The following is a 72,089-nucleotide window of genomic DNA, read 5'->3' on the forward strand; positions in this document are numbered from 1 at the left end:
ACTGTAACTGATCCCGAACCAAATGAGGTCTGAGGCGGGCATTCCTTTGAATTTCATTTCGATATCGCTAGACGTGCCCACCTAATGAAGGTAGCAGAAAGCGTGCAACAATTCTAACGCGGAACTTTACGAGCTGTCCATTTTGTTGATAATAATCGATCTTGCACCTTGTCGTTGAACTGAGACGCAGTGGCATTACGGGTTTGCTGGTACCTGATCTATATTCCTGTAATCGCAGAGTGTGAAACGCTGAGTGACTGAATGAGTAGGTTTTACACCGCTCTCAGCTTTTTCCTGCATTATCACGGCGTGGACAACAGAAATGGGTGTTAAACACTTTACCCATGTAGGGATCGAACCCGATATATCGGCGTGGCAAGAAAACGCTCTAACCTCGGGGCTACCCAATCGACCCTGACCCGTTCGGATTCCGGTTAAAAACATATTGGGGCGTTGGGTAGCCTTGTGGTTAATGCGTTCGCTCGTCCTGCTGAAGGCCCGGGTTCGATTCCCCACATGGGTACAATGTGTGAAACCCATTTCTGATGACCCGACGCGATATGACTGTAATATTCATAAAGGCGGCCTAAAACTTAACTTACTCACACACCAAAAACATATTGGCCACAGCACGCAGATGCCACCCCACTTCTTGCACACGCCCATAGAAAGATAAAAACGGTGAATGAAAACAAGCAAATCACAACTGTATGGTAAGCAAAATCCATTGATTGATTGGCAGAAATTTTGGTACACAGATATTAATCGCAGTTCTTTGAAAGCTATACACTCAGGAATAACGTAATACGGACATGTGTGACGTTAATTTGTATGGCATGTGCGAACGAGTTAGGTTTTGAACTTAGCTTGACAGTTCTTTGAATTCAGAAAATGACCCTCACGACCTGCTTTTATACATGCTTGCTTTAGCAAAATCATGCATGGCGGTGTAGACATACTGCATGACTAAGTCTTTGCTTTTTACAAACAAAACACTGCCCTGCCATTTCAGGAATCTATTCAGTTCAGAAACACCAACTGTGGTCAGTGAATAATAACACTCAGTTATACTCACAGGAGCTTGTGTACGTCCGTTCTCATTTGAAATGTTCCTGATATTGATGTCATAAAGCTTTCCAACTTGTCCAAAGCAAAACAACTTAAAAGGTGATTTATTGAAGAGGAGCGCACAGACTGCTGAAACCTCTCTGAAAAATACTATCAATTTCCAAAGCTCAAAATGTGAGCTTAAAATATTGATACACATTCAGTGATAAACAACAAGAAAAACCGTCAGCACAGTGTAACCAGGTGATAGTGACCAGGTGACAGTGACCAGGTGACAGTGACCAGGTGACAGTGGCCAGGTGACAGTGACCAGGTGACAGTGGCCAGGTGACAGTGACCAGGTGACAGTGACCAGGTGACAGTGGCCAGGTGACAGTGACCAGGTGACAGTGGCCAGGTGACAGTGACCAGGTGACAGTGGCCAGGTGACAGTGACCAGGTGACCAGGTGACCAGGCTATAGATAGCATAGCGACTGGCATTGCTCACACGCAACCTGCAACATGTCACGTGAGTATGTTCTGGTGTATAGAAGGGTAATTAAATTTTGGTTACAATTATTGTCTATGCCTAGATATCGCAATCTAAAAATATGTTACAATATGTTGGTACAAGCTTCTAATGCCGGAAAGGCTAACTGGGCTACTAACTGTAAACATTTGTTATTCAGTTTAGGTTTTGGGTATATCTGGGAACAACAAGTCGTCATTAATCCAGTTTCTTTGTTGTCTGATAAATTTCCAGCTTGAAATTTATAAATGAGCAAGATTGGCGAGGTTCACTTCAAACAGGTAATAAAACTTTCATTTATTCTTGTTCTAAAACTTCCCTTTCAAAGGAGTTATATACATGTACTGGGTTTGTCAGTTTTAGAAAGTTTAGATATGCATTAGCTCAGGTCAGATGTTCTTCTCACCAGCTCCATATTGAAACTGGCCGGTATTTCAATACCAATGTAACATGTGTAAAATTTCTTCTTTGAGTGGCATTTTAGAAGTTGGGAAGTACAATATAGAACAAACACCCGAGTGAAAGAACATCAGACCTCTGTTACCAATTCCGACAGCAAATCAGCCACTTCCGACCACATCAAAGCAAGCCCCAATCATCAAATAGAGTGGTCTGACATCACCGTTTTCTCTAACAAACAAACAGACTTCACTAAACGCAAGCTCACCGAAGCCATCCACATCAAACGCCAAAAGCCCATCATCAACCGAGACCAAGGATACTTCATTCCATCCGCTTATGATGCACTCATCCACCAAGCCCAGTCTACTGTATAAACTCTGTTGTATAAACATCTCATTATTATTTGTACATCATTGGCTTCCACGCCTGTCCTTTGTCTACTCATCAGCTTTCTGCCTAGCCAGTTATGTTAATTATGTTTTTTTTGTGTTACATTGTTACATCCAGTATATATATACTTCCCCCTTCTTCATGTTCCATTATGCTTGACAACGGTACAAGAATCTGTATCGAAATGTCGCATTCACGAATAAACAGAAGTTGTTATCCATAAAGTTTATTCTGTAATGTGTGTAAGATTGGCTACGTGGAGGACGAGTTTCATTTTCTTCTGGTCTGTCAATCATATAGAAATCTAAGACACAAACATATACATTGTAAATATTATATACTAGTATTTCCAACCAGGTCTAAGTTCAATATCTTAATGTTAACTTCTAATTGTGAATTATTAGGAAACTTATCTCTGCACACCTATAAAGCTATGCTGCTAAGAAAGGTATCGCTACTAATTATTGACAGTTAAAACAACTTATACATAGATATATCAAATCATCTTTATATATGTATTGTTAGCACGTCTAGACAATTGTTTACTGTATTGTAGTCATGACCCGATGGCCTACACTATTGCCGTATATCTGTGACACCGCGTCCTATCCCATACAGCGAGTATAAACCTGTCATGAGGTAGGAAAAGTACTGCAAGTCTCCTTGGTCTCGGGTACGGTGATCACCCTTCATGTACACAAATAACTTAAAAAAAGAACCCTCGTACTTTTGCAATGATAAGTTTTCAAAACGTACATAAAACTTCTCGTGGTGACCACGATGGAAAAACATGAATTTGTTTGACCCGCATGATCCTTTGACACATAAAAAAATGAAAAAATGATTGGAATTCATGTTGATTTTATGATGATAATTGCTCATTTAGAAAAAAAAGTACTGCTTTTCATACAAAACCATGTCTGTACAAGTATGGCCCTGGACTGCTTAATGTTGAATTTATTGCTGAATGTGAACATTCAAAATGTCATTGTGCGTGTCTTACACGATTCAAGGTCAATACCGAGTGTAACCTCCATGTGACTGCATGACAGCCGGCACTCTCCTCCTCATACCCCCTCTCAACCTCCTGATCCTCTAAAGGGGCAGTCAACACCATCCCTCGTGTAAAGCAAGTTCCAATTGGACCAGGTTCTGTACAGGAGGATCCCTTTGTTGCACACGACGACCAGTCATGTCCCAGATATGCTCCAAAGGGCTCAGATCGGGGTCATGCAATCGTGAGATAAGTCATGGCCCAGATAGCATTCCGACGTTGGCCCAACGTTGGCAATGGTTGGCAACGTCGGGGTCGGATTTCATACGTTGGCCCGACGTTGGCCCAACATCGGGGAAGCATCGCGGATATTTTATTCAAGGGACGCTACTCCAAACTGTTAGCTTTTCCCAGAGGGCGCTCAGATTCTTCGAGCAGACGATGCGACATGATCACAAGCTTGGCCATTGAAGTACAGGTTTCCTCGAATATATAGCGGTTAGTGTTTCATTTTGTGTTTTTATTATGTTCAACTCTATTTCAGAACTGTGCCCAGCGAAAGAAAGTCATGGTTCATTCAGAAGTCGGCGAGTAACCCTCGCCTGCTCGCTGTATCGCGCGTAAATATGCTGTAGTGTGGATCTAACGTTTAAATACAGTCCGGAGACCACGAGCCGTCCATCCACCTACATGACCACCGAATGATCCCGAATGTGGCATTTGTTATACGATGGTTGATTGTGGCAACAGTAAAAAAATATTACAGTTACAGTAGCAGTCATCCATGTAATCGACGTGCGGAGCTTCACTGGTGTAAGCCAATCGCGAGTTCAGTTTTCGATCACTGTCTGGGCATGTACAGACTCGTGCCGGTTATATTCGGACACTTCACGTAATTTCCATAGGCTAACATGTTATTTCAGTGCAGCATAAATAATTTTCATGAAGTGAGTTTAGGATGAATCTTTGTAAAATTTGACACTCAGACAGGCAAATGTGAAATCAGCTTGGCTCTGCGCACATAATTTCATTTCAATTTTCCGTCCACTATTTAAATAATTGTTGCGTTTCGATAAATGAGCAGCAGAAAATTAAACAGAAATTATGTGATCGTAGGTAAGATTATTCCTCACGAATGTGCAAAATTTGACTTGCATCTTACACAAATTAAATCAGTGAAAACTCGTTTATGCTAAACTGAATTAACACGTATGTCTATGGAAACAAAGTCGCTTCAGTATGCAAACATATATATTTCATACGACTGCATCGTTTTTTCGACATTTTCTGTTATCATCTAAGCTATGCTATTTTACAAATTTCCCCAACATCTGAATACTTACAAAACATTTTTTATTTTGCATTTATTCTATATTTGAATTACCAGTTTTAATAGAATGTAAGATACAATAGAAAGGTAAATTTACTGCTTTACAGTAATCACCATATCTACTGACACCAGTTACATCATTCTTTTAAGAAATGGGGTTAATCTACATTGGTTAAAGTAAGAAAGTGATAGCTTGTGGTTTCTCTGCAGGTGATGTTTACAGTTTGTGGCAGCATTTTCACGTGAAGTACAGAAAATGAAGGAGTGGTGATTCCAACTGCTGTACCCATACAAAAGGTATGTACAATAGTCGCTTAAATAAGTTCGTTGTGTATATAGTTACTTGCAAGTTTTAAATCTAAAGCTGCGATTTTCGGGTTGTATTCCTGTCCGTTGATTGTTTTTGTTAATGTGTAGGTTTCATATGGCTGAATTACTGCCGATGTGGATTTTAAGTTTAACTCACTCACACTCTGATATTCAACTACTTGAGAGTGACTGGCCAACATCATATGTTGTCATATGTTGCGTTTTTAAAAAACGCTTGTTTTCTTTTTAAATTTGATTTTGCAAATTGTATTTAATATTGATATAATGAAATGTTCATATCAAGAAATTCTTTGTATTTAACTGTGTATGTGTAGATTTGTTTCATCCTTATATGAGTGAAATAATGCCGATTCGACGTAAAATATTACTCACTCACACTTGCAATACATGTAGTTGGTTAATAAACGGGATAGGGTGGTCATGCTCGCTGATGTATTTGACACATGTCATCGTATCCAAATTACATAGGTCGATGCTCATGCTGTTGGCCACTGGATTGTCTGGTCCAGACTAGATTATTTTCAGACCGCCGTCATGAAGCTGGAACATTGCTGAGTGCGGCGTTAAAGGACAACCAACCAAACAACCAAACATACTTTATACACTATTTTCTTTTTCTGGCTTGATTTTTTCCGGGCATAACGCGTCTGAACTACAAAAACACAAACTGAAACAATTTTCATTTATATTTATTGACAATTTTTCCAAACTCACTGAAGCACGTAATTAGCAATACGTTTGTTGCTGCTATTACAGATGCGTATGCAGCCCAAAACGGTAAACTAGAAGCTCATCATTTCACTGGTGTTATATTGAAGAGTGCGACGTAACACGTCTGGGATGGCCGGTAAGCAGTGGAGGTTACAGTTCGGACGCAATGGCATGCAATGACACCCAGAGATCCTCGCCCGTCGGGATGATCTCACTTTCCGGGAGCTGGAACCCGGCGTTGTCATTGGAGTCGGGTCTCATCTCGTAGGTCATGGCGTACGGGATGTTGGCATTTAGGCGGGCCCAATCTGAGGACGTTCCGGAGGCCACGTCTGAAAACACATTAGGCAAGAATATTGATAATAATTATATTAACACAGTCGTTCTGATGAGAACCTCTGGGTAATGCAGATGAATTCAGTGTTTAGCCCTTCTGATGAGAACCTCTTTTTAATGCAGATGAATTCATTGTTTAGCCCTTCTGATGGGAACCTCTGGGTAATGCAGAAGGTTTCAGTGTTTAGCCCTTCTGATGAGAACCTCTGGGTAATGCAGAAGGTTTCAGTGTTTAGCCTTCTGATGAGAACTCTAGGTAATGCAGAAGGTTTCAGAACCTCTAGGTAATGCAGAAGGTTTCAGTGTTTAGCCCTTCTGATGAGAACCTCTGGGTAATGCAGTGAGAATTCATTGTTTAGCCCTTTGATGGGAACCTCTGGGTAATGCAGAAGGTTTCAGTGTTTAGCCCTTCTGATGAGAACCTCTAGGTAATGCAGAAGGTTTCAGTGTTTAGCCCTTCTGATGAGAACCTCTGGGTAATGCAGATGAATTCATTGTTTAGCCCTTCTGATGGGAACCTCTGGGTAATGCAGAAGGTTTCAGTGTTAAGCCCTTCTGATGAGAACCTCTAGGTAATGCAGAAGGTTTCAGTTTTAGCCCTTGTGATGAGAACCTCTAGGTAATGCAGAAGGTTTCAGTGTTTAGCCCTTCTGATGAGAACCTCTGGGTAATGCAGAAGGTTTCAGTGTTTAGCCCTTCTGGTGGGAACCTCTGGGTAATGCAGAAGGCTTCAGTGTTTAGCCCTCCTGATGGGAACCTTTTTTTAATGCAGAAGGTTTCAGTGTTTACATTGACGTAATGTCAAGCTTTTTACAAAGGTACAAGAATCTGCATCAAAACGTCATAGTCACTAAATATAAAGAATTTGGTACCCATTGTTTGCCAATATTGTACTTCCCAAATTCTGAAATGCCATTCAAAGAAGTTACTTCTGCGTCATGCAGAAGGTTTCAGTGTTTGGGAGTCTTCACATTCTTCGAAAAGTTCTTGTCGGGTTCAACTGGACAGCACTCAGCAAGGTCCCAGCTATATGACAGAGGTTTGTCATAACTCCTATCTGGAGGAGAGAATCTAGTAATTGAACTCATGAGCATCGATTTACGGACTTGAGAAACGATGGCATTTCTCAACTAAGTCTCACAACCCGATCCCGTTAGCCGCCCATTACGACAAGCATCGGTTGCTGAATGCGAATTCTAATCACAACAGGCTCGGTTATCAGTTCTAACCCTTGTGTTCACCGATGGAGGATTAATGGATTGATGGTGTTGTTATTGCTGCTGTCGTTGTTGTTGATGATGATGATGATGATGATGATGACGACGACGACAACGATGATGATGGTGGTGGTGGTGGTGGTGGTGGAGGTGTTAATATAATATAATGGTCATAGGATGTCGATCAGAAATGAAAAGCATCACTTTACAGAGGATATCTGGCGCTGTTCCCACGATGTAATCCTTTACTGTAAGGAAAGCTCTTTGATTGCGTCCTTGGCCAAGTTCGTGATCCGCCTCTGTGGAGATATCATGAGTGGTTGAGTGGTTCTGTCAGTTAATGAGTGAGTGAGTGAGTGAGTGAGTGTTTCCTTTCGATTGTTGTTAAGCGCAGATCTCAGCAATATTCCAGATATATGGCGGCGGTCTGTAAATAGTCCAATCTGGACCAGACAATCCAGTGACCAACAGTAGAACCATCGACTACTCAACTGGGATACGATAAGATGTGTCAACCAAGTCAGCGAGCCTGACCAACTGATCCCGTTAGTCGCCTCTTATGACAAGCATGGGTTACTGAAGACAGTTCCGTTCGTTACTGGGTGAGAGGGTGTGTAAGTGAGTATGTAGGTCGCTCTGTGAGTGAGTGAGGGATTTAAAGGTTGTCAATTAAGGAGCGCATCTGAGGTGAAGAGAGGTGAGGTGAAATGGGGTTTAACGTTGCACTTAAGAATATTTCGCTCATATGACGACGTGCATGCGAGTGTATATGTGGCAGCTTGTACTAGCCCAAATATAACATATGTTACATTTGACAACTTTCTAAATCATAGCTTTCGAGAGCCGTGACAATTTACATTTATCAGAGGAGTACACAAAGTCCGCAGTCTAGACTACCAGTTGTCCGACTTCCATTTTTGTGGAAGTCACGATGTTTGAGCGGGTTAGGGGGCTGACTTAGTGTGCTAGCAATTAGGTGCCTGACTCTGAGGGTGTGGGTTCGAATCCCAGATGGGACTCAACCCAACAAAAGTTCAAGAACCTGTACTTTACTAAGAACTGTAATCACAAATATAACATAAGTTACATTTGACCACTTTCTAAATGACATTGTGTAAAATACTCACAGCTTTTTACCATTTCTGGTGCCCCCGCCTCGACATTGATGGAATATTGCTAAAAGCGGCGTAAACATTAACTCACTCACTCATAGCATTTAAATAAACGATACGTGGTACCAGGAACATCTGTAAAACTTCACATTTAAACGGTTCCCTATGTACAGAAGCGGTATGACGCGGACGAAAGTCGAACCCGACCTGCCGCTCTAAACGCGCTGTCAACCAGATACGTACTATCTCAGCCGTATTAGCCGGCTCGGTGTTCTCGGCATACCCGTATGGTACCAGGAGATATTGGGAGTAAGAGTGGACCGATAGGTAGGCGGAGATTGGGCCTTCGTTGCTCTGGATACTGGCCACCCAGTCTCGGATGTTCCTCGTCTCCGCCTCGGAGAAGACGCTGCTGCCGTGGTAGGTGTCGGAGAAACAGCTGGAGGAAGATCCGCTACCTGGGGAGGAAGACAGATTTCATTAACGCAACTTTTGATCGTATCTAGTGAAGAGATTGAGCCAGTGATAGTTGTTTTTACAAAAACATCGTTTCCATATGAGTTTGTTTTCGGGTTTTTTTATGATTAAGTTAAAAGGATCATCGACTATCTGTTTCGTCACCCAGTACGATGTCAATGCCCAATGTTCATTGTGATGTTGCAAACGTAGCTATTGACAGGAAACATTTACCTCAAAATTTGCGTCCCAGTTTCTGTTGAGGTCGACACCGCGGCCGAAGATGGAACTGCAGGTGTTCCTGTTCTTCCTCCACAGCCGATCCTGGAGAACACAACCATGTATTCTGACACACGACAGCTCACCATTTCAACATCAGCGTATAACCCGTTTGTGTGAGTGTTTGCGTCCGGGTTCGTGTATCGTGTCTGTCTGTGTGTGTGTCTGTGTGTATCTCTCTCTCTCTTCTGTCTCGTGCATTTGTTTCTGTTCGGGTTTGTGTCTCGTTTATTTGTTTGTATTCGGGGTTGTGTCTAGTGTGTGTGGGGGGGGCATTTTGTGTTCGGGTTTGGGTCCGTGTGTGTGCGTATCGTATGTGTGAGTGCTTGTGTTCGTGTATGTGTCTCGTGTATTTGTTTCTGTTCGGGTTTGTGTCTCGTTTTGTGTTTGTGTTCGGGTTTGTGTCTCGTGCATTGTATAGGTATATCCCTTTACACATGGTTGATGTAACTTATGTGTGTGTGTGTGTGTGGGCTACGCGCGCACAGATGTAGCCATCAAGGCTTGGTGAGTGGGACTTACACGCGGCTGTGTGTAGGCTTAGCCACCAGAGTTGGGGTCAGTGACGATGTAAATACACTGGCGTGTATGTAGGCATAGCCATCAGGGTTTGTGACAGTGACGATGTACTTACATTGGTGTGTGTAGGCATAGCCATCCGAGTTGGTGACAGTGACGATGTAAAATACATGTGTGTGTGTAGGCATAGCCATCAGGGTTTGTGACAGTGACGATGTACTTACATTGGTGTAGGCATAGCCATCAGGGTAGGTGACAGAGACTATGTACTTTCACTGGTGTGTGTAGGCATAGCCATCAGGGTTGGTGACAGTGACGATGTACTTACACTGGTACGTGTAGGCATAGCCATCAGGGTTGGTGACAGTGACGATGTACTTACACTGGTGCGTGTAGGCATAGCAATCAGGGTAGATGACAGGGACGATGTACTTACACTGGTGTGTGTAGGCATAGCCATCCGAGTTGGTGACAGTGACGATGTAAATACATGGTGTGTGTGTAGGCATAGCCATCAGGGTAGGTGACGGGGACGATGTACTTACACTGGTGGGTGTGTAGGCATAGCCATCTGGGATGGTGACAGGGACGATGTACTTACACTGGTGTGTGTGTAGGCAAAGCCATCAGGGTTGGTGACAGGGACGATGTACTTACACTGGTGTGTGTGTAGGCATAACCATCAGGGTTGGTGACAGGGACGATGTACCACTCAAAGTTGTTGTACAAATACTGAGCCTGGCTGCCGGCGATGGATCGTTCGTGAAGCATCTGCAGAGAAACGGGAGTAGTCTTAAGCCTCAACACAATGTTGGACGGGCGCTGTCTACAAAGTACAAGGACCTTGTCTAATAACGTAGACGGAACCTGTCTTCAAAGATAGACGGACGTTGTTTACAAAGATAGACGGACCCAGTCAACAAAGGTAGACGCACATTGTCTACAAAGGTAGATGGACCCTTTCAATAAGGTTGGGCGGACCCTGTCTACTCACCTTGTCCACAAAATACATCGTTGATGCTGGGGTCACCCACTCTCTGGCGTGAATCCCGGCCTCGATGAAGATTCGTTTCTTGCCAGAAACACTGGGGTTGTTTATCTGGAGTCAAGAAAATAGTTAATCCAGTCACATGTATTCTGTATCGTTCTACCATTTTGTCTGTTTGTTTTTTCCGCGTTAAAATTTAACCACCACCCCAACTCAATTGCAACTTGGAATGCATATGTCTGTTGTCATGTTCTTTGACGCGTCTTTAGTACTATTCCAGTTACAGCTGGTTATTAAGATTGAGAAAATGCTCTTGAAAAGAATTAACGATTATCAATATGGAAATTATGTCATTGATAATATGTAACATACACTAATCAGAACAAATGTTGATTCAAACAGATAACGATTACAAGTCGACTTATGCCGAAGACGGAATGATATCTGCCCGTCACGTTTTAAAGACAGAATACACTTTTAATTATGAGTTATTTGATGGGCATTTAGAAGAGATGAACTTGAGTCGAATATATTGTGTTTGTCATGTTGATTCTGGCCATGATTTTCTGGTATTGTTGTTTCTGGTGTTTACATTCCGGTGTTGTTGATTCTGGTCTGGACATGTTGGCTTTGGCCTTTACATTCTGGTCTTCTTGTGTCTGGTCTGGACATTCTGGTCTTGATGTTTCTGGTCTGGACATTTTGGTCTTTATGTTTCTGGTCTGGACATTCTGGTCTTGTTGTTTCTGGTTTGGACATTCTGGCCTTGATGTTTCTGGTCTGGACATTCTGGTCGTTGTGTTTCTGGTCTGGTCATTCCGGTCTTGTAGTTTCTGGTCTGGACATTCTGGTCTAGACATTCTGGTCTTGATGTTTCTGGTCTGGACATTCTGGTCTTGATGTTTCTGGTTTGGACATTCTGCTTTTGATGATTCTGGTCTGGACATTCTGGTCTTGATGTTTCTGGTCTGGACATTCTGGTTTTGATGATTCTGGTCTGGACATTCTGGTCTTGATGTTTCTACTCTGGACATTCTGGTCTTGATGTTTCTGGTCTGGACATTCTGGCCTTGCTGTTTCTGGTCTGGACATTCCAGACTTGTTGTTCCTGGTCTGGGCATTCTGATCTTGTTGTTTCTAGTCTGGACACTCTGGTCTTGTTGTTTCTCGTTTGGACATTCTGGTCGTTATGGTTCTGGTCTGGACATTCTGGCCTTGATGTTTCTGGTCTGGACATTCTGGTCTTGTTGTTTCTAGTCTGGACATTCGTGTCTTGTTGTTTCTGGTTTGGACATTCTGGTCTTGATGTTTCTGGTCTGGACATTCTGGTCTGGACATTCTGGTATTGACGTTTCTTGTTTGGACATTCTGGTCTTTTTGTTTCTAGTCTGGACATTCGTGTCTTGTTGTTTCTGGTTTGGACATTCTTGCTTTCATGTTTCTGGTCTGGACATTCTGGTCTTGCTGTTTCTGGTCTGGACATTCGTGTCTTGTTGTTTCTGGTCTGGACATTCTGACCTTGATGTTCCTAGTCTGGACATTCTGGTCTTGTTGTTTCGGGTCTGGACATTCTGGTCGTTATGTTTCTGGTCTGGACATTCTGGTCTTGTTGTTTCTCGTTTGGACATTCTAACCTTGATGTTCCTAGTCTGGACATTCCGGTCTTGTTGTTTCGGGTCTGGACATTCTGGTCGTTATGTTTCTGGTCTGGACATTCTGCTCGTTGTATTTCTGGTCTGACATTTTGTTGTTGTTGTTTAAGGTCTGGGCATCCTGGTCTTGTTGTTTCTGGTCTGGACATTCTGGTCTTGATGTTTCTTGTCTGGACATTCTGGTCTTGTTGATTCTGGTCTGGACATTCTAGTCTTGTTGTTTCTGGTTTGGAAACTCTGGTCTTGTTTCTTGTCTGGACATTCTGGTCTTGTTCTTTCTCATTTGGACATTCTGGTCTTGATGTTTCTGGTCTGGACATTCTGGTCTTGATGTTTCTGGTCTGGACATTCGTGTCTTGTTGTTTCTGGTTTGGACATTCTGGTCTTGATGTTTCTGGTCTGGACATTCTGGTCTGGACATTCTGGTATTGACGTTTCTTGTTTGGACATTCTGGTCTTTTTGTTTCTAGTCTGGACATTCGTGTCTTGTTGTTTCTGGTTTGGACATTCTTGCTTCCACATGTTCTGGTCTCGGGACATTCTGGTCTTGCTGTTTCTGGTCTGGACATTCGTGTCTTGTTGTTTCTGGTCTGGACATTCTGACCCTTGATGTTCCTAGTCTGGACATTCTGGTCTTGTTGTTTCGGGTCTGGACATTCTGGTCGTTATGTTCTGGTCTGGACATTCTGGTCTTGTTGTTCTCGTTTGGGACATTCTAACCCTTGGATGTTCCTAGTCCGGACATTCCGGTCTTGTTGTTTCGGGTCTGGACATTCTGGTCGTTATGTTTCTGGTCGGGACATTTCTGCTCGTTGTATTTCTCTGGTCTTGACATTTTGTTGTTGCTGTTTAAGGTCTGGGCATCCTGGTCTTGTTGTTTCTGGTCTGGACATTCTGGTCTTGATGTTTCTTGTCTGGACATTCTGGTCTTGTTGATTCTGGTCTGGACATTCCTAGTCTTGTTGTTTCTGGCTTGGAAACTCTGGTCTTGTTTCTTGTCTGGACATTCTGGTCTTGTTCTTTCTCATTTGGACATTCTGGTCTTGATGTTTCTGGTCTGGACATTCTGGTCTTGATGTTTCTGGTCTGGACATTCTGGTCTTGATGTTTCTGGTCTGGAACATTCTGGTCTTGATGTTTCTGGTCCGGGACACTCTGGTCTTGTTGTTTCTCGTTTGGACATTCTGGTCGTTATGGTTCTGGTCTGGACATTCTGGCCTTGATGTTTCTGGTCTGGACATTCTGGTCTTGATGCTTCTCGTCTGTACATTCTGGTCTGGACATTCTGGTCTTGTTGTTTCTTGATTGGACATTCTGGTCTTGTTGTTTCTGGTCTGGACATTCTGGTCTTGTTGCTCTCGTTTGGACATTCTAGTCGTTGTGTTTCTGGTCTGGACATTCTAGTCGTAATGTATCTGGTCTGGACATTCTGGTCTTGATGTTTCTGGTCTGGACATTCTGGTCTTGTTCTTTCTCGTTTGGACATTCCTGGTCTGGACATCCTGGTCTTGATGTTTCTGGTCTAGACATTCTGGTCTTGATGTTTCTGGTCTGTACATTCTGGTCTTGTTTTTCTGGATTGGAGATTCTGGTCTTGTTTCTGGCTTTGGCCATTCTGGTCGCTTTATTTCTGGTCTGGACATTCTGGTCGTTATGTTTTCATCTAGACATTCTGGCCCTTGATGTTTCTGCTCTAGATATTCTGTTCTTGTAGTTTTGGTCTTGACATTCTGGTGTTGTTGTTTCTGGTCTAGACATTCTGATCCTTGATGTTTCTGGTCTGCACATTCTGGTTTTTTTTTTCTCTGGTCTGGACATTCTGGTCTCTGTAGCTCTGGCTCTGGATATTCCTGGTCTTGTTGTTTCTGGTCTAGACATTCTGGTTGTTTCTGGTCTGAACATTCTGGTCGTTATGTTTCATCTGGACATTCTGGCCTTGATGTTTCTGCCCAGACATTCTGTTCCTGTAGTTTCTTTGGTCTGGACATTCTGGTGTTGTTGTTTCTCGGGTCTGGACATTCTGGTCTTGTTGTTTCTGGTCTGGACATCCTGGTCTTGTTGTTTCCTGGTCTAGACATTCTGATCTTGATGTTTCTGGTCTGGACATTCTGGTTTTGATGATTCTGGTCTGGACATTCTGGTCTTGATGTTTCTACCTGGACATTCTGGTCTTGATGTTTCTGGTCTGGACATTCTGGCCTTGCTGTTTCTGGTCTGGACATTCCAGACTTGTTGTTCCTGGTCTGGGCATTCTGATCTTGTTGTTTCTAGTCCTGGACACTCTGGTCTCTGTTGTTTCTCGTTTGGGACATTCTGGTCGTTATGGTTCTTGGTCTGGACATTCTGGCCCTGATGTTTCTGGTCTCGGGACATTCTGGTCTTGTTGTTTCTAGTCTGGACATCTCGTGTCTTGTTGTTTCTGGGTTTGGACATTCCTGGTCTTGATGTTTCTGGTCTGGACATTCTGGTCTGGACATTCTGGTATTGACGTTTCTTGTTTGGACACTCTGGTCTTTTGTTTCTAGTCTCGGGACATTTGTGTCTTGTTGTTTCTGGTTTGGACATTCTTGCTTTCATGTTTCTGGTCTGGACATTCTGGTCTTGCTGTTTCTGGTCTGGACATTCGTGTCTTGTTGTTTCTGGTCTGGACATTCTGACCTTGATGTTCCTAGTCTGGACATTCTGGTCTTGTTGTTTCGGGTCTGGACATTCTGGTCGTTATGTTTCTGGTCTGGACATTCTGGTCTTGTTGTTTCTCGTTTGGACATTCTAAACCTTGATGTTCCTAGTCTGGACATTCTGGTCTTGTTGTTTCGGGTCTGGACATTCTGGTCGTTATGTTTCTGGTCTGGACATTCTGGTCTTGTTGTTTCTAGTCCTGGACATTCGTGTCTTGTTGTTTCTGGTTTGGACATTCTGGTCTTGATGTTTCTGGTCTGGACATTCTGGTCTGGACATTCTGGTATTGACGTTTCTTGTTTGGACATTCTGGTCTTTTGTTTCTAGTCTGGACATTCGTGTCTTGTTGTTTCTGGTTTGGACATTCTTGCTTTCATGTTTCTGGTCTGGACATTCTGGTCTTGCTGTTTCTGGTCTGGACATTCGTGTCTTGTTGTTTCTGGTCTGGACATTCTGACCTTGATGTTCCTAGTCTGGACATTCTGGTCTTGTTGTTTCGGGTCTGGACATTCTGGTCGTTATGTTTCTGGTCTGGACATTCTGGTCTTGTTGTTTCTCGTTTGGACATTCTAACCTTGATGTTCCTAGTCTGGACATTCCGGTCTTGTTGTTTCGGGTCTGGACATTCTGGTCGTTATGTTTCTGGTCTGGACATTCTGCTCGTTGTATTTCTGGTCTTGACATTTTGTTGTTGTTGTTTAAGGTCTGGGCATCCTGGTCTTGTTGTTTCTGGTCTGGACATTCTGGTCTTGATGTTTCTTGTCTGGACATTCTGGTCTTGTTGATTCTGGTCTGGACATTCTAGTCTTGTTGTTTCTGGTTTGGAAACTCTGGTCTTGTTTCTTGTCTGGACATTCTGGTCTTGTTCTTTCTCATTTGGACATTCTGGTCTTGATGTTTCTGGTCTGGACATTCTGGTCTTGATGTTTCTGGTCTGGACATTCTGGTCTTGATGTTTCTGGTCTGAACATTCTGGTCTTGATGTTTCTGGTCTGGACACTCTGGTCTTGTTGTTTCTCGTTTGGACATTCTGGTCGTTATGGTTCTGGTCTGGACATTCTGGCCTTGATGTTTCTGGTCTGGACATTCTGGTCTTGATGCTTCTCGTCTGTACATTCTGGTCTGGACATTCTGGTCTTGTTGTTTCTTGATTGGACATTCTGGTCTTGTTGTTTCTGGTCTGGACATTCTGGTCTTGTTGTTTCTCGTTTGGACATTCTAGTCGTTGTGTTTCTGGTCTGGACATTCTAGTCGTAATGTATCTGGTCTGGACATTCTGGTCTTGATGTTTCTGGTCTGGACATTCTGGTCTTGTTCTTTCTCGTTTGGACATTCTGGTCTGGACATCCTGGTCTTGATGTTTCTGGTCTAGACATTCTGGTCTTGATGTTTCTGGTCTGTACATTCTGGTCTTGTTTTTCTGGATTGGGAGATTCTGGTCTTGTTTCTGGTTTGGCCATTCTGGTCGTTTTATTTCTGGTCTGGACATTCTGGTCGTTATGTTTCTCATCTAGACATTCTGGCCTTGATGTTTCTGCTCTAGATATTCTGTTCTTGTAGTTTTTGGTCTTGACATTCTGGTGTTGTTGTTTCTGGTCTAGACATTCTGATCTTGATGTTTCTGGTCTGCACATTCTGGTTTTGTTTTTTTCTGGTCTGGACATTCTGGTCTTGTAGTTTCTGGTTTGGATATTCTGGTCTTGTTGTTTCTGGTCTAGACATTCTGGTTGTTTCTGGTCTGAACATTCTGGTCGTTATGTTTCTCATCTGGACATTCTGGCCTTGATGTTTCTGCTCCAGACATTCTGTTCCTGTAGTTTTTGGTCTGGACATTCTGGTGTTGTTGTTTCGGGTCTGGACATTCTGGTCTTGTTGTTTCTGGTCTGGACATCCTGGTCTTGTTGTTTCCTGGTCTAGACATTCTGATCTTGATGTTTCTGGTCTGGACATTCTGGTTTTGATGATTCTGGTCTGGACATTCTGGTCTTGATGTTTCTACTCTGGACATTCTGGTCTTGATGTTTCTGGTCTGGACATTCTGGCCTTGCTGTTTCTGGTCTGGACATTCCAGACTTGTTGTTCCTGGTCTGGGCATTCTGATCTTGTTGTTTCTAGTCTGGACACTCTGGTCTTGTTGTTTCTCGTTTGGACATTCTGGTCGTTATGGTTCTGGTCTGGACATTCTGGCCTTGATGTTTCTGGTCTGGACATTCTGGTCTTGTTGTTTCTAGTCTGGACATTCGTGTCTTGTTGTTTCTGGTTTGGACATTCTGGTCTTGATGTTTCTGGTCTGGACATTCTGGTCTGGACATTCTGGTATTGACGTTTCTTGTTTGGACACTCTGGTCTTTTTGTTTCTAGTCTGGACATTTGTGTCTTGTTGTTTCTGGTTTGGACATTCTTGCTTTCATGTTTCTGGTCTGGACATTCTGGTCTTGCTGTTTCTGGTCTGGACATTCGTGTCTTGTTGTTTCTGGTCTGGACATTCTGACCTTGATGTTCCTAGTCTGGACATTCTGGTCTTGTTGTTTCGGGTCTGGACATTCTGGTCGTTATGTTTCTGGTCTGGACATTCTGGTCTTGTTGTTTCTCGTTTGGACATTCTAACCTTGATGTTCCTAGTCTGGACATTCTGGTCTTGTTGTTTCGGGTCTGGACATTCTGGTCGTTATGTTTCTGGTCTGGACATTCTGGTCTTGTTGTTTCTAGTCTGGACATTCGTGTCTTGTTGTTTCTGGTTTGGACATTCTGGTCTTGATGTTTCTGGTCTGGACATTCTGGTCTGGACATTCTGGTATTGACGTTTCTTGTTTGGACATTCTGGTCTTTTTGTTTCTAGTCTGGACATTCGTGTCTTGTTGTTTCTGGTTTGGACATTCTTGCTTTCATGTTTCTGGTCTGGACATTCTGGTCTTGCTGTTTCTGGTCTGGACATTCGTGTCTTGTTGTTTCTGGTCTGGACATTCTGACCTTGATGTTCCTAGTCTGGACATTCTGGTCTTGTTGTTTCGGGTCTGGACATTCTGGTCGTTATGTTTCTGGTCTGGACATTCTGGTCTTGTTGTTTCTCGTTTGGACATTCTAACCTTGATGTTCCTAGTCTGGACATTCTGGTCTTGTTGTTTCGGGTCTGGACATTCTGGTCGTTATGTTTCTGGTCTGGACATTCTGCTCGTTGTATTTCTGGTCTTGACATTTTGTTGTTGTTGTTTAAGGTCTGGGCATCCTGGTCTTGTTGTTTCTGGTCTGGACATTCTGGTCTTGATGTTTCTTGTCTGGACATTCTGGTCTTGTTGATTCTGGTCTGGACATTCTAGTCTTGTTGTTTCTGGTTTGGAAACTCTGGTCTTGTTGTTTCTTGTCTGGACATTCTGGTCTTGTTCCTTCTCATTTGGACATTCTGGTCTTGATGTTTCTGGTCTGGACATTCTGGTCTTGATGTTTCTGGTCTGGACATTCTGGTCTTGATGTTTCTGGTCTGAACATTCTGGTCTTGATGTTTCTGGTCTGGACACTCTGGTCTTGTTGTTTCTCGTTTGGACATTCTGGTCGTTATGGTTCTGGTCTGGACATTCTGGCCTTGATGTTTCTGGTCTGGACATTCTGGTCTTGATGCTTCTCGTCTGTACATTCTGGTCTGGACATTCTTGTCTTGTTGTTTCTTGATTGGACATTCTGGTCTTGTTGTTTCTGGTCTGGACATTCTGGTCTTGTTGTTTCTCGTTTGGACATTCTAGTCGTTGTGTTTCTGGTCTGGACATTCTAGTCGTTATGTTTCTGGTCTGGACATTCTGGTCTTGATGTTTCTGGTCTGGACATTCTGGTCTTGTTCTTTCTCGTTTGGACATTCTGGTCTGGACATCCTGGTCTTGATGTTTCTGGTCTAGACATTCTGGTCTTGATGTTTCTGGTCTGTACATTCTGGTCTCGTTTTTTCTGGATTGGAGATTCTGGTCTTGTTTCTGGTTTGGCCATTCTGGTCGTTTTATTTCTGGTCTGGACATTCTGGTCGTTATGTTTCTCATCTAGACATTCTGGCCTTGATGTTTCTGCTCTAGATATTCTGTTCTTGTAGTTTTTGGTCTTGACATTCTGGTGTTGTTGTTTCTGGTCTAGACATTCTGATCTTGATGTTTCTGGTCTGCACATTCTGGTTTTGTTTTTTTCTGGTCTGGACATTCTGGTCTTGTAGTTTCTGGTTTGGATATTCTGGTCTTGTTGTTTCTGGTCTAGACATTCTGGTTGTTTCTGGTCTGAACATTCTGGTCGTTATGTTTCTCATCTGGACATTCTGGCCTTGATGTTTCTGCTCCAGACATTCTGTTCTTGTAGGTTTTGGTCTGGACATTCTGGTGTTGTTGTTTCGGGTCTGGACATTCTGGTTTTGTTGTTTCTGGTCTGGACATCCTGGTCTTGTTGTTTCCTGGTCTAGACATTCTGATCTTGATGTTTCTGGTCTGCACATTCTGGTTTTGGTTTTTTCTGGTCTGGACATTCTGGTCTTGTAGTTTCTGGTTTGGATATTCTGGTCTAGTTGTTTCTGGTCTAGACATTCTGGTTGTTTCTGGTCTGAACATTCTGGTCTTTATGTTTGTGGTCTGGACATTCTGGTCTTGATGTTTCTGGTCTAGACATTCTGATCCTATTGTTTCTTCTCTGGACAAGGACCGCCTCCGTGGTGTAGTGGTTAGAGCGTCCACCCGGAGAGCGGAAGGTCGCGGGTTCGATCCCCGACCGCGTCATACCAAAAGACGTTAAAATATGGTACTTCTTGGTCTCTGCCTGGCGCTCGGCATTAATGGGTACAACAAGGACTGGTCGGCTCGGAGTCAGTATAATGTGTCTGAGTGGGGTATTCATACTTTAACTGCGGCATGGTATCTCAGTGGTCTAGCACTATAAAACCAGCTTAAGTCTAGGCTAGTACAAGCAGCCGCACATACACACGCATGCACGTCGTCATATGAGCGAAATATTCTCAAGCACGACGTAAAAACCCAATTTCACCTCACCTCTTCTCTGGACATTCTGGGGCATTGTGGCCTTGTTGTTTTTGGGCTGAGACATTTCTGTCAGGTTGGGATATTGTATTTGCTGAGATATGACAACGTGAAAAGTTACCATGGATATATATTGACGCCAGGAAACATTATACATACGTGGATGTAGTAAGTCAACCTTCCCTCATACGTCTGGTGGGCTAATGTCCCCGTCGACACTCCAGTGAAGCTGGATGCGAAACCGCTGATGTAGTTAGCTAATCTAAAATAGGCGGGTTAATATCTTGAATGTTTTATCTGTAAAATGACGACATGGTTAATGTAGATGTGTTTTCCTTAACGGTCAAAGCATACCTAATGCCACCACCATGTTCAGTGAGTGAGTGTGGGGGTTGTACGTCCTGTTGAACAATATCCCAGCAAAAATGGGCCTCACACTTTGTAGCCGTTTGGGGAATCAAACCCAGCGACACAAGCACACGCTTTAAGTGATGGACTACTCCGCCGCCTTTTTCGTGGTATAGATGTCAATTTATCCTCTCAGAGAGATGTGATATCGTTATATAACACGAATGTTTTAACGGAACTTATCCTCTCAGAGAGATGTGATATAGTGAATATAACACGGATGTTTTAACGGAACTTATCCTCTCAGAGGGTTGTGATATAGAGAATATAACACGGGTGTTTTAACGGAACTTATCCTCTCAGAGGGTTGTGATATAGTGAATATAACACGGGTGTTTTAACGGAATGTATCCTCTCAGAGGGTTGTGATATAGTGAATATAACACGGGTGTTTTAACGGAACTTATCCTCTCAGAGAGATGTGATATAGTGAATAAAACACGGATGTTTTAACGGAACTTATCCTCTCAGAGAGGTGTGATATAGTGAATATAACACGGGTGTTTTAACGAAATGTATCCTCTCAGAGAGATGTGATATAGTGAATATAACACGGGTGTTTTAACGGAATGTATCCTCTCAGAGGGATGCGATATAGTGAATGTAACACTGATCTTTTAACGGAACTAATCCTCTCAGAGAGATGTGATATAGTAAATATAACACGGTTTTTTTAACGGAACTTATCCTCTCAGAGAGATGTGATATAGTGAATATAACACGGGTGTTTTAACGGAACTTATCCTCTCAGAGAGATGTGATATCGTGAATATAACACGATGTTTTAACGGAACTTATCATCTCAGAGGGTTGTGATATAGTGAATGTAACACTGATGTTTTAACGGAACTTATCCTCTCAGAGAGATGTGATATAGTGAATATAACACGATGTTTTAACGGAACTTATCCTCTCAGAGAGATGTGATATAGTGAATATAACACGGGTGATTTAACGGAACTTATCCTCTCAGAGAGTTGTGATATAGTGAATATAACACGGGTGTTTTAACGGAACTTATCCTCCCAGAGAGATGTGATATAGTGAATATAACACGGGTGTTTTAACGGAACTTATCCTCTCAGAGAGATGTGACATAGTGAATATAACACGGGTGTTTTAACGGAACTTATCCTCTCAGAGAGATGTGATATAGTGAATATAACACGATGTTTTAACGGAACTTATCCTCCCAGAGAGATGTGATATAGTGAATATAACACGGGTGTTTTAACGGAACTTATCCTCTCAGAGAGTTGTGATATAGTGAATATAACACTGATGTTTTAACGGAACTTATCCTCTCAGAGAGATGTGATATAGTGAATATAACACGGGTGTTTTAACGGAACTTATCCTCCCAGAGAGATGTGATATAGTGAAAATAACACGGGTGTTTTAACGGAACTTATTCTCTCAGAGAGATGTGATATAGTGAATATAACACGATGTTTTAACGGAACTTACCCTCTCAGAGAGATGTGATATAGTGAATATAAAACGATGTTTTAACGGAACTTATCATCTCAGAGGGTTGTGATATAGTGAATGTAACACTGATGTTTTAACGGAACTTATCCTCTCAGAGAGATGTGATATAGTGAATATAACACGGGTGTTTTAACGGAACTTATCCTCTCAGAGAGATGTGATATAGTGAATATAACACGAGTGTTTTAACGGAACTTATCCTCTCAGAGGGTTGTGATATAGTTTATATAACACGGGTGTTTTAACGGAACTTATCCTCTCAGATAGATGCGATATAGTGAAAATAACACGGGTGTTTTTAACGGAACTTATCCTCTCAGAGAGAGGTGATATAATGAATATAACACGGATGTTTTAACGGAACTTATCCTCTCAGAGAGGTGTGATATAGTGAATATAACACGGGTGTTTTAACGGAACTTATCCTCCCAGAGAGATGTGATATAGTGAATATAACACGGGTGTTTTAACGGAACTTATCCTCTCAGAGAGTTGTGACATAGTGAATATAACACTGATGTTTTAACGGAACTTATCCTCTCAGAGAGATGTGATATAGTGAATATAACACGATGTTTTAACGGAACTTATCCTCCCAGAGAGATGTGATATAGTGAATATAACACGGGTGTTTTAACGGAACTTATCCTCTCAGAGAGTTGTGACATAGTGAATATAACACTGATGTTTTAACGGAACTTATCCTCTCAGAGAGATGTGATATAGTGAATATAACACGGGTGTTTTAACGCAACTTATCCTCCCAGAGAGATGTGATATAGTGAATATAACACGGGTGTTTTAACGGAACTTATCCTCTCAGAGGCTTGTGACATAGTTGCTTCAACTCACCGCTGTGAGGTCGTTGTATTTTGAGTGGTCGACTATGCCATTGAAGTAGTGTTGGACTCCTCTTGCGGAACTCACTTGTGGGGGGTTGTCCAGTAGACTGTTGATATGATATATTTAAATAGGAGGTTAGCAAATTAACCTTGAGCTTCAGAATACATCTTGTTCTTGACTCATATGCTTAAGAGTAAAAGATAAATGAATGCAATCAAAATGATTAAGAATATTTGTTAAAGGCACTATATCACACCACACTTCTCTAAAAATAAATAATGCATTTCTCTCAATAATACTAACTATCAGCCCTAAGGGAAGCTACCATATAATTTATTTAAAAAAAATTAATACGTATTAAGATTACAATATAAAATTAAAAAGTGCGAATGAATAAATGCAATGTTGCATTAAATCGACTCATCATTTCAAGCGAAACCCATATAGTTATGTCCCTTTGAGCGCTCGAATATCCTACGCACAACTTGTGATTAAAACCAGTCCGACAAAAACGCGTGTGACAGTATTCGATGTATGGAGCAATTGTTTACATTTGGTATATGTCAAGAGTTCTCTGTTTGGAAGCTGTTCGCCTTATGAGTGCATATGCCCCAATATATATATACACACACACACACATCTATATCTAATGCACAATCAGTTACTGCATATCTTCATCGACCATCAATGAATACATTATTTATGACTTCCTCAACAAACGTTCGCGATAAACTGAATCCTGTAAGACTTCACAAACCAATTATAAGTATTCCTGCATCAATATTTGATGAGCTGGCTCTTGTGTAAATTGCAAACAAACGCTCCTGTGTGTACAATGTGGAAACGATACATCTTAATCAAATATTAATGTATCTATGACTACAAAGATCATCACTATACGAATCCTTTGTATCTTCCCGAGTGAACAGTAAACTGATTATTGTAAGTAAGTGAGTATGGTTTTACGCCGCCATCAGCACTATTCAAGTCCCATCACGGCAGGGTACATCAGAAATAGGCTCCAAACGTTGTACCCAAGTGGGGAATGAAACACGGGTCTTCGACAAACCATTAGGCAACTCACTCTAACCACTAGGCAGCAGGCTCTAACCACCAGGCAGCAGGCTCTAACATTTAGGCAACTCGCTCTAACCCCTATGCAGCAGGCTCAAACCACTAGGCAACCCACTCTAACCACTAGGCGACCCGCTCTGACAACTAGGCAACCCGCTCTGACAACTAGGCAACCCACTCTGACCACTAGGCAACCCGCTCTGGCTACTAGGCACCACGCTGTAACCGCTAGGCACCACGCTCTAACCACTAGGCAACCGGCTCTGACAACTAGGCACCACGCTCTTACCACTAGACAACCGGCTCTGACAACTAGGCAACCCACTCTAACCACTAGGCAACCGGCTCTGACAACTAGGCAACCCACTCTAACAACTAGGCAACCCACTCTGGCCACTAGGCAACCCACTCTGGCCACTAGGCAACCAACTCTAACAACTAGGCAACCCACTCTGACAACTAGGCAACCCACTCTAACCACTAGGCAACCGGCTCTGACAACTAGGCAACCCACTCTAACAACTAGGCAACCCACTCTGACAACTAGGCAACCCACTCGAACAACTGACAACTAGGCAACCCACTCTAACCACCTAGGCAACCCACTCTGACAACTAGGCAACCCACTCTAACAACTAGGGCAACCCCACTAGGGCAACCAACTCTAACAACTAGGCAACCCGCTCTGACAACTAGGCAACCCACTCTAACCACTAGGCAACCCACTCTAACAACTAGGCAACCCACTCTGACAACTAGGCAACCCACTCTAACCACTAGGCAACCCACTCTAACAACTAGGGAACCCACTCTGACAACTAGGCAACCCACTCTAACCACTAGGCAACCCACTCTAACCACTAGGCAACCCACTCTAACAACTAGGCACCCCCTCCGACAACTAGGCAACCAGCTCTGGCCACAAGGCAACCCACTCTAACAACTAGGCAACCCACTCTGGCCACTAGGCAACCAACTCTAACAACTAGGCAACCCACTCTGACAACTAGGCAGCCAGCTCTGGCCACTAGGCAACCCACTCTAACAACTAGGTCACCCACTCTAACCACTAGGCAACCAACTCTGACAACTAGGCAACCCGCTCTGGCCACTAGGCAACCCACTCTAACAACTAGGCAACCCACTCTGACAACTAGGCAACCCGCTTTGGCCACTAGGCAGCAGGCTCTGACCACTAGGCACCGCCCTCTAACCACTAGGCAACCCGCTCTCACCACTAGGCAACCCGCTCTAACCCCTAGGCAGCAGGCTCTGACCACTAGGCAACCCGCTCTCACCACAAGGCGACCCGCTCTGAGCACTAGGCACCATGCTCTAACCACTAGGCAGCAGGCTCTGACCACTAGGCAACCCGCTCTCACCACTAGGCACCGCGCTCTGACCACTAGGCAACCCGCTCTGACCACTAGGCACCATGCTCTAACCATGAGGCAACCCACTCTGACCACCAGGCACCTCGATCAAACCACAAGGCAACAGGCTCTAAACCACTAGGCCACTAGGCAAGCCGCTCTGACCACAAGGCAAGCAGGTCTGACAACTAGGCCCCTCGCTCTCATCACTAGGCAACCTGCTCTGACCACTAGGCACCGCGCTCTAACCACTAGGCCACTAGGCAATACCCACTCTAACCACTATGCAACTCGCTCTAAGCACTACACAACCCGCTCTAACTACAAGCCCACTCGCTCTAACGATAACGGTACTCACTCTAACCACTAGGCAACACGCTCTAACAACTAGGCAGTCCACACTATCAACACTGTGCATCCCGCTCTAATCCCTAGGCCACTCGCTCTAACCACTAGGCAAGTAGGTCTAACCACTAAGAACCTCACTCTAACCACTGGGCAAGTTGCTCTAACCACTAAGAACCTCATTCTAACCACTGGGCAAGTTGCTCTAACCTCTAAGAACCTCACTCTAACCACTGGGCAAGTTGCTCTAACCTCTAAGAACCTCACTCTAACAACTGGGCAAGTAGCTCTAACCACTAAGAACCTCACTCTAACCACTGGGCAAGCGGCTCTAAGCACTAGGCCACTAGGCAATACCCACTCTAACCACTATGCAACTCGCTCTAAGCACTACGCAACCCGCTCTAACCACTAGGCCACACGTTCTATTCCCCTAGGCAACCCGCCCTAACCACTGAGCAACCCGCTCTAAGCACTAGGCAAGTCGCTCTAACCCCGAGGCAACCTGCTCTAACCACTAGGCCGCTCCTTCTAACCGCTAGGCCACTCCCTCTAACCACTAGGCCACTCCTTCTAACCACTATGTAAATCGCTCTAACCACTAGGCCTCTCCCTCTAACCACTAGGTCACTCCCTCTAACCACTAGGCCGCTCCCTCTTACCACTAGGCCTCTCCCTCTACCCACTAGGTCACTCCCTCTAACCACTAGGCCGCTCCCTCTAACCACTAGGCCACTCCCTCTAACCACTAGGCCTCTCCATCTAACCACTAGGGCACTCCCTCTAACCACTAGGTCACTCCCTCTAATCACTAGGACGCTCCCTCTAACCACTGGGCCTCTCCCTCTAACCACTAGGTCACTCCCTCTAACCACTATGTAAATCGCTCTAACCACTAGGCCGCTCCCTCTTAGCACTATGTAAATCGCTCTAACCACTAGGCCACTCCCTCTAACCGCTAGGCCTCTCCCTCTTACCACTATGCAAATCGCTCTGTCCACTAGGCAACCTGCTCAAACCACTAAGCCGCTCCCTCTAACCACTAGGCCGCTCCCTCTAACCACTAGGACTCTCCCTGTAACCACTAGGCCGCTCCCTCTAACCACTAGGCCACTCCATCTAACCACTAGGCCGCTCCCTCTAACCACTATGAAAATCGCTCTAACCACTAGGCAACCTGCTCAAACCACTAGGCCACTCGCTCTAACCACTACGCCACTCCCTCTAACCACTAGGCCGCTCCCTCTAACCACTATGTAAATCGCTCTAACCACTACGCCACTCCCTCTAACCACTAGGCCTCTCCCTCTAACCACCATGTAAATCGCTCTAACCACTAGGCCTCTCCCTGTAACCACTAGGTCACTCCCTCTAACCACTAGGCCGCTCCCTCTAACCACTAGGCCGCTCCATCTAACCACTAGGGCACTCCCTCTAACCACTAGGCCTCTCCCTCTAACCACTAGGCCACTCCCTCTAACCACTAGCCGCTCCATCTAACCACTAGGCCACTCCCTCTAACCACTATGCAATTGCTCTAACCACTAGGCAACCTGCTCAAACTATTAGGCCACAAGGCAATACATGCAATTCATGCGTCACGATTTTAATGCGAGTGCGAGGGTCTAGTCTAGTACCCACTCTAACCACAACGCAACCCACACTACACCCACTGCATGCATCATTGAAGTATCAATGAACTGCATGTATCACTGAGCTGTCAATAAAGTGAATGCATCATTGAACTATCAAGAAACTGCATGTATCATTGAACTATCATGAAACTGCATGTATCATTGAAGTATCAATAAACTACATGTATCATTGAAGTATGAATGAAATGCATGTGTTATTGAACTATCAATAAACTGCATGTATCATTGAAGTATCAGTTAACTGCACGTATCATGGAAGTATCAGTTAACTGCATGTATCATTGAGGTATCAATAAACTGCATGTATCATTGAAGTATGAAAAGAACTGTATGTATTATTGAAGAATCAGTTAACAGAAAGTATCATTGAAGTATCAATAAACTGCATGCATCATTGAAGCATGAATGAAATGCATGTGTTATTGAACTATCAATAAACTGCATGAATCATTGAAGTATCAGTTAACTGCATGTATCATTGAACTATGCAAAAACTGTATGTATCATTGAAGTATCAGCTTACTGCAAGTATCGCTGAAGTATCAATAAACTGCATGTATCATTGAAGTATCAATAAACTGCAAGTATCATTGAAGTATCAACAAACTGCAAGTATCATTGAAGTATCAATAAACTGCATGTATCATTGAAGTATCAATAAACTGCAAGTATCATTAAAGTATCAATAAACTGCATATATCATTGTGGTATCAAGACACTGCATGTATCATTTAACTATCTATGAAATGCATGTGTTATTGAACTGTCAATAAACTGCATGTATCATTGAAGTATCAATAAACTGCAAGTATCATTGAACTCTCAACAAACTGCATTAATCACTGAAGCATCAATGTACGTGCATGTATCATTGGACTATCAATAAGCTCAACGTATCATTGAACTATCAATGAACTACATGTATCATTGATCTGTCAATAACTGAGTATCAACGAACTATTACTGAATCAGTGTGGATCAATAAACCGCATGTATCAACGAACTATTAATAAATAAGTTTCAACGAACTATTAATAAACTCACTCCTGAATGTTATCATGTTTCAGCTCATGCGGAATGCCCGCTGCGTTGATGAGATCGAGGAACCTCTGGTAGGTCTCGGGAGGAACCCTGACTTTCCCTGGTTGGTTGACCCGGGGCATGATCCAGACGTCCAGCTGGCAACACAGAAATTACACGTTGTTTTCTCGCGCTGTTCTGTTGATACGTGTGTATCAGTATACATTTCATAATAGTGAGTGAGTGAGTTAACATTTTACATCGCATCGGCAATATTACAGCAACATAGCGCTGAAAACAAGGTAATCATTTTAAAATATCTGTCGACGAAGGACAGTAAAACCAAATAGACTATCACAGATAGTTATATTTATAACTAGTAATTAAATCTAAAATACTTACACTATATATGACGATACAATATAAAACAGGTTATAGATCGCCAACAATTGAAGGTACATTCCATAATAGGGACGGTGGGGTAGCCAAGTGGTTAAAGCGTTCGCGCGTCCCGTCAAATTCCCAGATTCGATTCTCCACATGAGTGAGTGAGTCAGTGAGTGAGTTATTATTTAACTCACATTGGCAATATTTCAGCCATATCGTGACGAGAACATTTGACATTGAAATAGAACCACATGAGTACAATGTGTGAATCCCATTTCTGGTGTCCTCGACGTGATATTCCTGGATTATTAAAGCGGCAAGGTGTCTGGCCGTCTATGGAGCTGCAATTCGCTGTTCAGAACCATTAGACATGGTAACGCTTGCATGTACGCAAATAAACGCACCATTCACGTGCTCTCCCATTTATACGAAACTCGTGACCTTCTTATGGTTTCTGACCTCGCTTTCGCTAGGTAATATACCATAGGAAGGACATTCGTTTCGTATAATTCGTATGTAATGAGACCTAGTGTAGTATTCCCTATATACGTTCGTGCTCAGAGAATACCTCCGGACGAACATGCCACACGGGTACGTCAATCGTTACAAATACGCTCATTATCGTGACTTTGACCTACCCCGAGGTGCCCGCTATCTTCAAGATCGGCCAGAAACTCGACCTGCTCCTTGTTTTGAGGGGTTACTGCAAGCAGGCGGTGACTGAAAGTATAGGAACATCGTCACAATTTTAGCAATTAAATCTCCACGTAGCATCACAAAAAGGTATTGCAACGCAAATATGACCGCGTACCAGTTCGGATAATGCAGCGCGGGTCCAACTCAGTGGGTACAGCGCTTGCTTCCATGTTAAACAGACTGATAGACTTGTAATAGATATGTTATTGCAGAATGTGAGCTAAACTCTCACATCACCCTGGTAGTATTCTTACCATATGGGAACCACAACGAAATGAATACATTTCAATCTTGTATTAAAGCTATATGCAAAAACCAAAAACTAGCAACACTTATCGCGGAATTTATATATAAAATTATTAGGCCACGTAAACGATCATGTGTTTATTGAATGTAGGTGATTTCATGTCCTTTTTGCAATATAAAACACCCTTGTAACCTTGACTTGGAACTGTAATACTTGCAACAGGCATTTTTTTCTATTTCAGCTACCTGAGGCGTTATTTTCATGAATTTTCAAGGAAACGGGGGCGGTGGGGTAGCCTTGTGGTTAAAACGTTGGCTCGTCACGCCGAAGACCCGGGTTCGATTCCCCACATGGGCACAATGTGTTAAGCCCATTTCTGGTGTCCCCCGCCGTGATATTGCTGGAATATTGCTAAAAGCGGCGTAAAACTAAAACTCACTCACTCAAGGAAACGGTTTTTAAGTTCTTAGATTACAACCATGTTCAGCCTTTCTTAACATCGTAAAACACATAATCGTAATATCTACAACACGAAACGTTAAAACATTTAACAGGAACTGCCAAAATATTTAGATAATATCCCGTTATGGAACTCACTACCTAGTGTGTGAGTAAAGGGGTGGCGGGGGGAAGGGATTTGAGTGTATGGAATGTTGGTCTGGATATGTTACAAGTACCAGATATCTATACCATTATACATACCACCTTATCTAAAAGGACAATACACGTTCCAACTATTCAATTCAATTTCGTCTGTCTTCATCAGTCAGAAGAGCGCCTCTTTCCAGGTATATATTGAACAAGTTGCGTAATATCGAACAGTCGATCACCTGTGAAGATCCGGGTTAGAATTCATCTTCAGTAACCCGGCGACTAACGCGATCGGGTGGTCAGACTCGCTGCATTGGTTGACACATTTGCGGAGATCGATGTACATGCTGTTCATCACTGGATTGTCTGGTCCAGACTCGATTATTTACAGACCGCCGCAATACTGCTCATTGCTGAGAGCGGCGCAAGACTAAACCCATTCACTCAAACAGTCGATTCCTATTTTACATGTGTAATTACAACCACGATTAACATCACAAACCACATGGTTGTAATATCGCACAGCGCGAAATATTTACACAAGGCACTGAAACAAAATCTTTAAACATAACCACACACTCACTTGACGTAGGTCACCTTCTGAGGAAGTGCCTCCTCCTTGGCTAGCGTTGCCCCTAAGGTCAAGACAAGACACCCAGCGAGCATCAACACCTTCATCATCATCAGCGACTACGCAGACTACAGGATGGGGTGCCACACCTTCCCCTTTTTATAAACCTTCCTTCGGGGCAGTAAACGTGTCATGTTGGATTACGAGTCTGAAGTAGTTCCATTAATTGTTTTACTACCATTATGACCAGGTCATCTGTTTACTTCGTTTGAGGTGACAGGATCCAGGTCATTTTGGACTGTTTCGCCATGTTATTCACAATCCTGACCTAAAGGCGAGGTGCATTGTGTTTTTTTCGCCGCGTTCAAGTTCCCGAAGAAGTCACGCTGGTCGTGAGATGCGTGGTGCTCTGGTCAGCTGATGTATTTTTTGCTTGTGTAGTCCACATTCGTAGATTACCACTCAGATACGTATACATTAAGCGAATTTAGACCAGTCCTTGTTTAACACATTAATGCTGAGTAATCAATTTTCGTCCATTGATCAAACCTACGGCCAATATGCTAACGCTGTAACGTCAGGAGTGAGTGGGTGAAATAAAATTCCTTGTCACCTCGGCAATATTTCAGCCATATCGTGCCTATTTCAGCCATATCGTGTCTGAACTAAGGCAGACATTGACAATAAATAAAGTTACATAAAATTCTGTCAACTATGGGAAGTGGTTGAACTAGAATATCACAGAAATGGAATTTGAAAGTATGTAATTCTAAACGTTACATTTCTGTGCACAACAATACAATACACAAACGGTCTAGAAGATTCTCTCTCTGTACAGTTTCAGAGAAGTCCTAGGTTAGAGTGAGTGAGTAAGTTAAAAGTTTACGTGAAGTCGGTAATATTTCAGCCATATCGACAACAAGGTCATATAGTACGAATAAATATATTTATGCTTTTACAATTCTGCCATCGAAGGAGAGTAGAACAGCCTGATTATCACAGATTAAAAGGAAAACTAGTTTGAGATAATTTTGAAACGCAATATAAAATCGTGCTATAGATCGCTAGCAACGAACGCCAGGCCACCATGCTGGGGACGTGGGGACTTACAATACTTCTGCTTGGAATAACTATCTTTGAAAGCATGTTCTTAAAGTGCCCCTGGGTCAGAATTTGGACAGGAAACCATCCTCTACCGGGATCGGTTGGTCAGGTAGATGACAATGTCAATACACTTTATCGTCTCTATAGATCGATGATCTGGACGTGAATCACTGGATTATCCGGTTTCGATAACTTACAAGCTTCCGTCATAGAGCTGGAATACAATGCCGCCTGTATCGTGAAACAACAAACGTAGTAAAAGGCTCTCCAAAGGTGCTGTGACGTGAGTGAGTGAGTTAAAATATAACGTCACACCGGCAATATTTCAGCCATATAGTGACGAGAACAAAGGTAGTATATATGATAAATATTTGTTACGAAGGACAGTAAAACTTCAGCAACGTATCACAGAATGCAAGTCTAAAAACTAATCATTTTCAATTCTATAAATGCAACTCGATATGACATATATTAACATTAAAACGAGTGAGTGAGTGAGTGAGTGTTTATTTTACCCCTCTTTTGGCAATATTCCTGCAATACACCAGACACAACCCGTGAAGATCCGGGTTAGAATTGATCTTCAGTAACCCATGCTTGTATCCCAATTACGCAGATTGATGCACATGCTGTTGATCACTGGATTGTCTGATCCAGACTTGATCACTTACAGATCGCCGCCATATAGCTTCCAAATTGCCGAGACAAGCGTTAAAGAACAAACTAACAATATGTTAGTCTCCTTCATCATAACAGACGTCCCCGTTTCGGGACATAAACGACCCCGACCCCGACGTCCTTATAACGCAAAGGTCAAACTAGAGTTGAATTCAGTTATCATTATTTACACGCCAACCACCTGTACTGAAAGCATGAAGGGTTATTAACCAATAAAAGTGCCAGTGAAGAGTACGTATTATCTCAGTCAGTCTCTACCCATTCCAAAAATACGTTTTCTGACACTCCCCTGCTTCTTCTGATCACTGGTTTATAGGTCAACAGCTCTGGTGGGCTAATGGCCAAACAGTATGAGCTCGTATCTTAGGACCACTGAATCCCAATTCCAAATAAAACAGAGATTTACAGAAAACAGACACTCACGAAACCTGACCTTAATCCTCAACTATGTGCACTGGTCCTTTTTGTTTGTTGTTTTACGCCGCACTCAGGATTATTCCAACTACATGGCGGCTGTCTGTAATTAATCGAGTCTGGACCACATATTCAGTGACCAACAGCATGAGCATCGATCTACGCAATTGGGAACCGATGGTATGCGTCAACCAAGTCAGCGAGCCTGACCACCCGATCCCGTTAGTCGCCTCTTACGACAAGCATGGGTTGCTGAAGATCAATATTCTAACCCGGACCTTCACGGGTAGTGATCATTAAAGAAACTTGTAAAGTATTGCGCTGATAACTGAATAAACTATTACAGACAGTCACAGAGAAATGAAAAAGAGCATAGAGTGGAGGACGGAAATCTCTCTGCCAGGGAGGAGCAACTCTGTCATCTTTTCTTCCCTAACAGTGAGTGAGTGAGTGAGTTTAAGTTTACGCCGCACTCAGCAATATTCCAGCTATATGGCGGTGGTCTGTAAATAATCGAATCTGGACCAGACAATCCAGTGATCAACAGCATGAGCATCGATATGCGCAACTGGGAACCGATGACACGTGTCAACCAAGTAAGCGAGCCTGACCACCCGATCCTGTTAGTCGCCTCTTACGACAAGCATGGGTTGTTGAAGATCAATATTCTAACCCGGACCTTCACGAGTGAGTGAGTGAGTGAGTGAGTTAAAGTCAATAGTCACAGCGGCACTATTGCAGCCATATCGTGACTTGAAATCGTTATAAATTCAGGACAACTACACAAACTTTAAAAACCCGTCGACGGACAATAAAACCTAATAGTATATCACAGTAACAAGAATAAAAGTAGCATTATCGTACTAATGTGTAATTATAAAGGTTTTAACATATTAACTATAATTATTAACTATATAAACTCGTCAAAATAAAAAGAAACGCACAGGCATAAAATAAGTAAATGTATTAAATGAACATGTACATAGATGAAGGAAATTCGACACAAGGATGAACATATATATCGTTGTCATTGTCAGCATTTATTCAGTTCAGTAACTGCACATGTGTGGACACAAGGGGGCGTTCAGGTCAGTGCCTGGTGACTCCACCCCTTGCAGCCGTCACTGCTCGACACTGACTTGGAAGGGATTGTACAATTAGTCAGATTTTTGCTGGATAAATTCTTCGCCATTCCTCCTTCAACGCGGTGACAAGTCCTGCAGGTGTCTGAGGACGGTGTCGACGTTTACGGACGTGCTCGTCCATAGATGCTCGGTCAGGTTCAGATCAGGCGATTTGAATGGCCAGGGAAAGACATTTACGTTTGCATTGGCGATGTAGACACCTGTTACACGAGCTGTGTTGGGCATCGAGCGTTGTCGTGTTGACACAGCTCCCTCTGACGGTTAAAAAGTTGGAGAAGGTGAGGTCGCAGGATTTGGTTGAAGTAGCCATTCGCACAATTGGAGGGTTGTAGCCAAAAGGGCCGAAGGACAAAAGGGCCGAAAAATAACAAATTAATAAATTACATAGTAAAATAGTGTAAATAGTGTTTAGTTTGTTGTTGTTGTTATTGGATGTTAATGGAATTTAAATATGAGACACTAATGCTTTCATTGTGTAGTGTCTTGACTCACAGTGTCATGACTAATCCGTATCGGATGCATGTTTTTGTTGTTGTTGTAAGTTTTCAATCCAAAGAGGGACAGCTCAGCCCAACCGCGCTTCTGACAATGTGTCTAGAGTGTATGCCCAAGTGTGTTTGAATGAACTTGTGTGAATTATGAACGAATGAACAGTGTGTAAATTATGAACTTGTGTACGTTATGAACGAATAAACTAGTGTAAATTACCATTATATTATTTTTGTGAATTATGTGAACATGTGTATGGCCATTACATGAAAACTTGGCTACATGCTTGGCTATTACCATGCCATTACTATTTTCTTAATGTTATGATGATATTATGTTTCAATGCTATATGTGTCAATAAATAATGTATGACCTTTCTAAACTTTTTTTTCTGTTCGGCCCATATGACAAGGAATAAGGCCCTTTTGACTTTTTGTCACGGCCCATTAGACTTTCACCTTGGCCCTTTTGACTTTTTCCTTCGGCCCTTTTGACTTGGCACTTCTCGGCCCTTTTGTCCTTCGGCCCATTTGACTAGTTCCCCAATTGGACACGTCGTTGTCGGTGTAGTTGTGTCAAGACAGGTTCACCTTTTGGTCGATAATCTCGAATTCCTACTTCTCTCGGACGATATCTGATGGTTTGGCCGAAAATTCTTCGAAGACCAGGCACCTGTCCTGTTGCTGTATCAAATCTTTGACGTAGGTGAAACACCTGGATGACGCAGTACTGAGCAGGAGTGGTCACTCTTGGTCTTCTACTTCTCGGGCGATCTTTGGTCGAATTGAAGCGGCTATATCGATGGCATAGTCGAGATATGGTGCTGTGGTGGACGGTGAAGTTTCTTGCAAAAGCATACGGAGCATCCCTGCTCCCAAATGTCAGTGGCGATATTTCCATAAGTAGCATTCAATCTTGGCATTTTCAGTTTCAGTTACTGGACACTGCCGGAAACAAGGTTAGTTTCAGCGACTGGAAACTGCCGGAAACCAACAAAGTTAGTTTCCAGAGTGAGTGAGTGAGTTAAGATTTAAAGTCACATCGGCAATATTTCAGCCATATCGTGACTAAAGCAAGTTATAAATCTATCAACAATTTAAGTGAAATGATAAAATTCTGCCGACGAAGGACAGTAAAATAACTAGATTATCACAGATATACATGTAAAACTAGTAATTGAATCTAAAACATTTTAACTAGAGGGGACAACACAGTATAAAAATGGGCTATAGATCGCTAACAACTGAAGTTAGATCACCATACTAGAGACCATGGGGACTTACAGTACATTTGCTTCCTGCATGGGCCCTAGCTGGATTTACATCATCCCTTCAGCTGTTAGCAATTGAGATAAATCTAGCCATAAATTAAAAGTACACATATTCTACGATTAAAATATGGAAAGTTGAAATTTACTTTGAATGTTTTGGGACTTACGTACCCTCTCGGGAGGACAATAATTTTACAGTACTTTAACCCCCCCTCGAGGATACAGCCACTAACAATCTGTGTTACTAATTCGAACTTCCAATCATAAAATATTTAGCTATTTACAAATCTGTTAACAAATCTAATTCTTTTAAAAAGGCAATAACTAAATGAGAACTAACATTATTAAAAAAGATCCTTCAATGTTTTGACATTAAAATACTTATCCCTTGTGATGGAATATTCAATGCAGTCAAGCAAGACATGCTTGACTGTGATTCTTTCATCACAAGGGATACAAAACGGAGGATCTTCGCCTTTCAATAAATATTCATGAGTATATCTGGTATGGCCAATGCGACATCGTCGCATAATGACCTCTTCAAATCTGGACTGACAACCCAAGTAGGTGTAACCAATATAGGGTTTTATTGCATGTAACTTATTAATACCTACTTGGGCGTCCCACTTCTTCTGCATCAGATCACGGATGTAAGTTCTAATGCCAGCTTTATAATCAGAGTATGGAATAAGAAGTGGTGTCACAGATTTGTTGAGTGCTGCCTTGGCAGCAAGATCAGCCATGGTATTCCCAGAAATGCCAACGTGGCTGGGTAACCAACAAAAGACGATGTCGCACTGGCCAGTAGCAAGCTCATTATACAATTCAATAATGTCTAATAAAAGTGGATGTTTACAAGAAATATTTTTAATAGCCTGAAGACATGAAAGGGAATCGGAAAAGATTATGTACTGTTTATGTTTAGGATGTCGTTGAATATATTTAAGAGCCGTTAATATGGCGTTTGCTTCTGCTGTAAATATAGAGCTGTTATCGGGTATTCTAGAAGATATTGTTCTGGATCCCAATGACAGTGGCACATGCCACTGCGCCACCATCCTTGGACCCATCTGTAAATAAGGATTTGTATGTATTATATTTATTTCTTAATTGACTAAATTCTTGTTTATACTGTAATTCATTTGTTTCTGTTTTTTTAAATGTAGTTAATGTTAGGTCAACTTGTGGCCTAACCAATTGCCAAGGCGGAGAAGAAAGAAGACGGGAAGGAGCTATATTTTCCAGCTCAATGCCTGCAGCAGAAAGAAATGGTTTAATTCTTAAACCAAGAGGCGGAACAAGAGAAGGCTTTTTTGTTGTACAACTCCTCATAAGAAGGATTGAAAACACAGTTAAATGCAGGATTAGACTCGTTAGAATGGAGTTTTGTTATATACTGTAAAGAGAGTTTGATACGACGTTGGGTAAGGGATGGCTCATCAGCCTCAACATAGAGACTATCAATAGGAGAAGTTCTAAAAGACCCAAGACAAAGTCTCAGACCTTGATGGTGGACTGAATCTAAGAGTTTTAAGTTGCTTTTACAGGCTCCACCATATACGATGGAGCCATAATCAAGCTTCGAGCGGACAAGTGATCTGTAAAGGTGTAGGAGCGTAGTTTGATCCCCTCCCCACCTTGAATTAGACACGACTTTCAATAAATCGAGTGCCTTCAGGCATTTAGTTTTTAGGGATTTAATATGCGGAAGAAAGGTTAAATGGGAGTCGAAAATGAGACCCAAGAATTTGGCCTCTTTTACAACCTTGATGGGAGTGCCATTTAAAAACAGTTCTGGGTCTTTATGAGGCTTATATTTTCTACAGAAGTGTAGACAATTAGTTTTTAATTTAGAAAATTTAAAGCCATTTTCAAGACACCATTTATGAATTTTATTAAGACATAATTGTAACTGCCTCTCTATTGTATGCATATTTTTACCACAACAAGAAACATTAAAATCATCCACGAAAAGTGATCCATCAACTGCATCATTTAAAACTTTAGAAAGACTATTTATTTTAACACTAAATAAAGTGACAGACAAAATACTGCCTTGTGGGACACCCTGATCCTGATTATAATGATCAGACAGGGTTGAACCCACTCGGACTTGAAACTGCCTGTCTCTTAAAAACTGTGATATAAAAAGAGGTAAACGACCTCTCAAACCGAAATCATGTAAATCCTTCAAAATTCCGTGCTTCCAAGTAGTATCATATGCTTTCTCCAGATCGAAGAAAATTGATACTACGTGTTGTTTATTTACAAGAGCATTCTTAACATAGGATTCTAGTCGTACTAAATGATCAATAGTACTTCGGTTTTTTCGGAAACCACATTGAATATCTGTGATAAGATTATTTGTTTCCAAATACCAGACTAATCTATTGTTTACCATTCGTTCCATGGTTTTACAAACGCAACTGGTTAACGATATAGGGCGGTAATTGGAGGGATCTGTATGATCCCTGCCAGGCTTTGGTATGGGGACTACAATGGCATTGTGCCACGAAGGAGGAAAATTTCCTGAAATCCAAATATGGTCAAATATTCCCAAAAGTGTCAAAAGACATGAATCAGGCAAATGTTTCAGTAACTGGTAATGAATGTTGTCTTCACCAGTTGCAGTATCATGAGCTTGCTCGAGAGCAGTACGTAGCTCATGCAATGAAAATATTTCATTATAATCTTCACCGTTATTAGAGTCAAAATTAATTCTTTTTTTTTCTTGTCGATTTTTATATTTCTGAAATTCAGGGATATAATTTGATGATGAAGAATTTCTGGAAAGAGTTTCACCAATTTTATTGGCAATATCACACTTACCAGTTATCAATTTATCACCTTCTTTAAGATGTTTAACAGAAGACTTGGAGCCTTTGCCTTTTATTCGCTGGACCATATTCCACACCTTAGACATAGGTGTGCGCGAATTAATGTTGGAAACATATTTCCTCCAAGACTGGCGTTTGTTTTGTTTATAAGCTCGCCGTGCCTTGGCACTAGTAATTTTAACATTATTTAAGTTATGAACTGTAGGATGTCTGCGGAAGTATTTTTCTGCTTTCTTCCTACACTTTCTTGCTTGTTTACATTCATTGTTGAACCATGGTTTACGAATGTGAGGAATTGCAGAGGACTTAGGAATTGACTGGTCAGCAATTTCATTTAAATGAGCTGAAAACAACTCTATCGGATCTGATACATCTATAAAATTTTCCGGCATTAATTTTTCCATACACAATGTTCCATACAAAGACCAATTGGCCTTATTAAAATTCCATCGTGATAAAGGTGGGTTATCATCTGGTTTGACTGATTTTAGGACAGTTGGGAAGTGGTCACTTCCGCAAAGGTCATCATGAACATACCATTCAAATTCGTTGTAGACATTTGAATCAGCAAGGGACAGATCAAGTGTAGAATAAGTTCCCGTACCAGGATGTAAATAGGTGTTTGAGTCGTCATTAAAAACACACAAGTTGTTATCAGATATAAAATCCTCAATAATCTTGCCTTTATTGTTTGTACTTGTACTTCCCCATAGAGGGTTGTGCCCGTTCAAATCGCCCATGATGATACAGGGTTTTGGTAGCTGATCATAGAGATTCTGAAGATCAGTTTGTCGAAGGGCAGATGAGGGTGGAATGTACAAAGAGCATAGAGTAAACGCAATGTGCAGGCTGAGGCGAATAGCTATGGCTTGGAGATTGGTATTCAGGTGAACATCACTATGAATGATGTTATGTCTAACCAATATAGTCGAACCTCCAGTCGCTCTATCTCCTGGAGGAGAAAATGAATGATAACAGCTATACTGCCGTAAATCAAATGTATCAGTATGTTTAAGATACGTCTCTTGGAGACATATTGCCGACGGTTTAAAGTCTTGAACTAACAACTGTAGTTCATTAAGGTTATTTTTAAGTCCTCTGCAATTCCATTGTACTAGATTAGGGGGAATGGCTCATCGCGGTGTAATTGTCTAAGGAGCAATAACAGGAGATACTGCTCTACCTTTCTTTTTCGGTGAGTGACCACGCGTATGGCCACCAGCGCTCACACATGTGGATACTTCAGTATCCATATCTTCAAGCAATCCATATTTATTATGGAATTGCACTGTGTCTTTTAATGCCTTTGGCAATCTGTCAGATTGAATCTGTTTTTTCTTTATGTCCACTTTAGTAGATTTTAACGATTTGTTTTGATTTGACTCCGTTTGTGTTGAAGATGTTCCTCTTTGCTTTATTGGTGACTTATCTGGATCTGTGGCCGGTTTGGAACTTACTGTAATTAGTTCAATTTCTGAGAGGGATTTTGGATGTTCAGATTTCACCCAAGTAAGGTCCGTCTGACAGAGAATAGATGCAGTTGTTACCTTTTTTGGCTGCTGAAGCATATGATGGACGTGTTGGATCAGGTGCAAGTAGTCTGGCTTCTTTCCTCGCATCGACATAACTGAGTCGTTTCTCAGTTTTTAATTTCTGTACAGTGGCTTCATATTTCCACACAGGACAGTCTGTTGAAGATGCCATATGGTCACCTTTGCAATGTAAGCACTTGATGGTGTTTGTACATATTTTGCCATCATGATCAGGTTCTCCACATCTGAAACAAGCTAACTTATTCCTACACGAATTTTGCCCATGGCCAAACTTTTGACAATTAAAACAACGAGTAGGGCGTGGGATAAAGAGATCCACCCTCATGGAAAAACATCCAACCTTAATAGAAGTTGGCAGAACCGGGGTGTCAAAAGTCAAAAGATATGTGTTGGACGGGAATACACGATCATCTTTACGATATGTAAATCGTTTGGCCTCAAGGACACCTTGACTTCTAAGCTGAGATACAATGTCTTCAACAGATTCATCTGCGAGACTTCGGTCTCTGTCACGGATGAGACCTTTGGAGAAGTTAAGGGTCTTGTGTGCTGAACATGTAATTGGAATGTCAGCTAATTTGGTTGACGTCATGAGGTTAATTGCCTGCGATTTCCTGACACATTCAACTAAAAGACCTCCAGACCGTAATTTGGTAACGTTTTTCAACTCACCTGCTTTACCTTGTAATCCCTTTTCTAACAAAAATGGTGAATAGGAAGCAAGTGTTCGGTCACCCTTTGCTTCCAGAACAAGAAAGCGTGGCCAAGTATCCCTTTCAGAATATAGCAGTTTAGTAACCACATCATCTTCATCAGAGTCAAGCTCAGAATCAGATTCGGAAAGTTGCCGTTTTGGTTTTTTTTTGGATTTTGTTTACCCATAGTGAATTGTGTATTGGTTCATCAAATCTGGTCCCTGCCCACCATGGAGCGCCAACAAGAGCGATGTCATACGTATGCGGTGTTCCAGCAAACTGACACCAAAGGGTTACAGAAATGATATACTCCAGTTAATCCAGAGGATAAACCAGATTGGCCCATGAGCCACCGCCTTCTGGGCATGAGCTCTAGGCAAGAATATTAAATAACTTTATGAACACAGATAGTATTCAAAACAAGTATACCGAGTCAAGACATAGCAAAAATGCATACCACAGGGCTCGGCGTGACCAGCCGATTGATTGAACCGGGCCAGTTCAACCACCCGTCTAGGTGAAGTAAGGGTCGAAGTGGTGTATTGGGCAAAGGAACGCTGTTCCTGGAGCCCCTGCCCTCAACCACCAGAATCCCGTCCTCCACCGACACAGGGGCGCAACCCACGGCAAACGGGTTGGTGGACCAAAATATCCCCCCCGGGTCCACAACGGGGGGTTGAAAGGCGCTTAGCGTGACCCAGCACCCACCACGAGGAGGTGGCCTTTCATGGGTGCCTAGTTTCCAGAAATGGAAACTTACAGTAAAGTATCATTGATAGTTTCTATCGCATAAAGCAAATGGAAACCGTTACTGATGGTTTCCATTAATGAGACCTTGAATGAAATGATCGTAGAGGAAAGTAATTGGACTCCGAATACACTAGTACATGTATATATATACTAGTATATATGTGTATGTGTTTGTCTGTATATGTGTATGTGTATACGAATATATCCAGAAACCTACATTAACCCACGTTAAACTTCCTATGTATTATATAGGTTTCAGTTTAGTTATCTCTGTGTTTTTGTACACCTGAAAACGGAAACCTAATTGAAAGAGTCTTCTTTACGTTTTATTTGGCAAACTTACAGATAACTTAAACTTATAAATTAATGGGAAACTGGTAAGGCTCCATTAAGTTTGGATGCGTTTGCGCGCAATACACAACAACCACGCCATGATAAACAGGATTCAAACACATGAATTGCCTTAAAGACGATTGCTATAAAAATATATTGAATGGACTGCTGAAAACGAATGGACATGAGGAGGAGAGAGTGTAATACTTCGTAAAACAGTTTGTGAGAAGCCTGGATCAGGACGATCTCCTGTCCTTTCTTCATTTGTTCACAGGGTTATTCCACATATCAGGTCAGGGAACAAAATGATCCTTTACAAAACTGGGAGGGAACTGAGGAAACCCATTGTGCACACATGCTCAAGTCTCAGAGAAACAATGTGTTTTATTCCTCTGTTCCTTCGTACTTTGTATTTAAGTTCCCAATTTTCAACTATGTAAGCTGAGCAAACACATAACATGTTGAGCTGAGTAACTATTACAGTTAAGCTGAATTAATATCTGCTACAAAGTCGATACACTTGATGATTCCTTGACTCCACCTTGCATATACTGTTTTATCATTCTCATTGTTCGGAACTAAAACTACTTTAGTCATGTTGGTATATTTTCCTTCTGATACATTCTTGGAAAGAAGAGTTGATGGAAAGCTATTTCATGCGCAGTAAAGTTGTTACCAGAACAAAAATACTGTACCCTGACATTTTCAATCACGATTATATTTCAATAGTATTAATAAATGGTGCTTGGAAAATGGACAAAAACCAAAAGAAGTTGTACTCAATTTTGGAGAATATATAAACTGTATTAGACCCAGTTAATAGTTAATTGTGGCGCGTGGTGGGCGAGCTATCTTATGCGCCAAGCTAGTGATCCAGTGAACTTGAGGTGCCGGGATTGAGTCCACCTGTGGCCGGGTGTAAAAACACTTGGAGTCAACTTTCTTTCAGTGTTGTCACAACCCCTAGTGTACAGTATACAACCCTGTGCACTAAAAAGAACCCACGAATCCGTTGGTAAATGACCAGATGGTGACCACATGAATACGTGTAAACACCTAGTTGCGGGTTCAGCAACGTGCAGTAAACTTGGACAAAGTACTGTGTACTACGTGTGGCAGTCCACCCAGCTGTGAATGGGTATCTCGTAAAGATGGGAAAACCACATTAACTCGGTGCGCCTTGTGGCTGCAAGAGTTGAGACTGATAATACGATGTGCCGTTTGAGATGGACAACCAATGCTCGAGGCCAAAAAAAAACCCAAAGCGCCTTTGAGCAGAAGAACTGGATAGTGGCGCTATACAAATAATAGGATAACAATAATAACAATGATAGATAGAGTAGAGGAGTACCTATCAGTGTTGTAAAGGAAGTCCAAAAGTCCCGGGAATCAGTTTCGTCACCATTTGACCTCGTGTAAAGTATGTAAAATGATTTTACGGTACTTTTGCGAAGTGACTTATATTGTAACTCGCTCACTCACTTTGTATTGCTGGTGTGCGGTCCTGTGCGTAGAGTGAGTGAGTGAGTTAATATTTAACGTCACATCGGCAATATTTCAGCCATATCGTGACGAGAACATTTGATATTGAAATGAAATACATGTATATTACAAAAAACCTGCCGACGAAGGACAGCAAAACAACCAGAATATCACAGATATATATGTAAAACTAGTAATTGAATCTAAAACATTTTAACTATAGGGGACAACACAATATACAAATGGGCTATAGATCGCTAACAACTGAAGGTAGATCACCATACTAGGGACCATGGGGACTTACAGTACATTTGCTTCCTGCATAGACCCCAGCTGGATTTACATCATCCCCTCAGCTGTTAGCAATTGAGATATACCTAGCCATACATTAAAATTACACATATTCTACGATTAAAAAACGGAAAGTTGAAATTTACTTTGAATGTTTTGGGACTTACGTACCCTCTCAGGAGGACAATAATTTTACAGTACTTCAACCCCCCTCGAGGATACAGCCACTAACAATCTCAGTTACTAATTCAAACTTCCAATCAAAAATATTTAGCTATTTACAAATCAGTCAACAAGTCTAATTCTCTTAAAAGTCAACTATCAAATGATAACCAACATTATAAAAAGATCCTTCAATGTTTTGACATTAAAAAACTTATCCCTTGTGATGGAATATTCAACACAGTCAAGCAGGACATGCTTGACTGTGATTCTTTCATCACAAGGGATGCAAAATGGAGGATCCTCGCCTTTCAGTAAATATTCGTGAGTATATCTAGTGTGGCCAATGCGACATCGTCGCATAATGACCTCTTCATATCTGGACTGACAACCCAAGTAGGTGTAACCAATGTAGGGTTTTATTTCATGTAATTTATTAATACCTACTTGGGTGTCCCACTTCTTCTGCATTAGATCGCGAATGTATGTTCTAATGCTTGCTTTATAATCAGAGTATGGGATAAGAATTGCTGTCACAGATTTGTTAAGGGCTGCCTTGGCAGCAAGATCAGCCATTGTGTTCCCAGAAATGCCAACGTGGCTGGGTAACCAACAAAAGACGATGTCGCATTGGCCAGTAGCAAGCTCATTATACAATTCAATAATTTCTACTAAAAGTGGATGTTTACAAGAAATACTTTTAATAGCCTGAAGACACGAAAGAGAATCGGAAAAGATTATGTACTGTTTATGTTTAGGATGTCGTTGAATATATTTAAGAGCCGTTAATATGGCGTTTGCTTCTGCTGTAAAAATGGAGCTGTTATCTGGTATTCTAGAAGATATTGTTCTGGATCCAATGACAGTGGCTCATGAGCGTAGAGTTCAGGTCACAAATCAGCTGAAGTTAACGTCGAGCTCGGACAGTCCTTGGATGGGTGACCGTGTCTGGCAGCTTGACTCCTGAGAGTTTCTAGGGCTTCAGTCCTACCCCTCAATGAAGCACATGTGATACATGTGGTCTCACCTTAGGCAAGTGAGTTTGTTCAAAATTGCCTTTGTTTACCTTGCAGAAAATGGGTACCCGGTTGGATGAAGACTTGAGACTAACATGCAGCTTGAGTTATCCAGGGTAATAATAATAAGATATTGATTACAGCGTCCAGTGAGCAACTAGTCAGATGGATACTAGGCGTTATATAAATGAATTATGTTTTATAGATTAAAGATGAAAATGCAGCAGAGAGGGTTCGGGTGATCCTGGCACAGTCAGGCTGGCAAGGTTCATCATCAGCTCAGGGCCCTCGCCCACCCTAAACGCAGCCCAGACAGCGAATGGGACTTCTCCCAGGAAACATTGCCTAGTCGAACCCACCAAAAACGTTCCGGAGAATATGAAGGCTCCCCAACATTGCAGACATCTGCATTACCCAGTGGAGAACCCGGGCACTCTCCCGATCTGCGCCAAGAGATCAGGAGGTACCAAACCAAGGGCACCGAGAACAATGGGGAGCCTGGCGACAGTGTACTTGGGATGCAAGCGAGATATTTCAAAGGCGAGGTCCGCATATTTATCATGCTTTTCCTGAATCTTGTCAATCACATTGCTGTCAAAAGGGACAGAAAATTCAATGATATAAATACATTCATTGGCTTTATCAAAAAGGACAAGATCAGGTTTGTTGGCTGGAATTCTTCTGAGGCTGTATATGGACCTATTCCACAGAAGTTTGAAAGCATCATTTTCCATGACGCCCTGGACATGTTCAGGGTCGTACCATGGATGGACCTCAGAGTCAAAGCCACAGACATGGCGGAGACGGTAGTAAAACCAACGAGCCATGCCATCATGTCATTTAAAATATGCTGTTTGTGCCAAAGAAGGGCATCCACTGAGGGCATCCACTGACAGGATGTTGGACAGTCTCTGTAAACTCATTACATAGTCGACATTTCATATTGATATTTTCTTTAAGAATCACATTTTGGCGATTACGAGTGGGAAGTGACTGTTCCTGAGCAGCAAAAAGAAAGCCCTCAGTTTTACATTTAAGACCAGCCGACTTCATTCAGGTGAAGGAGTCGGTAGGATTGCTATTCTGTTCCACACACTGCATGTACACACTTTCTCAGAAAGCTTCTCCACAAAGACAGACTCTGGGCAGACATGGTGAAGGACTTCACCTGGTTTACTCCCATCGCTATACCGTCAAGCAGTACATCGCCATCAGCAAAATCAGCCTCAAATTTCAGATTCTGTCCAACAAGCTGTGGAATTGCTTGCATTCATCATGAGTCTTGACTTGCATCACTAGAGGATCATCCGATAAAAAAATATGTGCAAAAGTACACAATTCAATTCTATGATGAAGAGCCTCCACATTAATCGAACCCCGATCTCCAGAATTGATTGGCATATATTAACAGTTAAGAGAGGAACAAGGATGGTGGGCTCTGTTATCAGACATGATCCTTCTGGTCAGGCGGTCAAGACTCTGGATGTCTTGTTTTGACCAATCAACTTCTCCAAAGGAATAGGAGAGGACTGGCACAGCAAAAGTATTGGTGGCTTTGACCTTGTTTCGAGCATTTCCTCTGAGCTCCAGATTTTCTTTAAGCGAAATTGATACTCGTCCCGAAGTTTGTCTTGAATCTGGGCGTTCTGGAGCTTGTCTCGAACTTGCATTCCAAGATAGGTGTAGGCCAGATCTTCTATAGGATGCTCAATAACTGCTCCCCCTTGTAACCTGGCCGATCCATCATCAATTACCTTGCCACGTCTCCAATGAAGAGTATTACATTTGTCCCGTCCAAATGTCATGCCAATATCATTCGAAAAGGACTCGACAAGGAGAACTTGCTTTTTCAAATTGGTATCTCCTTTGTCAAGGAGCTCGATGTCATCCATGTAAAGCAGATGAGTAAGTGGTGTTGGGGACCTGTGCTGAGGAGGTCCGGGATGGTAACCCTCCTCCCTATTGAGCAGAAAACTCAAAGGATTTAAAGACAGACAAAAAAGCAAAGGACTAAAGGAGTCTCCCTGGAATATTCCCCTTCTGATTTGAATAGTTTCCGAAATCTGCACCTGCAGTACATCTCAAGGTGAGTCGACCAGCAACTCATTTACGACTTGAGTAAATCAAGTAGTCGCTCAGGGAGGTCAATACAATGAAGAGACTTCAGGATCAATTCGTGATTGACAGAGTCGTATGCTTTCTTGTAGTCAATCCAACATGGAGAGGTTGCGGTGATATGTTTTAGCCTCTTCCAAAATCATTTTTGGTACACGAACTTGATCCTTGCATCCCCAACACCCCTTTCTCGCTCCCTTCTGCTCTCTGTAAACTATATCATTGGAAGAACAGTAGGATGACACGAGGTTTGTCAAACACCCTGTGAATATTTCCTATTGAGTATTCAAACATGTGATAGGGCGGAAGTTTTGGGGATCAGTCAAGTCTCCTTTGTTGGGAAGGAGTATTGTGCGACCTTTGCAGAACCATGAAGGAACATCACCTGTGTCCACAAGAGAATTGAAACAGTGAAGTAATGGTGTTTGGACACGGGGGAACAGTTTCCAATACCGGTTTCGAGTGCCATGAGGCCCTGGAGCTGTATTAGATTTCGACTTTTTGATAACACTTTTCAGGCAATCTGGTGAGATGTAGCAGACAAACGACCTAGTTACTTTCTCATGCATGGTCGTTATCACGGACCCATGATGCATCCAGGTGACAGTCGCCGGGTAGAGACCACAACTGTTTTCGGAACCTTTCATTGGCATCCATGGGAGGCCGCTTATCGTGCTCACCATCACCGTTTGTTTTGAGTTGCCTGTAGAAGTGTTTTTCATTATTTCTAAAATGTTTATTTTGTTTGATAAATTTGTTCTTCTTTTCCCATTTTTTCTTTCTTTGTGTCCCAACCTTTAATTTTGCCTGAAGGGAATCAACAAGCTGGAGTAGTACCTTTTCTTTTGTTGTCTTATATTGTAATTATAATTTTCTCCAAATTGACTTTTCGGTTCCCTGATGATCTTATTTTAAGGCACAGCTCTATGCAGGAAATATTTCTTCTTGTTTCATTAAATTTTACTAGAAACCGGTTTTTCTTTGTTTTTTTGTTGCTGTCATCAGATGTTTTATCTTTTGAATCTGTGTGAAGTTCCTCCAAAGTTCGAGCAGCAGCATAGACACATTTCATGTTACGAACAGTCCGCAGAAGATTTTAGGTAAATAGCTTCATTAAGTAAATCAAATATTATTATTACTAATACTTCCAATGTTGGCACGGTGGAAATGTCAATGGTCCATGCTAGTCTTAATAATAGTCACAAACACGTTTCACCCAGACATGAATTGCTTTTATTGCATAACCACAGTCGAGCAAATGTCAATATATACAGCATGTTCAAACATATACTTGTATGTGGGTAACAACCGCCATTGTAATAACACATGCACACTGTAATCCAATGTTGTTTATCATATTTCACCTGTCAATCTTCTTCTGTGTGTGTGAGTGGTTGAGAGCTAATAAACACTGTTCATTTTGACCTGATTCCAGGAAACATTCCGACATTGACCCTGGGTTGTGAGCCTTTCACATCATCTGACAGTCGCTGAAAAAAACCCAAAGAAAAAAAAAAACCTGGTTACATCATACATTCATGTTAAACACATGGGCATATATATGGTCCAGATGTCCATAAAAAAATTCCATTTAACGTGACAGTCTGCGATTAGTAAGTGAGTGAGTTTAGTTTTACGACGCACGCAGCAAAATCCCAGCTGTATGGCGGCTGTCTGTAAATAATCGAGTCTGGACCAGACAATCCAGTGATCAACGACAAGAGCATCGATCTACGTTGTTGGGATACGATGGCATGTGTCAGCCAAGTCAACGATCCTGACCACCTGATCCCGTTATTCGCCTCTTACGCCAAGCATGGGTTACTGAAGACCAATTCTAACCCATATCTTCACGTGTCTAAGTTTGTGTAAATAATGGATTTGTGTATATGTGAAGGCTTGGACTCGTCGATATGTGGATGAGATTCGACGTTAAATGTGGACTCACTCATTCACTCACTCCATGCTGCACTGGGACATGGATAAACACTCTTCCAGCCTCCTTGTTTTATCCCCTTAAGTCCAGGAAGCGTCACGGTGACAATAACATCTTGGAACATATTTTCGTTACTGAGTTATCTGTGTTTTGAAGCATTGCCATGCTCCTCTCCTAGCAGACATCCTTCTCACGTTCCTTATCCACATAATATGCTTATGAGTGAGTGAGTGAGTATGATTTTACGCCGCATTTTAGCAATATTCCAGTAATATCACGGCAGGGGATCACATAAATGGGCTTCACACATTGTACCCATGTGTGGAATCGAAACTGTATCTTCTGTGAGACCAGAGGACACTTTAACCATAAGGCTACCCTCTGCCCATGACATGTTATGGTGTGAGGAAAGATACATACCTCAAAGGTCCATTTGCCAGCATCCTCTGGAATCTGATCCAGTGGTATCTCATCACGGTGTGGGAACATACGAACGAGAGGTTTGAACCTTAATAATGCCCTGCAGGGAAACAGTGGACATGTAACAAGCAAATTCTACATAACATTCTACGCAACCCTTAATGTACATTGGTCCCTAATATATGACCATTTGCAATTATCGACAATGAACATTGCTCCACGTGTAACGTGTAATTTAAAGCCCCGTTCATATGTACCTGTTTGGACACTTAATTTATGGCTTGGGTGGGGGTGGGGGTGGGGTTGTAATGTTGCTTTTTATGGAGAAGCATGTACAATTTGAATGACCCCCACTAAAAGTTTTGCAAAATGTAAGTGAACCCCCCCAGCATGTCATGTACAAAATCAATTACACCCCCTCCCTTCCCATAATTCCTAAGCATAGTTTCGTAACATTTTTACGTACTAAATTGCTGACCCCCTGCATGCATTTACAAACGGTGGTCTTCCCAAAACCAAACAAATTTCCCACAGTTCTTTTATGTAATCCTGCAGTTGTGTGCAGATAAGATCGAAAACCCCTTTGTTCATTCGAAAATTATCGTACCAGTCACATGTAAATTACACACGTATGTATATTTAGACATGTGCAAATTTACTTACATGAGTAAATTTTGTTTTGTAAATGACCATCATGATCATAAGAAAATCAACCTACATGTATATACATGTATCAGTGCTGGATGCAGATAAATGGAGCATCCCTTCTTACATATATAAAATACAGGCACTAGATATTTTTGTAAAATAGCAACACGTATTCACAGCTTTCGATCGTGAGAGACGTGCCAATTAATACTTGTCTAAGGGGTACAACAGGTAAATGGTCCAGCCTACTTCTTGTCAGACTAACAATCTGCGGGATGTAAGATTCTGTGCGATGGCTGAGTGGGTTAGATCGATGAAGATAAGATGCCTGATAGGTTAAGATAAGATGAATGTGGGTTCGAAACCTGCTTGGGCCTCATACACAAAATTACTAGATTCTGTACTTTACCGAAAAGGGGTAATCCTAAATAAAACCTAAGTTGTAACTTATGTTGTTGCTTATTTGATAGAGGATATAAAATGGTTGGTTGGTTTGTTGCTTAACACCGCACTTTTGATCTTCACGGGTCGGATATCAAATGGCCCAAGAATTCGAAACAACCACATTTTAAGGCGACCTAGGGGAGGTGAATTACCAGGAGTTTGACATTTGAAACTACTTGATCACGAAACTATCAGGATACGTAAGACCCCATATTACTCGCGATGTTAGTCATCGGATTGTCTAGTTTTGACTTCACTATATACAGACCGCCGTCATATAGCTGGAATATTGGAGTGAGGTTTCAAAAACCACCCATTTCAACAATCACAACAGTAAGGATCATTTTTGAGACTTCGTGGAGAAATATATACTGTTTGGTAACAGCTGTCTATCAAGAAAAGGTAGTGTCTACACAGTTATGAAAATGAGATAAACTTTCGTATGGGGGTTCTTTTCTCTAAATATATATAGTAAATAAGAAAAATCCTGCTCATGTAAACGTCAAGGCAGGGAAATATAGATCTCGAATATCTGCCCAAACAGATTCTGCTGGGGATGAAGAGATTGGTGAACTGAAATCACACATAACACCAGGTGCCTATATTATGGTGACTGTCACTTGAGTATACATACATATGACGATCTGTTACCAGGAGTGCTTCGAAGAAATCTCCATCTGACCGCATATTAAGGAATTCTCCTTTGGCCGGAGAAGCCGGGTACTCCCTTGTCTTCGTCAGCAGAACCATTCCATCCTGGCCCCATAGAAACATTCGTGTGTCTTCAGGTTTGAAAGAAACATAATGAGTATTAGGTAACATATATTTGTAAAAAGGGTTCATCAACCCAGCATTCATCAAACTTGGCAAATCGCGTGCCCTTGATGTTCATTGTCATTTTACCGACGAATCAAAGGTTGGCAGAATGCAACTGATAAGGGAGGTAAATCTGGAGGTAAATGCAAACAACGGATATATTAGTGAGTAAGTGAGTTTAGTTTTACGCCGCTTTTAAGAAACATTTCAGCATTATCACAGCAGGGGACACCTGAGATGGGTTAAGCACGAGGTTACCTCACTGCCCTATTGGATTATTGGTTGGCGTAGGTTGTGGACATAGGCACCACTCATAATTTATGGCTGGTGTGTGTGTGTGTGTGTGTGGGGGTGGGGTGGGGGTTTCACCCATTTTGTTCTGGGTAGGCAGGGGGTCAGCAATTTTGTACACATGTAGCAGGTGGGGGTGGGGGTTAGCAATTTTGTACATAGGAATAGTTAAAAAGTATGCTTAAACATTATGGGAAGGGGGGGGGGGTTATTGACTTTGTCCATGACATGCAGGGCGGGGTCACTTGCTTTGTACATAAATTTTAGGGGAGTTATTCACATTGTACATGCTTCTCCATGAAAATAATCATCACCCCCCTAGCCATAAATTATGAACGGTCCCTTAGAGAATTACGCTAATAAACACGGATACAGAATATGTACTGTGCAAACAAACATGAGTGAGTTAAGTTTTACGTCGCTCTTAGCAATATTCAAGCAATATGGAATAGACTTCCCACATTGTACTCATGTGGGGAATGAAACCCGGTCTTTGGTGTGACGAGCAAATGCTTTAACCAACAAATATGTAATTAATTTCGCTCTCCCCAAATATTGCAATGTGCTCGTAAGAGGCGACTAACGGGATTGGTTCACACATGTCATCGTTTCCCAATTGCGTAGATCGATGCTCATGCTGTTGATCACTAGATTGTCTGGTCCAGACTCGATTATTTCCTGACCGCCGCCATATCGCTGGAATATTCCTCACTCACTCACTCACTATTATTCTTAAAGTATCTTTAAAACGCCGCAAGTATCAATATTCCAGGCATATGGTCTGTAAATAATCACGCCTGGACCAGTTTGAGTGAGTGAGTGAGTGAGTTAATATTTAACGTCACATCGGCAATATTTCAGCCATATCGTGACGAGAACATTTGATATTAAAATGAAATATATGTATATTATAAAACCCCGCCGACGAAGGACAGTAAAACAACTAGAATATCACAGAGATGTATGTAAAACTAGTAATTTAATCTAAAACGTTTTAACTATAGGGGAAAACAATACAGTATAAAAATGGGCTATAAATCGCCATTAACTGAAGGTAGATCAACATACCAGGGACCATGGGGACTTACATTACTTTTGCTACCTGCATGGACCCTAGTTGGATTTACACCATCCCTTCAGCCATTGGCGACAGAAGAGAAATCTAGCCATAAATTAAAGGCACACATATTCTACGATTAAAAACGTGGCCAGCCTAAATTTATTCTAAATGTGTTGGGACTTACGTACCCTCTCAGGAGGACAATAATTTTACAATACTAACCACTAACAATCGAAGTTGATAATCTAAACTACCAATTATAAAACCTTATCTATTTACAAAACATATATCAAAATTCATTTAACAGATCTATGTCTTTTAAAAAATCAATGATTAAATGATAATTAACGTTACTAAAAAGGTCCTTTACTGTTTTGACATTAAAATATATATCCCTTATGATGGAGAATTCAACACAATCAAGCAAGACATGCTTGACCGTGGTTCTCTCATCACAAGGGATACAAAACGGAGGATCCTCACCTTTCAATAGGTACTCATGGGTATACCTTGTATGGCCAATACGACATCGTCGCATGATGACCTCTTCAAATCTGGACTCACAACCCAAGTAGGTGTAACCAATATAGGGTTTCATTTTGTGTAATTTATTAATACCTACCTGGGTGTACCACTTCTTTTGCCAATGTAAAATGTTCTCGTCACGATATGGCTGAAATATTGCCGATGTGACGTTAAATATTAACTCACTCACTCACTTCTTTTGCATCAGATCACGGATGTAAGTTCTAATGCTAGCTTTGTAATCAGAGTATGGAATAAGAAGTGGTGTCATAGATTTGTGTAGTGCTGCCTTGGCAGCAAGATCGGCCATTGTATTCCCAGAAATGCCAACGTGGCTGGGTAACCAAAAAAGACGATGTCGCATTGGCCAGTAGCAAGGTCATTATACAATTCAATAATTTCTAATAAAAGTGGATGTTTACAAGAAATATTTTTAATAGCCTGAAGGCAAGAAAGAGAATCTGAAAAATGATATATTGTTGATATTTAGGGTGTTTTTTAATATATATTAAGGCTGTTAATATGGCGTTTGCTTCTGCTGTAAAAATAGAGCTGTTATCTGGTAAACGAGAAGATATTGTTCTGGATCCAGTGACAGTGGCACAAGCCACTGCGCCACCATCCTTGGAACCATCTGTAAATAAGGATTTATATGTATTATATTTACATTTTAATTGATTATATTCTTGTTTATATTGTAAATCATTACTTTCTGCTTTTTTACATGCTGTTAATGTTAGGTCAACTTGTGGCCTAACCAACTGCCAAGGAGCAGAAGAAAGAAGACGGGAAGTAGCTATATTTTCCAGCTCAATGCCAGCAGCAGAAATGAATGGTTTAATTCTTAAACCAAGAGGTGGAACAAGAGAAGGCTTTTTGTTGTACAAATCCTCATAAAGAGGATTAAAGACACAGTTGAATGCAGGGTTAGACTCGTTAGAATAAAGTTTTGTTATATACTGCAAGGATAATTTTATTCGGCGTTGTGTAAGAGATGGTTCATCTGCCTCGACATAGAGACTGTCAACAGGTGAAGTTCTAAGGGATCCAAGACAAAGTCTTAGACCTTGGTGATGGACCAGTTTGAGTAAGTGAGTGAGTGAGTTAATATTTAACGTCACATCGGCAATATATCAGCCATATCGTGACGAAAACAATCCATACAATAAAAGGTGAAAATATTTGGAAGATTATAACCAGCCGACGATGGACAGTAAAAATACTGGAGAATCTCATATATGAATATAAAACTAGCGAGGAAAGCTAAAAAAATTCCAATTAAAGAAGACAATATAGTATAAAACAGGGGCTATAGATCGCCAACGATTGAAGGTAGATCACCATACTAGGAACCAAGGGGACTTACATTACTGCATGGATCCTAGCTGTATTTACACCATCCCTTCAGCCTCTGGCGATTGTAGGAAAATTTAGCCAACAGTTAAAATAACAAAAATACTACCTTTAAAATGTGATAATTTATATTTTACTTTGAAAGTTTTGGGACTAACGTACCCTCTCAGGAGGATAATAATTTCACGGTACTTTAACCCCCTTTGAGGGTATAGCCACTAGCAATCTAAGTTTACTAATCTAAACTACCAGTCATTACAATACATCTATCTAGAGAAGACATTATTCAAAATTCATCTATGAAATCAATTTCTTTTTAAAAATTCAATAATTAAATGAAATTAACAGTGTTAAAAAGATCCTTACCTGTTTTTGCATTGAAGTATTCATCCCTTATGATGGAGAATTCAACACAGTCAAGCAGGATATGCTTGACCGTGACTCTCTCATCACAAGTGATACAAAACGGAGGATAACGCGTATGGACAATGCGACATCGTCGCATGATGACCTCATCAAATCTGGACTCTCAACCCATGTAGGGTTTTATTTCATGTAATTTATTGATTCCTACCTGGGTGTCCCACTTCTTCTGCATCTGATCCCGGATGTAAGTTCTAATGCTAGCTTGATAACGGGGAAGATTATAACGAAATATTTTCTATCCATGAGCTTCATACTGCTCTTGAACAAGCTCATAATACTGCTACAGGAGCTGATGGTATACATTATCAACTCCTGAAGCATTTACCTGAATCATCTTTAGAGACGCTGTTGAGTATCTTTGATGAAATTTGGACATCTGGTAAATTTCCATCATCCTGGCGTGATGCCATAGTTGTACCCATACCCAAACCTGGACGTGATCATACAGATCCCTCTAATTATAGGCCAATATCCTTGACTAGCTGCATTTGCAAAACCATGGAACGCATGGTCAATAACAGACTAACATGGTACTTAGAATCGAATAATTTGATCACAGATATTCAATGTGGTTTTCGTAAAAATCGCAGTACCATTGACCATTTAGTTCGATTGGAGTCATTCGTTAAGAAAGCCATTGTAAACAAGCAACATGCGGTGTCAATCTTTTTTGATTTAGAAAAAGCTTATGACACTACATGGAACTATGGCATTTTAAAAGATTTTGGTTTACGGGCCGTTTGCCTCAGTTTATATCTTAGTTTTTAACTGACAGACAATTTCAAGTCCGCGTGGGCTCAACCCTGTCTGATTATTATAAACAGGACCAGGGTGTTCCCCAGGGAAGTATTTTGTCGGTCACTTTATTTAGTATTAAAATCAACAGTTTAGCAAAAGTTTTTTAATGATTCAGTTGATGGGTCACTTTTTGTGGATGATTTTAATATTTCTTGTCGCGGTAAAAAATCGCCAAAGACCGAGTTGCTGTGCCGGAAGTATACAAAACTAGCTCGTCAGCGCTTGACTTCACTACCTCCGGCGATCTGATTTGCTAACACATTACACTGAATGAATGTGTTTCTTTAAAAAATATTTGTACTCGTTTTTAAAATTATTCTTACCAAGCTAAAACATCAGATAGTGACATCTTGGATGATAGACGTTTGAGTTTCCCTCTCATTTTTGCACGTGCATTTGATTGCACTGACGATCTAGTTTTGTACACTTCCGGCACAGCAACTCGGTCTTTGCCGATTTAATAAAAACCATCAAATGCATCCCCACGGAAAGCGCATGTATATGCCTCCTACATACATCGGAGATATGGACAAAAGCTTTTGATACTTGTGAGACCTTTAAAATACGATATATTCATTGACATGTGTGTAATTGTCCGGTTTTCGATCACGTCACCGTATTTCTGTGATCAACCTTTATATATTATATAGTAGGGGGTGTTGATACTAAACCGGGGCCTAGTTTATCGATTTTCTTACCCGCAGTGGGGGCCTGTGGTTTAGGTAGTTGATCATAAAAAGCTTGCAGATCGGTTAGTTGGACAGCCGATGAAGGCGGAATGTACAAAGAGCATAAAGTAAAAGCAACCTGTAATGTAAGTCGAACTGCAACGACTTGAAGATTTGTTTTATTTGGAACTGAGGTATGGATAATATTGTTCCTCACCAGGATTGATGACCCACTAGAAACTCTATCACCCGGAGGAGAAAAACAGTGATATGCATTGAACTGACTGATGTCAAAGTTATCTGTCTGCTTCAGATAGGTTTCTTGGATGCAGAATGCTGACGGTTTAAAATCTTGGTTTAATAACTGTTAATCGTTTAAATTATTTCGGAGTCCTCTACAATTCCTTTGAATTATACGTGAAGACATTACTTCTTCGGTGGATGAACAGGAGATCTACCCCTCACCTTCCTTGAGGGTGACAAGCTATGAGTCCGACCTTGGCTATGGTCGGACACATCTATGTCCTCAAGTGATCCAAACTTATTATATAGTTGGACCAGGTCATCTGACCCCTCTGGAGGTCTGTAACTGGGATTTTTCTTATGAATTTTATTGTTCGGTCTGGATGTAGTTTTCACATTTGGTTTTACAGTGGAGTCTGATTTTGATGCTTGTTTTTGAGAAGCAGATGAATCCTTCTGAGAAGATGCCTTGGTCTGTACAGTGATGGTTTGTACAATGGAAGTAACTTTTGTAGTCTTTGCTTGAGTTTCAGAAGAAAGCAATGTGGGAGCTGATGTTCTAGCCCACGTATAATCCGTTTGACAACCTACTGAACTGCACGAAACGTGTTTTCGTTGGGAGGCCTGAACGGAAGCAGGATCCAACGGTAGCATAACTCGGGCCCAACTGTTCTTGTGCTAGAACAATCTGTTTTGCTTCAAAGAACGAAACGTTTTGCTCATGCTTCACTCGTGAAATCTTTGACTGTAACTTCCAGGAAGGACATTCCTTGGATGAGGAAGGATGGCAACCAGAACAGTTGACACAAACCGGTGTTTGATCACAAAGGTTACTGTCTTGGCACGCTCCAGCACATCGTTGGCATGCAGCTGGATTGTGGCAAGACTTTGACCCGTGACCATACGTTTGGCAAGTATAACACCTTTAAGGGTTGGGATAAAAGTATCAACCCTTAAGTTGCAATATCCTGCTTTCAGAGATTTCGGATGCATCGAGAGACAAAATGTGAACAGATAGTGTTGGATTTGAAGACTTCATTATTCTTTTTAACTGTAAAGCGTTTGACATGAGTAACGCCTTGGGATTGCAGTTCAGTAACGATTTCAAGTTCACTCATGTCTGACAGGCAACGTCCAATATCACAGACGATGCCTTTGCTGGTATTTAATGTCCTGTCAGGGGACACCTCCACAGGAACATTTGCTAAAGACTTTGTTTTGAGCAGAATTTTGGATTGTATTTCTTTCTGCATTCGATAAGCAGGGAACCAGATGTCAACATTTTTATTTCTTTCACCTCTCCGGCCTAATAAAGGCATTTAACTTGACTGGGCCACCATCAGGGGCACACATAACAATGAAACGCGGCCAATTATCAGAGTTTGTGAAAATAATTTGTGCTTCATCATCTGAAGACAACGAATCATCAGATTCGTGTGAACGCTTTTTAGTGGGGGTGCCATGATAGAAATAAATATGATTCACCCTCCTACCTCCCCACCCACCATGGAGTGTCAACAAGGACGATGCCACATGTCTGTGGATCTCCAACAGACGGCACCAAGGATACTAGGAGGGCATACTCAAGCAGGAAAATATCTTGAAAAGATAGTTCCTACCAGATTGGCCCATGAGCCACCGCCTTCTGGCATAGGACTCTAGGCAAATTAACAAATCAATCATTTGTGTCATTGTCAAAAAATAATGGCCAAGACCACAGTATACATTTTAATTTCTAAATATGTGCATAAATGCTCACCATGCACATGGCTGGGCGTGGCGTGACCAGACTGATAGAACCGGGCAAGTTCTACCACCCATCTAGGTGAAGTTAGGGGCGAAGTGGTGCATTGGGCAAAGGAACACTGTTCCTGGAACCAGTGCCCTCAACCAACCAGACTCCCTTCCTCCACCGACACAGGGGCGCAACCCACGGCAAACGGGTTGGTGGACCAAATATACCCCCGAGTCCACAGCGGGGAGTTGAAGAGCTCTTAGCGTTACCCAGCACCCACCACGAGGAGGTTGCTCTTCACGGGTGCCAGTTTCAGTGAGAGAGTGAGTGAGTGAGTGAGTAAGTAACATAGGCAGTATTTCAGCCGTATCGTGACAAAAACAGTTTATACATTCAAAATACATAAAGTTAAAAGATAAAAACCTGTCGACCATATAAAAACAACTAGAATATCACAGATATAGATGTTAAACTACCATATTAATCTAAAACTCATAATAATTGAAGACAATACAATTTAAAAACAAACTAACCAACAGATCACCAACAACCGAAGGTAGATCACTATACTAGGGACCATTGAGACTTACAGTAGGAGGAAGGGATTCTGGCGTTTGAGGGAACTGATTCCAGGAACAGTGTTCCTTTGCCCAACACACCATTTCGACCCTGACTTCACCTAGATGGGTAGTAGAATGGGCCCGGTTCTATCAGTCTGCTGGTCATGTTAAGCCCTGTGCAGCAGATTTCACTTGCACAAATTTGACCTTTTTTTAACTTATTAGCTCAGATTCTTGCTTAGAAATTCTTTGAACTTTGTGACATTTTGACTGTTTATTAATCAACTCTTTAAGTGCCTAGTGCAAACATTGCTCAGAAAGCAGTGGCTCAAGGGCATTCTGGTATGTTACAATACTGGAGTATATCAATTCTGAAACATCTTGATATAAGTCTGCTGGAGATCCGCTGACAATTTGCAGCGCCAGTACAGGCGTCCCATTGCATGCGAGGAGCAGGACTGATAAAGCATATTCTTATTATCATGGCATCCAAAACAAATTTTAACAACAGTCATCAGAAGATAACAAATCTCCCCGGCCCCCACAAATTTGAAATACCAAATCATTTGACAGTTACTTAAAGTGCAACTTTACATTTTTACAAATCACTTCCATGGAAATCATGAAAAATATAGATGCCAAAAATCTGCAAGTAGCAAAAGGCATCACATCACGATCTGTTTGATACATCTGCCAAGTTTTGTAGAAAGGTATTGAACGGTTGTGATCCGGAAACGAAGCCCATCCCGCCCTTTTGGGACCAAATCCAAAGTCCAAATCATTTCCGTGGAAACCGAGAAAAGTACAAATGACAAAAATCCATAAATATCAATTAACACCACTTCGGGAACCGTCTCACATATCTGCTAAATTTTGTTGAAAAAATTGAAAGGTTTTCGAGTTGTGCTCCGGAAACGAAGCCTCACCCATCCCTTTTGAGACGAAGCCTGAACTCTTTCCATGGAAACCGAGAAAAGAATAAATCACAAAAGTCTGTAAATAGCAACAGGCCCCAACTTAAGTTCTGTTTGATTTATCTACCAATTTTTGTTGAAAAATATTAAACGGTTTTTGAGGAATGCTCCGGAAACAAAATGAATGTGGACGGACGGACGGGCGAAGCGTCGACTATATCCCCCGGCATGTAATAAAAACACCAAAAATCAGATTGTACCCCAAACGCTCACAAAAGTCCCGCACCTTTGTGGAGTGTAAGAGTATATACATATTTCCTTACCTCAAAACGCACGACCGCGGAGTCATTCTCCAAAGAAAAATGGACAGCGAACGTTCTCCCGTAGCTCCTCCATACAGACATGACAGAAACTACTGTTACAGTTAATATTTTGCTGTGACAAAGGTTTAAGAGTCCCCTTTGAACCAGCACAATAGACCACATACAAGTCTAAAATATCCAATAATATATTGAACAAACAATGAGCAAGCTACAATGAATGACAATACAGATATCTAGTACAATGTAATTGAGTCACAAATCTACAATATTGGGTCACAATGTAAAATACAACGCAACAACCAGCCTTTATATAGCTCTTACACAGTTCTCGATCATTCTAGCAAAGCTAGGCTCCATCATTATTCTCTCGGAACGATATGGAATCATGTGGAACACACGGCATGATGAAAGCCGTACAATAGACAAGATTGAAAAGGGAGGCAACTCTGAAGCGCTGACAGCGTGCCGCTAAAAATACTACTGCCATAGAACAAATATGTTTACAAGCCAAAACCCACACTCAAAACTTTAAACATTGTGACCAATAATAATTATCACTTAATCAATGATAATACAAAATACAAAAAACACTAAAGAGAAACTCTAGAGGCCTTGGGGCTAGTTTTGATAAAGTGAAATTTCTTGTACATGAATATAATCCAATAGTATTTAATTTCAAAATCCCTTTCTTCTTGTTCGTGATGTGAATGGACAAAATGCCATGTGGGGTTCTGCTGGATATAATGATAAATGTAAACTGCTGGAGGATTTCCTTCATAAGCAAAACCTTTGCTCATTCAATGGTGGTGAGAATATACTGAAAAGCAAAAGAAACGTCATACCGCTCGAGGTTTCTTCAAGCACATATTTAATTCACTCAAACTTACAATCAAAACAGAGGATTGAGTTCAAACTTAACAATTATGGATAACACATTTTCGGGAATCACATTTCGAGTTCACACAAACAAAATCACCACAAATGGTACTATTAAGAGACCCCAAAGTCTGTATCGTGTGTGACCGCCATGGACATTGATGAAAGCATTGAATCGACTGTGCATGGAATGAATTAGCCATCGAGTCCAGCCACAGTTGGCGGCCATGGTTGGGGGTCATTCAGTCTTGGACTTCTATTCAGACCCAGACAGCAAATTATCATTATACCACACATAAATAATGCAAGTGTCCTCGTGCTTTAACTATAATAGTTCAGGGCGAAAGTATGCTTTATTACACTATGCATGGTGGTAGAGCGATCTGTATGTCTTAAGCAAATGACCCATGTTTAAAGTTGAGAAGAGTTAAACTCGCTCTCCAGTATTTATCTAAGCATCACTGAAATCCATTTAACCCACCTTTCAACTGAACTTTCAATCCATCTTATCAGGATGCGTATGATAACAAACCAAGGTCGACTCCACCTCTGGGTTTTAAGTAAGCAGTCGCAAATACGGAATGCCAAACTAAATCAGCAACATATTTCTAACCATAAATTGCCAGAAATACCACCATGGCAATCCACAGAACCTGATGTCAAGTTAGAAATGAAAAAAAACAACTGAAGAAAGCTGCTACCAATACACTATTTTACAGACTTTTTTAGAAATCAAAGATAAGTATCATTCTTACAAAAATCTGTACACAGACGGATCGAAAGATGGCGTTGAGGTATCAGCAGCTGCTGTTGCTGACAATAACGCCTTTTCTCTGAGAATAACTGATGGAATTCTATTTTTATTACTGAGGCTATGGCAATACTTAAAAGTATATTGTCACTTTTCGTGTACATGTATCTTACGAGTTTTCTGCCATCTATATATATTGATAGTGGCCATCACATTAAAATATCGATGTATGAAGCAGGGAACACAGGCGGGAGACTAATTATTTGTTTGTTTTGTTATCTGACACATTTATCATTCGGGCCACTAAGCATTCCTTAGGAAGATACCTTTTACTTTATTCTAGTTTTAAACCTTGGGAAACATTATGTTTTCCCCAATAGTCTGGGGATCATTTTTTCTAATGTGTCACATGGCATATTCCTACATAGTACAAGAAAGGCGCGTGGCCTGTCATGATATCATTTTCTCATCGAGCCTTACCTCCACTTCTGAATGCAAAACTGGCCATTGAAGCTTTTGAGTGATATACGGCTCCTTCCTCTCCAGAGAAAAATGTTTCTGTAACGGTTGTTTTGTCATTCAGCATACTGCTCCAGTAGACTGCCCTAAGAGAAACAATATGAAGAAAATGCAATGTTTCACTTATTGGATTTGAATACTGGGATTGCCGTAATTACCTTACAGTGACGTCAGCGAATGTGACACCCCCATCCTGTTAGGCGCCTCTTACAACAAGCATGTGTTGCTGACCAATTCTAACTTAATTCTCCAGGGGACAAATAACCCCTAGGATACCATGCCACAGTTTCTGATGTGAGTCCCTGACCTGTCTCCAGAATGCCAAACATGTTCTTGGTTTAACTCCACACTTCACGATAGTCCAGCTCTTAATGACGGCGGTTTTGAAAACAATCTGCTGGCAATGACGTATATTTTGGACTTCTCTCAATGTGACTCCAGCCAAATAGTTGGAATATTGCGGACTGTGGAGTAGAACTAAACTCACAAACTCACTCACTCTCTATGCATATGAATGGAATTTACTTTGGGAGTTGTACACTTCACTTCTTTTGTTCAATACCATTGCTATTCATTTGTGTATAAGCAACTTTTGGTTGTCTTTGCTTTTGGAGTGTGAATAAACATTTTATTTACACGGCAAAATGAACTGATTAGGTATTGACGTGTTATTTGAACAAAAATTCAAATTGTTAAATATCGATTCTTTTCTGCGCAGACCACCCTGGTATAAGGTTAAAAATTTCTGAATGCTGCGTGAAAGAAAAGAAAAGGCCTTGGCCAATAAGGACCTTTTGGATGCTCATGCTGTCGGTCACTGGGTTGTCTAGTCCACATTTGTTTTCGCATAGACCACCATTCAGTAATGTAGAACATTTCTGAATTCACCGTCAACCACAAGAAAATTGTGTGGAGTAGAAAAGGATAGTGGAATGCTTATGCTCTCAATCACTGGATAGGGTATGTTCAGATTCTCTCCTTTGCAGACCACTGTTCTGTAATGTTGAATATCTTGAAGAACAATGCGCTCATTCGTACCTTTTCGCTTGTGAAATGTGCAGAGTCTGGGGACGACCCTTTTGTATCTTCACGGTTTTTCGCGTTTGCACCTCCAGAATTTCTAAGTGCTTCCTCCGGAGGATTCCTGTGACACCGTCAGCTGACTCCAAGTCAACTACATCTGAAACTGATTTGCATCAAACTGATCTGATTGCACAAAGAGTCCTTCTCCCCTGTATTTAAGCACTGATGTGTCATTTTACAAGTCTCTACAAAATCCACACCCGTGAAAATCCCAGGTTAGAATTGGTCTGCAGGAACCCTTACTTGTCGTAAAAGGCGACTAACGGGACCAGGTAGTCAAGCTTGCTGACATGGTTGACAAAATCGTATCCCAATTGCTTAGAACAGCTAATGCTGTTAATCACTGGATAGTCTGGTCAAGACTGGTTTTAACTAGACTACCAGAATATTGCTGAGTGCGGCGTTAAACAACAAACAGTAACGAATCATATCACATCTTCTGCCATAAAGATATAAGCTTCGCATTATTCTACGATGCACTTCAGATAAATTTGTATTAGCGGAATACCACAACGTACACGTTTTGGAATAATATTATTGCCTCAAAGAGAAAAAGCACACGCACATCATCGACTTTACCAAACTTATGAAATGTGTGTGGGATAACACTTACAATTGTATTGGTGTGTTTTCCTGGTGACTTTCCCGTCATAAACTGAGATGGTTATTCTGTGACTGGGCGTAAGCACAATCAAGGCTTCTTCGTCATCATCGTAATATGCTTTTATGGCGTGCCTCCCATTGAAACGCGTTTCGAATAATACTTTTTTTCCCCGTGAGGAAAATATAGTACAAATAACCACCAGTTGTCACCAGAACCAGTTCGGTGTCCTCTGGCGGTGGGATAATGTGGTCAATCATTCCTTCTGAAATACAGGAGAATGTATTGGAAACTTAAGACATTCTAGTTCTATGGTGTGGCATGTCATAGTTAACTCCAGAATATCTACAAATCCCGGATCAATAAATCTTCAGCAAAAATAAAACCTGACATACAGTATAACAAACAAATCAAAAAGACCCAGACTGAATTTTTAAATGGGTGGGTGAGGTTGTACTTCTATACTACCCATCAAAAGTTTAGACTCACTAACGCACTTGTAGACACTTACTTCCGTCAACTGTTCTTAACTAGATGTTGTAAAATATTCCTTACTGTTTAAAGATACTGTTTACACATGGACTGATGTATTGGAAAACACATTCATAACGTTGAAATGATAACTGTCATGAGTTTAATAAATGGTGAAACGCAGAGAAAATTGGTGAACTCTTAACAAAAAAAATACACCAAAACGCAGCTGTTCACATGCACGATATTTTCACCTGATGCATGATCCTCGTGCAGTTCATCTGCATAAGGTTTGCAGTTGGTTTGCCCAAGTTAGTAGAAAAAATCGTCCTAGATCACATATATCTTGAAGCGAGTCTAAACATTTGATAGGTACTAAATGTCAGGTCCAAACCAATATCTAAGTAAATGGAACAAAAAGACAAAGTCACCAATATGCCCTGCAATGGCAAAATACTCTTCATGCACATGTCTACTAGTTGCGACTGTGTCAGTGAGTGAGTGAGTGAAGATTTAACGTCCAATCGGCATTATCTCAGCCATATCGTGACGTGAACAATGTAATTCATATCAATAAAGAATATGTGACTGTGTCAAATGTTTTGGCATGTATATAGCAAAGTGGAAGGAGAGTACTGTACGTTTTGAAGTTCTGCTCCAGAAAGGAGCACAACCACCAATATCAGTCGAAGCCAACTTGTTGCTATGGAAATGCAAAAAATATTATTTTATTCAGGAATCCAAAACTTCCCAAAGGCACCTGTTCAACACCAGACCAATCTGTGTTCAAGTTTTTTTAAGAAATATTGTACGGTTTTAAAGTTCTGCACCGGAAAAGGGCACCAACACCAATTTCTGTCTAAGTCAAACTTGTTGTCATGGGAAATAAATAACAAAAGGCACAACTTAAGCCCATCGTTACTATACAGTACAACCAGAAATTATTGAGAATTTAAAGATTGTAATGTTTTCTACTTGTTTCACTCATTACTCACGTATTAATGTGAATATCAGCAGAACATAACTCCAGATTCAAAGACAGGTGAACAGTTAGTATTTTGTCAAGTATTTTGGGCAGCAATGCAGGCTTCAATGCTGCGGGGCATACTACTGATCAAAGAAGTTAGAAAGACGTGGTCCATGCTGTCCCAATATCGGACCACCTCTTCTTTCATTTCAGCAATATTTGTCAGATTTTTTTTATTGACACTTTCCTTCAGAAGTCCCCAAACATTTTCTATTGGATTAAGGTTAGGGCTATAGCTTGGCCAATCTAATAATGTCATATTGTGGGTCCGAAACCAGGCCTGTGAATGCTTTGAACGATGTTTTGGGTCTTTGTCCTGCTGGAAAATCCAAAACTTTCCATCGAACACGTGAGCAGATGGCAGTAAATGTCCCTCGAGAATATCTGTGTACCGCTCACTGTTCATATTCCCTTCAAATACACAGAGGGGCGTTGTCCCTAACACAGAAATGCCACCCCACACTGTACTTTGGGCGCTGATACAAAGGTTTTTCAGTTTGTTTGGTCCAGAATTTCAGTGTATTAGGAAACAGCAACACCGAACTTTCATCTGAGAAAATCACATTGTCCCAGTTAAATGTTTTTATGCTGTAAGCACCAGTTCAACCGTCGCTCCTTTTGTTCAGGTTTCATGATCGGTGATGGAATTCCTTGACTTTTCTGCCAACCCATTGCATGCAGCTCAGTTCTAATTGTCTCCTTACAGACAGCAACAGTTCCTCTATCAATCATATCCAGCCTTAAGTTTTCTAAACTCCTTTGTTTGTTTTTAGAAACAAGAATGCCAAGCCGCCTCCTGTCATCGACAGTCAATTTTCTGGGCCTACCTGCGCCACCCTGGTGCTCAATGCCATTTCCTTTTGCAATATTTTTCAAAACACGATCAACAGTGGACAAAGAGATGCCTGTTCTACTTGAAATCACTTTAGCTGATCTGATGTCCTTGTTATAATACTCTAAAATCAACTTCCTCTTCTCTAAATCATCCAGACTGAGGATCACTGAAAATGTCGTCTGCTAGCAAGTAAACAAAGGGGGATAACTCTTCACAAACTAATGAAATAGGATTAATGGAGTTGTCTCTCTTGAATTAAACCAAGAACTTGATAGTTGGTCACGGTTGATTATACTAGAAATCCAATTAAACATATTCCTAAAATTCTCAATTATATCTGGTCATACTATATGTTGCAAGCTGAGATGGAAACTCTTTGAAGTATTTTGAGCGGTGCTCCTGAAACGAAATCCACCCCACCCTTTTGAGACTAAGTCAATATAGAATATTCCAATAAATAATAATGACAGGATCTGTTTGAGATATGTATCAATCTTTGAGTTACATAACACATGCAAAGGCTGGTGTGTTTGTTGTTTACGTCTCACTCAGCAATATTCAAGCTATATGGCTGTGGTCTATAAAATAATTGAGTCAGGACCAGACAATCCAGTGATCATCGGATTGCTTAGATCGATGCTAATACTGTTGAATCACTGGATTGTCCGGTCCAGTCGCTATTCTTTCTTTTTTTGATAGACCATAATGCTGGATTATTGTGGCATTAAACAAAATCAATCAGAATACCCACCCGAGTCGATGTCTGTGGACAAGCTGCCTCCGGCGGGCACCTGCCAATTAGAAAGAAACATTTCTTTATAGATACAAACTCGCATAGAGAATACATTTCTGGAATTTCAGTTGTCATCTGTTATGAAGTACCCAGTGTCACCCATCAATATCCATGCGTAAGTTAGCAGTCTACTAGAATATTGCACGTATGGCTGAAGTTATCCCTTATAACTCTGGGCACAACACAGGGGTATTATTCTGTACGGATTTAGGTCAGGATAAGAACTGATTTTCAGCCACGCATACTTGTCGTTATGGAGACACCGTATCTCAATTGTCAATCATTGTATCGTCTATATTGTCGAGAAGCAAGCATGTCAAATGTTGAAAGCTTGAATTATGTCATTAAACACTTTTTCCAGCAAGTGTCTAACTCTTTAAAATCACAGAATATAATCGTTAGTACCTCGTACTTTGGCAATGGATTTGTTTGTTCGTGGTTTTACGCCACACTCTTCAATATTTTTGCCATATGGCTGGCCGTGTTCGGAAAATAAACGAGTCTGGACCAGACATTCCAGTGATCAGCTGTCTGCTGATCAGTCTGTACAATTGGGTTCAGTTGAGTTGAGTTGGACTTTTCGTCACATCGGCATTATTCCAGCCATATAGTGACGAGATCAAATCTGTATTCATATATATTTTAAGTACAAAGTCAAAATGAGTTTTCTTTTGAAAACTTATATATTCATAGCATTATTATTTAAAGACATAAAAAGACATAGCACCAAATTGAAAAGCAATCAATCCGTTATTCACATTACATAGTTACAATTTATTCCGTCCAGTAGTTAACTAAGCGATGCCCGCTCACGCGGGGAAAAAGATCCTTCAGATTTCTCGCATCATAATGTGAATCCCTTGCAGTTGAAATCTCCGCACAGTCAAGCAGAATATGCTTGTTGGTGAACACTTCATCACAAGAGACGCACATGGAAGGTCAATCCACATCTGTTTTCAGCAGATAGTCGTGAGTAAACCGACTGTGGCCAATAGGACGTCATCGTAAAATTGACTGACAACCCAAGTAGGTATAACCACTTGTTGCTTCAATTCATGAAGTTTATTTCTTCCTACCTGGGTGCCCCACCTTTATTTGCATTAGGTCCCGAATGGCATTGTGTAATCATCGTCCAGAGTATAACTTTTGATAGTGGGTTTGAAATCACTGTACGGGATCAGCAGTGGAGATAAGGGCTTGTCAAGAGCTGCTTTAGCTTCAGCATCGGTCTTTGTGTTGCCTGACATGCCAATGTGACCCGGCAACCAGCAGGGGACGATGTCACATTGGCAAGTAGAAATATCGTTGAAAAATTCTAGAATGTCTAGAATGATGGGGTGACTTGAAGTAACATTTTGAAGTGCTTGAAGTTAATCTGTAACAACGATGAAGTTTTTGGTGTGGTTCTGTTGTTTAATATAGGTCAAAGATGTGAAGATAGCTTCTGCCTCAGCAGTGAAAACTATAACTATTGTTGGGAATTCTGGATTATTATGTCTGGATCCAAATTACTATAGCATTGGCAACTTGGCCATCAACCTTGAGTCCGTCTGTGAAAATGGACCTGTTGGTGTTAACGTAACTGGTTGTAATCCTGTAGTGGAACACCAACGAATTTGTTTCGGACTTTTTGAGTTTGGTGATGAGGGTAAGATCGACCTGTGGTTTCACCATCTGCCACGGTGGCGAAGACATAAGTCGGTAAGGTGCTATGATATTGACATCAGTTTTAGCTGCAGATATGTGTGGATGAATTCTGATTCCAAGTAGTGGAACCGGGCTTGGCAGATTAGGAAACAGGTGTTCAAAAGAGAGGGTTGAAAACACAATTGTATGCTGGATTGGACTGATTTGAACGTAATTTAGTGATATACTGCATTGAAAGCTTAATGCGGCGTTTTTCAAGGGAAGGTTCGTTAGTCTCCGCATATAGACTGTCTACCGGAGAGGTCCTAAAAGCTACAAGGCAGAGCCTAAGCCTTCGTTGTGGATAGATTATAACTTTTCTAAATTGCTTTTGTAGACTCCACCATAAACTATGGAGCCGTAATCTAGTTTAGAGCGAACAAATGATCTGTACAAGTGAAGGAGGGTAGTCTGATCCCCTTCCCACGTTGTATTTGAATTGAGTTTATCAAGTCAAGAACCTTCAAGCCCTTTGTTTTCAAACATTTTATGTGTGGTTAGAATGTCAAGTGATGGTCGAATGTGAATCCCAGGAATTTGGCCTCTTCTGCTACCTTTATGGGAGTAGCGTCTAAACACAGGTCTGGACCCTTGTGTGGTTTGTATTTATGACAATGTCTCCACGTTGTATCATATGCTTTTTCTAAGTCGAAAAAGATAGATACAGTATGCTGTTTGTTGACAATGGAACTTTTTATCAATGATTCCAGACGCACCATATGGTCAGTGGTACTTCGGATCTTTCGGAAACCACATTGGAGGTCATTAAGGAGGTTATTGGTCTCCAAGTACCAGATTAATCGATTGTTGAGCATGCGCTCCATGGTTTTTACATAGTTAGTGATATAGGACAGTATTTTGAGAGATCCGTATGATCCCGGCCAGGCTTTGGTATAGGGATGATAACGGCACTGTGCCATGAAGGAAGAAACTTTCCGGTTGTCCAAATGTCATCAAATATATCGAGTAGTGTTTCCAAAGTTGAATCAGCTCCTGCCGCATTGTCTCGAGCCTGCCCCAGGGCAAGACGTAATTCATGGAAAGAAAACGTTTCATGGTAATCCTCACCATTATCAGAGTTAAAGTTGACTGATTTCTTTTTGTTGTTGTTAGGTGTGGTATTTCTTGAACTGAGGTTTATAATTTGACGAGGAGGAGTGGTATACGATGACATGTGTCAAACCAAGACAGCGAGCCTGACCACCCGTGTCCGTTTGTCGCCTCTTCCTACAACAATAATGGGTTGCTGAAGACCAATAACTACACCTGTTGTTCTGAACTGGTATACATGCTTGAATGTTGGGGCTTTAAGAATGAAAATCATACCTTAATATCTACGGCATCAGGTGACCAGTAGACTGACCAGTCTGACTTTGACCCAGACGAGATGGAAGTGACGATCTGACAACTGTTGTCAAGATGGGCATAAGCATGTCCTTGTGCTCCGTTTGAAGTAGCCTTAACAGCACAGGACAGACGCGAGGGAGTACGGGGTATCAAATCCCCTGTTGTAGAAATCTTTAAGTCAACCTTTGTTCTGTGGTAGAGGACTGACTTTATTTCGTCCGGAACATGCAGGCTTGCAGTTGAAGTTAATAACAGCATAATGGCCACCTTCCAGGTTAGAGTCGTCGAAACAATCATCTTATCTCCTGCAAATATTAAGCAAAGTACGAATAGCAAATTTTCTCTTTAGCAGGGTCATAATGTGACTTGATTGTCTGTTGTTTAACGCCGCACTTGGCAATATGAAAGTCTGGTCCAGACAATCCAGTGATCAACAGCATCGATCAACGCAATTGGGATTCAGTGACATGTGTCGACTATACGTCAACACGCCTGACCACTCGGTAGTCGCCTCTTCCGACGACCATGCATTACTAAAGTCTAACCCGGATGTGATTATTTACAGATCGCCATCATATAAATGGATTATTGCTGAGTGTGGCGTGAAAGGCTAACCAACCAGCCTTGTTGCATGTTGCGAAAAAACTAGTTGTGCCAACTTACGATCTATCACATCGCATCACATCACTTTCGTGCTGTCATCGTGATGGCCCACTGGCAAATAGTTTCTAATTGGTTATGTACCTGTATAAAATACCACTTTCTAAAATACTAATAAACATACCTGCTGAGGATCACACTGACGAAGTTGAAGAACAGATGCTTGTTCTGAGTACGTCAGGGTCTGACTTGACAAGGGTGTCTTGTGTTTCTGTCTCCAGCCTACCATTGTTTAATCTAGCAACAAACCAGCTATCATCAATATCTATTATGTATGAAATAATATTTATCATACAACATGAATTCCGTATCACTGCGTGAAATTAATCCATATTAAGTTCCTCGACAGTAAAGGAATTCAGATTTTTCCTTACAGTGAAGATCAACATGTTACACATTCGTGATACGTAAATTTAAATGAAATAAACCTGTCAACGAAGGACGAAGACAAAGAACATTGTTTTGCATAACTGAATATGAGGTACATGTGAGTCTTGTTGTATACACTAAGTCTCTCTGTTGTATACGTTAAATGCCCATGTTACAATTTAAGTGGCACTTGAATGGTGAAAAGGAACTGCTTCACTGAATACAATTTGCCTGTTCGTTTGCGATTTATCACTCGCACATATGTCACTGTTGACCTTGGGAAGTGTTCTGCTTTGTTGTTTTGATATGTATGGGCGCCTGATATGCGCGAATTAATACATACAAATTCTATTATCGGACGTACCTGGTGTGTTTTGTGACATCCTATTCCCTCCACTGGATCCTGCTTCCTTTTGTGTTTATACTGCCTGCTTTCTGGTAATTACAAGCTGGGGAGTCGTCTCACTTTGCCACCAGAATGCTGTTCTGATTGCAAATGCAGTCATCCATGATAAATGAGTGCGCAATGTGGACTTTTTTTTACCTGTTTCTTTTGTTTCTTTGAGAGGCATTTTATAAGTTGTATAGGTGAAGGAAAACCAGGTTCTACGGATAGTCAACTTCACTCATTGCAATAAAGAAGTTGACTATCCATAGAACTTGGTTTTCCTCCTGTTTCTTTTGTGTTAGCTTTTAAAGCTTCAATTCAATATAATCAGTGAGTGACTAAACTCAACTCAGGATCATTAGCTCGTTAGTAGGAAGCTCAGGTTTTACTTTTATGAACAGTGCGATGTTTGATTAGTTTGTTGTTTTATGAAATGCAGCAGAGTACGGCCATCATCTGAGACCAAGCTACATTATCACAGATGTGACAATTTGAGATTGCTGCCCAACAAGCTGT

General features: G+C 41.4%; 1 protein-coding gene and 1 long non-coding RNA gene across 2 annotated transcripts; one reads left to right on the forward strand and one right to left on the reverse strand.

Moving 5' to 3' along the window:
• Positions 1 to 5,884: 5,884 nt before the first annotated feature.
• LOC124269187 (zinc carboxypeptidase-like) lies at positions 5,885 to 30,780 on the reverse strand. The gene is made up of 9 exons (XM_046704197.1): positions 30,686 to 30,780; positions 29,207 to 29,288; positions 28,206 to 28,339; positions 20,132 to 20,234; positions 10,648 to 10,752; positions 10,311 to 10,424; positions 9,077 to 9,179; positions 8,639 to 8,857; positions 5,885 to 6,066 (listed from the first exon to the last, which is right to left on the reverse strand). Exons 1-9 carry the CDS (start codon positions 30,778 to 30,780, stop codon positions 5,885 to 5,887), a joined length of 1,137 nt encoding a protein of 378 aa, XP_046560153.1.
• A 28,751-nt stretch (positions 30,781 to 59,531) lies between these two features.
• On the forward strand, positions 59,532 to 60,015 carry LOC124269186. Its single transcript, XR_006896452.1, has 2 exons — positions 59,532 to 59,650; positions 59,823 to 60,015. It is a non-coding gene; the product is annotated as an uncharacterized LOC124269186 (long non-coding RNA).
• The last annotated feature ends 12,074 nt before the right edge of the window (positions 60,016 to 72,089 follow it).

This window comes from Haliotis rubra, unplaced genomic scaffold (assembly GCF_003918875.1).
Source record: "Haliotis rubra isolate DU_JTF1 unplaced genomic scaffold, ASM391887v1 Scf1428, whole genome shotgun sequence".
Taxonomy (NCBI): domain Eukaryota; kingdom Metazoa; phylum Mollusca; class Gastropoda; order Lepetellida; family Haliotidae; genus Haliotis; species Haliotis rubra.

Coding starts and splice junctions, on each gene's coding strand:
- LOC124269187 (XM_046704197.1), bottom strand. CDS start 30,780: ATGAAGGTGTTGATGCTCGCTGGGTGTCTTGTCTTGACCTTAGGGGCA. Junction 28,340..29,206: donor AAGATAGCGGGCACCTCGGG/GTAGGTCAAAGT, acceptor CTGTGTTGCCAG/CTGGACGTCTGGATCATGCC. Junction 8,858..9,076: donor TTTTGAGGTAAATGTTTCCT/GTCAATAGCTAC, acceptor CTTCCTCCCCAG/GTAGCGGATCTTCCTCCAGC.